Here is a 72,089-nt window from a genome sequence, read left to right as displayed (position 1 = left end):
GCTTCTTCTTATTGGAAACTAAATGCTTAATATATAATCAAACACTCCAATAAATGAAAGATTTTTATTTTGTGAGGCCTTTCGTGCTCAAAGAACACATCGTCAGACCCACATAACTGAAATAAAAGTAAATTAAAAAATAGTAACCTTACTTTTTGTTTCAGGTTGATGTAGTTTGTTGATCTGAGAGGACCTTGAGTGTCGATGAATACATTTTACCAGCTTCTTCTTATTGGAAACTAAATGCTTAATATATAAATCAAACACTCCAATAAAATGAAAGATTTTTTATTTTGTGTGAGGCCTTTCGTGCTCAAAGAACACATCGTCAGACCCCACATAAACTGAAATAAAAGTAAATTAAAAAAATAGTAACCTTACTTTTTGTTTCAGTTGATGTAGTTTGTGTTGAGCTGAGAGGACTTGAGTGTCGATGAATACATTTTACCGACCAGCTTCTTCTTATTGGAAACTAAATGCTTAATATATAATCAAACACTCCAATAAATGAAAGATTTTTATTTTGTGAGGCCTTTCGTGCTCAAAGAACACATCGTCAGACCCACATAACTGAAATAAAAAGTAAATTAAAAAATAGTAACCTTACTTTTTTGTTTCAGTTGATGTAGTTTGTTGGAGCTGAGAGGACTTGAGTGTCGATGAATACATTTTACCAGCTTCTTCTTATTGGAAACTAAATGCTTAATATATAATCAAACACTCCAATAAATGAAAGAATTTTTATTTTGTGAGGCCTCTTCGTGCTCAAAGAACACATCGTCAGACCCACATCAAATGAAATAAAAGTAAATTAAAAAAATAGTAACCTTACTTTTTGTTTCAGTTGATGTAGTTTTGTTGAGCTGAGAGGACTTGAGTGTCGATGAATACATTTTTTATACCAGCTTCTTCTTATTGGAAACTAAATGCTTAATATATAATCAAACACTCCAATAAATGAAAGATTTTTATTTTGTGAGGCCTTTCGTGCTCAAAGAACACATCGTCAGACCCACATAACTGAAATTTTTTAAAAGTAAATTAAAAAATAGTATAACCTTACTTTTTGTTTCAGTTGAATGTAGTTTGTTGAGCTGAGAGGACTTGAGTGTCGATGAAATACATTTTACCCCGCTTCTTCTTATGGAAACTAAATGGTTAATATATAATGAAACACTCCAATAAATGAAAGATTTTTATTTTGTGAGGCCTTTCGTGCTCAAAAGCACACATCGTCAGACCCACATAACTGAAATAAAAGTAAATTAAAAAAATAGTAACCTTACTTTTTTGTTTTCCTTAGTTGATGTAGTTTGTTGAGCTGAGAGGACTTGAGTGTCGATGAATACATTGTTACCGAGCTTCTTCTTATTGGAAAACTAAACATGCTTAATATATAATCAAACACTCCAATAAATGAAAGATTTTTTATTTTGTGAGGCCTTTCGTGCTCAAAGAACACATCGTCAGACCCACATAACTGAAATAAAAGTAAATTAAAAAAATAGTAACCTTACTTTTTGTTTCAGTTGATGTAGTTTGTTTGAGTCTGAGAGGACTTGAGTGTCGATGAATACATTTTACCAGCTTCTTCTTATTGGAAACTATATGCTTAATATATAATGAAACACTCCAATAAATGAAAGATTTTTATTTTGTGACGGCCTTTCGTGCTCAAAGAACACATCGTCAGACCCACATAACTGAAATAAAAGTAAAATTAAAAAAATAGTAACCTATACTTTTTGTTTCAGTTTGATGTAGTTTTGTTGAGCTGAGAGGACTTGAGTGTCGATGAATAACATTTTTACCCAGCTTCTTCTTATTGGAAACTAAATGCCTTAATATATAATCAAACACTCCAATAAATGAAAGATTTTTATTTTGTGAGGCCTTTCCGTGCTCAAAGAACACATCGTCAGACCCACATAACTGAAATAAAAGTAAATTAAAAAATAGTAAACCCTTACTTTTTATTTCAGTTTGATGTAGTTTGTTGAGCTGAGAGGACTTGAGTGTCGATGAATACATTTTACCAGCTTCTTCTTATTGGAAACTAAAATGCTTAGTATATAATCAAACACTCCAATAAATGAAAGATTTTTATTTTGTGAGGCCTTTCGTGCTCAAGAAACACATCGTCCAGACCCACATAACTGAAATAAAAGTAAATTAAAAAATAGTAACCTTACTTTTTGTTTCAGTTGATGTAGTTTGTTTGAGGCTGAGAGGACTTGAGTGTGTCGATGAATACATTTTACCAGCTTCTTCTTATTGGAAACTAAATGCTTAATATATAATCAAACAAACACTCCAATAAATGAAAGATTTTTATTTTGTGAGGTCCTTTCGTGCTCAAAGAACACATCGTCAGACCCACATAACTGAAATAAAAGTAAATTAAAAAATAGTAACCTTACTTTTTGTTTCAGTTGATGTAGTTTTGTTGAGCTGAGAGGACTTGAGTGTCGATGAATACATTTTACCAGCTTCTTCTTATTGGAAACTAAATGCTTAATATATAATCAAACACTCCAATAAATGAAAAGATTTTTATTTTGGTGAGGCCTTTCGTGCTCAATCATAAAGAACACATCGTCAGACCCACATAACTGAAATAAAAGTAAATTAAAAAATAGTAACCTTACTTTTTGTTTCAGTTGATGTAGTTTGTTGAGCTGAGAGGACTTGAGTGTCGATGAATACATTTTACACCCAGCTTCTTCTTATTGGAAACTAAATGCTTAATATATAATCAAAACACTCCAATAAATGAAAGATTTTTTATTTTGTGAGGCCCTTTCGTGCTCAAAGAACACATCGTCAGACCCACATAACTGAAATAAAAGTAAATTAAAAAATAGTAACCTTACTTTTTGTATCAGTTGATGTAGTTTTGTTAAGCTGAGAGGACTTGAGTGTCGATGAATACATTTTTACCAGCTTCTTCTTATTGAAACTAAATGCTTTTAATATATAATCAAACACTCCAATAAATGAAAGATTTTTATTTTGTGAGGCCTTTTCGTGCTCAAAGAAACACATCGTCAGACCCACATAAACTGAAATAAAAGTAAATTAAAAAATAGTAACCTTACTTTTTGTTTCAGTTGATGTAGTTTGTTTGAGCTGAGAGGACTTGAGTGTCGATGAATACATTTTACCAGCTTCTTTTTTTGTTTTTCTTATTGGAAACTAAATGCTTAATATATAATCAAACACTCCAATAAATGAAAGATTTTTATTTTGTGAGGCCTTTCGTGCTTCAAAGAACACATCGTCAGACCCACATAACTGAAATAAAAGTAAATTAAAAAATAGTAACCTTACTTTTTGTTTCAGTTGAATGGGTCTGGACGATGTGTTCTTTTGAGCACGAAAGGCCTCACAAAATAAAAATCTTTCATTTATTGGAGTGTTTGATTATATAATAAGCATTTAGTTTCCAATAAGAAGAAGCTGGTAAAATGTATTCATCGTCACTCAAGTCCTCTCAGCTCAACAAACTACATCAACTGAAACAAAAAAGTAAGGTTACTATTTTTTAATTTACTTTATTTCAGTTATGTGGGTCTGACGATGTTTTCTTTGAGCACGAAAGCCTCACAAAATAAAAATCTTTCATTTATTGGAGTGTTTGATTATATATTAAGCATTTAGTTTCCAATAAGAAGAAGCTGGTAAAATGTATTCATCGACACTCAAGTCCTCTCAGCTCAACAAACTACATCAACTGAAACAAAAAGTAAGGTTACTATTTTTTAATTTACTTTTATTTCAGTTATGTGGGTCTGACGATGTGTTCTTTGAGCACGAAAGGCCTCACAAAATAAAAATCTTTCATTTATTGGAGTGTTTCATTATATATTAAGCATTTAGTTTCCAATAAGAAGAAGCTGGTAAAATGTATTCATCGACACTCAAGTCCTCTCAGCTCAACAAACTACATCAACTGAAACAAAAAGTAAGGTTACTATTTTTTAATTTACTTTTATTTCAGTTATGTGGGTCTGACGATGTGTTCTTTGAGCACGAAAGGCCTCACAAAATAAAAATCTTTCATTTATTGGAGTGTTTGATTATATATTAAGCATAATTATAAATGTATCGGAAATTGTAATGGTATTCTACAACATGATAGGAAAGGTATTCAGTGTGTATATAGAGAGAGGTGAACTGGAGCTAAACTCACAAATTCACAGATTAAGTTTTGTAGTTTATTTTGGAACATTTGGGGCTAAAGGTAATATTGTGTTTTCTAGGTAACATTAATACAAAAAATTGGTTTTCATGGTATTTTATATTCATGAATAATATTAATTACATACCTGAAAACACTAACTGTATACTGTATATAATTTTAACTAAAATGTAATTATTAGTTCAACTGATAATTAAGGCTAGAATAATATGAATTTTGGGGCGGATGGAGCAAGTAAATCATGTGGGCCATAAGATAAAAAAATATTATATGATAGTTTACAATCGAACTTTAAAATAATACGAGAAAAGTAGAAAAGTTTAATTTTACCTTTTAGAAAAGGTATAATTATAAACTTTTAATTTTAAAGTTTAAGTTATAATTAAATAATGACTGTTTCCACGTACATCCTTCAATATTATAAATCAGCATATACTACTCAGCGCACTAAAATTAACTTGGAATTATAAAAAATGTTTAAACTAGAAACACGGTTTTCCACTCTAAAAAGAGTAAACACAGTAACTAATAATAGATTAAATAAAGAATCGAACATTGGAAACCAAAATCTAGAGAAGTAATAACGTAAACGTTATTGGAATAGGTTATTGATAAATGTTGTGTATAGGGTTTCTCGGAAGAAATAACCATTATGTACAATATGGAACGGTGGATTGGAGTGAGGGAGAAGGAGGACAAAGGCTAAACATATTGGCTAATATTCAACAGAAAATCTGTATTGAATATCTTTAAAAAAAAAATTAAAAAAAACATAATGTTGTCTGTTTTAAACATCAATGTAACTATCTGATTCTTTGGCTGATCGTTAGGTAACCTATCACCTGATGAGCTGGAGAAATGGCATTACTTGTTTGTCATATAGTCCTTGAGTGAAGCCTTGAGTGAGTCTTCACTACAGTTGGCTGTGGCGACGGCACGATAGTATTCCGGGAATTGATTATTATCTTTACAGATTAATAGATACATAAATTAATAAACAGATTTAAATTTGTAAAATTTACATATATATATATAATATATATATATATATTATATGTAAGAATTATTTTTCCTCATATTTATGTAATTTTACACAATATTCCTTTTTATTAATACTGGCATTAATGTATTATTCATAAAACCCACAAATATTAACCTAAGCTTATTTCAAATTTTAAAACAACAATATGCTTACTTGTAGACTAGTTTTAATTAAGAAAAACCTTATCTTAAACTTGGGCTTTATTTAAATGGGAGTGTTTTTTATCCAATCAAAAGTATTTTCCTTTATATAAATGAACAATATTGCTAAATTTGTGTGATAATATCAAAGCAGAAAACAAACAAATCCATAAGAAATTTTATGTTTTCTTGGAGATTGTGTGAAAGGGGAAGAAGTGAAAACGTGTAAAACTTCTAATTTGTATTTATTAATTATTGCAGTAAATCTTACTGCAATTCAAAACACTTAGTGAACGGTGTTGTCTTCAAAAGGTTGAAAGGATTCGTATAAAACAGAGGAGTTTACGATATATCAGAGCTGGCAGGCAACGTGAGCAAAGGTATCCTCTGGTTAAAGTATATAGTTCGATGATAGCACACTACCGTATAAGATAACACGGACTCACACTACCAAACTTAGAGACGCCGGAGTTCCATCTCATATTTGCCACGATCCTCACGTACTGCCCGACTCGTCACGCATGTAAATGTCTGTTTGTTCAACTTTGGGCCTCCTTTATTGTGGAATGGTGTGAACTTTGTTTTCATAGCCATTCGGCAGTAATATACTTCACAAGTCTTTCTCGTTCATTGTTAAATTTACGATAATGTATATTTAGCCGTCAAAAAAGTAAAACTAATATTAAGTGCCTTGAAATTTTGTGACTATAATACAATAAAATCGTGTATTCTTAAAGTAAGTTGTAATACACGTAATAAACTTCCCAATGTATAGTGAAAAATTATTTACACTGAATGAACAAATATGTCTCTAACTTAACATACAAATGTAGCAATACTCCCCAATACAATTAATTCAGAACACAAGATATAATTAGATATGCTTGGGAACGACATTACACCTAACTGTATTTGTGTATATGTTAGTGCTGCAATTAATAAAAAACCAAATAAGGAGAATTAATTTGGTTACACGACAGGAACGTATCAATCCGTTTCTAAACTTAACAACAAATTACAACATGCCATAGAGTTTGATTGCTTACACGAAAATGCGTAAAATGTATTACAATTCAGGGCCTTATTGTAAAGCAAAACAAATCCACAAAAACAAAAAGATATAGACAGTGATAATAATGACCAGATTTTAACGTAGATTTATATTCCCGCATAGAAAATGCAATTGTAGAATTTAAGTCAGAAATGAAAAAACTTAATTTATAAAGTCCTAAAATGTAATTGATCTAAACACAGTATAAAACACATCGTTTAGATTCTAAAAAGGATGCAGATTCTCTGGAGAACATCTAAAAATTACAGATTCGTTACCGTACACAGGCTTGCATATTAAATATCATCAGGTTTTTTAATTTAACCAGAAATATTTTGTATATACAAGAGAAAAAAAGAAAAACAAAGTAAAGGAGATTGATACAATAATTTAAAAGCAGGAAAAGGAAGTATTGTTGATAGTACGGATATATATATATATATATATATATATATATATATATATATATATATATATATATATAGAGTGCTCAACTACTATTCGAAATATAATGTTGTTTGTTTGATATTGTTTAATTTTTGAAAATAAATCTACTATTCATTATTTATACTAAAAACTAAATGTTAGGCTTATTTAGAAAAAGTACCGTACAGTTATTACTGGACAATAAAGATAAATGTAATTGATCCGCAAGAGATACAATAAACAATCTTTAGTTATATTGCAAGAAACTAAAATATAAACATAAACAATAAGGCCGATAGCTAAAGGGTCTTCAAAACTACCCAAGTAGGTAGATATATTTAGACCAATTGTAGATGTGATCAAATCCCCTTATAATCTGGTCGGAACTTCCTGTTGTATTACGTACATCTATTATTGCATAACATAACAATGAGATTGTTAAAAAAAAACTTAGAGAATAATAAAGACAGTTTGAAAGACATATGATCAATATGATCGACGTTTGCTTCTCCTAATTTTACCTAAAAATATTGCCAGTGGCTTTACCACATACTTTGCTCACAAGCCACAAGCTTATTCATTCAGGGTTTTTTGATTATTTGTTTTGTTAAGGTCTCTGTGAATTAGATTAGTCTTTTCTTTATAAAGTTAATACTTCGGATAATAATTTACTATTTACAAAGTTAATTAATTTTATACAGAATAGTTTTATGCAGTGACGACAGTAAAAAAAACAATCGTAATATATATTTTCTGTTTTTTACTCGTAACTGCACAGGTCTGTTTCAGATGAAATATATATGAAATAAACTATCATGACGATGTGGCTTATATAGAGTGTTCTAGACCTTACAATAATAGGCGTCACTAACGCTCAGCCAAACGAGATAACATTCTTTAATTTATTTTTAGTTGCCTCATAATAGTAGCATCAAATTAATATTAATTCTTTACTTATTAGAGTTCTGTAGCTGCGATCTTTCTATAATCACTTTTTTGGTTCCACATTGCCCAAAAAAACTTCAACTGCTTAAAAAGACATTTTCCTGACAAAATATTTTTGGTAGAAATATACAAATGGTAACTGAAAAGCCCCGCTATTACCGTTTTTAACAATTCTAGTAGCCGTCACCTCACTCTAACTTTACTTCCATTGAGATGTTGACGGAGTGTTGAATGGATTTAAATATTGTATGGACCACTCTCACCTGATCTCGAGGCGATCGGTAAGTTATTTAACCTGCCTTTGAAACTTGATGGAAAGCCGTTGAGAAATTTAATACTTTTGCCAAGTCCGTGGGTTATGACTACTAAATCATAACCTCAGGAAAACGTACAGCCTAAATCGGGCTATCTGTAAAAATATTGGTATTCTCTGCCTTTTGAAATAATTATTGTTAATAGCTATACAATATAAACGTTACTACTTTATATATGTGTAACAGTTTGAATGTGCACTATTTTAGTAAAATTATTAAGTTGAATAAATGTTTATTGGATAATCAAATACAAATTCAATATTGTTAAGGTGTTGCTATCAATGTTGAGTTGGGTTAATTTGTAAAAAATATCTTACCCTCTTAATTTTTTTATAGGAAAGTCCTTCTTAAGTTATGAATACAGCAAATTAATTTGTTAATTCCATGAGGTTTTACAGACATTTAAATATGTTTTATAAAGGTACATTAAAAACCCAGGCAAAGATAAAATGTCTGAGGATTGGGATACTATTTTTTACAATATGGGTTTTGCAGGGTAACTGGAGAGAATGACATGTTTTATATAGAAACATGTAAATTCCTTGAGCCACGTATAAAGCATGTTTATTTTGTGGTAACTTTTTCTTTACTGACAAATTCTTAGAATTTTCACCCGGCCATCCGTACCCTCTCAAAGTATTATGGTAGCAATCTATAGCGAGCTGTACTATTTCTAGTAGATAAATAGTCTTTGATTATTTTATAAAATAAATTAATGATAGTCAGTCAGTAAATGTAAAATACACTTTATTATTTGATTACACGTTTTACGGCATTGAAATTTAATTTAGAATGGATAAGATTCAGCAGCAATGAGATAGAAAATAAGAATTCAAAAACATTTAAATTTTAAATATTTAATCGTTTTCAGTGATTTTTTACACATTATCAAGGCCAAAAAATTTTGATAGAAAGATTTTGTAATTATGATTTGAATAACATATTGAATCTAAAACATTCTCAGATCGTTGAATCGATCTATTCAAAGACAACTGTTCTCCATTTGACCCAACTACCTGGTATTGATATCCTAATATCATCTGAAATATAAGTAGATAAAACAGTAGAAAACGCATATGAACATTTGCCAAATAGTTTGTATGTTAGTACATTGTATATTTGTGAAAGTAATACTGTGTACTCATTTGGAAATCTTTATTATAAAGAGCGGAAATATTATATTTTTGAGAAATATTCTCCTAGATTGCTGTATATCACTTAGGCTTATAAATATAAATAGTTTAGTTTATTTGTAATATTAAATTTATTTCATTACAATTATATGGTATGAAAATTGCTCAGTAATTATGATGTCAATACCTCATTTTGTACATAAAATTTAATGCTTTTAATACTAATTATCTTTTGCAATTAAAACTATTATATAAATAGAAATGACTGTAATCGAAAATGTATTATAATGGTGATTATAAAAAAATTGTTTCATTTGTGAATTTATTTTCGAAATCATTCATCTATCATATTACATTAAGTAAACATTTATAGAATCATACAGTTCTTTTCTCACCTAGCACTTCGATTTAAACAATCAGAATCATATAAAATAAAATGAAAACAATCTATCATACATGAATATTGATGCTATAACTACACTCTTAAATAATATCAATTCAAAATTGTACCCCTGACCAATTAGATAACACGTTTTCCCAACTGCTTATACGTCATACCACGTCGTTAGTCAGTTATTACATCATGGGCATATTAATAGTTTGGATTGCTTAGTGCGAAAACGTTTTCGTGCAACTTAAGTTGCATTAATCAATTTACAATGAAACTTTTGTCATGCCATGTATGAAGTTCACTGTAAATTTAATATTTTAAGATTAAATTTACACTACTTACTGACCGAATGTTATGGTTATGTAAATTATAGGTACTTAAATTCCAGAAATTAATTTTTTAACCTGTCATAATCTTGTTGTTATAAACATTACAAATTTCAATCTTCCGCCATCTTCAAATGTGATCTTTCTCTATTGAGACTGGAAAGCTATAATTTAAAATTTATCTTAATTGGACACTGAAAAAAATACTAACCTGAAAAGAACATCCAATGGCTACCAACGATTAGCTAAACATTTACGACCTATGATAAATTGTCTCGTATAGTATATTTTTGTCTTGACCCGAAGACCATATCACTAAGGGATCTCCGGAGGGTTCATAAACATCTTCAATAGTTGTAAGTCGGTAAGTTTACTAGTATACGAGAAACAGGTGCTTTCTAATAAATATACTTGCTTTTGTAAAACGATTGAATCATAAGTAATAAACGTCTAAAATAAATTATAAATGCATTGGGTCTTGAACAGATTTTGAACTCAGCGTTCAAATAGACCACGTGCCAATCCGATTCTGTAAGGGAATAGATATATTTTCCATCTAAATTAACACGCATTTATTTCTAGTTAATTAACAATACAGTAAGACTAGTACTATTTCCGGATAGAAATACTATTGTCCCATTTCTTGTCACAACAAATTCACCAATTGTATTTCTCTGATTGTACAGTTCTCACTGAATACTCTTTCTTGTTAAAGTTTCTCCACCAGGAAGAAGAAACGGAATAATTAAAGTGCATTGTTAACTGAAAGTGTTTGAGTGCTTTACCTACCATGAAAGTTTACTTTTGTGTTCTTTACTGACACACTCTGGCCGTTCAAAATTCTATGATGAATTACCTATTATTCAATAAGTTAGTTGAAATAGTCTGTAACTATTTAAGTTTCGAAATCAGGCGATGCAACTGATACACTTAATTGAAGTTTATTTTCCATTTAAAAGGTTTTCTTATACACGTGTTATATCTGTTTCTAATGGTGTTTTGGTTATAATAAATAACTTACATTAGCATTACTCAAACTGTTATATAAGCTTATAAGCTTATACTTGCAAGCATATGAACATAAATGTTACTCGTACACACCTACTTTAAATAATTTATTTAATTAATTTAATTATTTATGATACTCCTAGTAACAGTGTAACACACCGTTAAAATTGCAATTATGAGTTGCTTAAAATAATAGGCTGAGCGTTAAAGGAGCACATTACTAAAGGAGCCGAAATAGTTTCATTTTTGTCCATCTGTCTGCACAATATTATCAAATGGGGCTGACTTATAGATTTGAAGTTTTCGTTGAAGTTTTATTTATAATAAGAATCTAGAATGTTACAAACGGTGTATGTCTTACCAAGAAATAATTATCAGCGTTAGTAATAAAGGTATTAACTAGGTCTCATGGGTTTTATAATAGAAGCAAGATAATCTAAAATAAAATAAATTTTAAAATAACTTTTGTACGTACTACACTTTAAGTTCTACATGTATACGCTTGAAATTTCGCATTCAACCTTAGTAAAGACTGTTATAAGGCACGAAGTGAGGCTTTCTCCTACCTGGTTTCTACTGCTTGTGCAGGAAATGTTTACAATAATATATTGAAAAGTTCGGTTTAATATTAAATATCTAAATTTATACAAACTACAAATAAATAAATAACCATATAGTAAAATATCATATACTCTCAAGTAATAATAAGCTATTTTTGAGGACTGTCTTTGTTTATAAAAAGGAAGCATTAAGAAAATATTTCAAATAGCTACTGGAAGCCATGCCTACGTTCCATCTCACACACGACAACAGGATAAAATATTCGTGACTCCAGGAATTGTTTTAACTGAGATTAAACTTTTTCAGGTCATTGACTCGATCTCTTGGTGAGCCTATTGATTGAATTGGGCATTTGATACACCTAAAGCTGACCACCGCACTTGCACATACATGAACTTAGTAATCGCTTCATATCACATAAATTTTCGTTTAAAGTTCTATTTTCTTTGACATCCCTGTCACTTTCTGTAAAATCTTCCTCAATTCCTCAAATCTTCTTCAGTCCTATGTTTGAGTACATTTTGATTTTATGTACGGTAAAAATGTGTTAGCTGCCAATAAAACAATAAACATGTCTGTTACTGTTAGTTAAATACAAAATACTTTGCTCATACACTTAAATAAATAATTGAAAGTTTCATAAAAAAGTCTATTGATTTCAGTGCGATTTACATATTTTTATTGCGTAGATGTTTCTAGTTTAGATAGTAGATAGATAAAATAATTTTAACCTTTGATATTCATTGTAATAAATTACTAACTCGATAAATAACTGGGCATTATGCGAATTCTTTAGTCCAACAATGTGACAATTCTTAGATAGCCAAGGCCTATGTTACCTGCAAAGCGAACACATTGATTTATTAGCATTTTGTGTAAAAAGCTACAAACTAATATATAGATTCTCTCCAATTGAGTCCATCACAATAAGTTGAATTCTTGTGGAAACAAAACGCTCATTTATCCACCATTATGTTCTATATGAATTAGGTAAAAATGGCCATTGAACATGAATTATCCAATTTATAATTATTGAAGTAGAATAACCTGCGATTAGTACTGAATTATTTGGTTTTTCTAAGTTGATCGCCTTTTTATCTAAGAATAAGTGCTACTTACCGTACTATACTAATAAAAATAACAGGTAGGATTATGCCACACCACGTGTCGTGAAACAGGCTTTACTGAAGTGGTATGCATTAGTTTTAAATGAATAGATCATTTCATTACCGAGATATCCTGCAGGCAGCTTCCCGGCAGGCAAAATAAACACATACAGGCTTTCTGAGTGATAGAATCATTGAAACTCAGCCAAATTCCTTGGTTGAACACGCAATATCATAAAACTGATTCCTTTCTAGGTATAAATTATCATTGCCATCCAAAATATTCAAATCCACATATTACATCTTTTTCTAGAACTTTACACACGATGCATTACAATTTGTATTCAATAAGCTATGTTTCAAAGCGGTGTTTAAATAGTATCTAATTGTTTCGGCTATCCAGGTGAGCATTTACTTTCAGCTTTAAAAAGGTTGAGGTAAGATTTTAACGGTAAGTTTAATTATTTTAAGTTTAATTTAGCACTACTAAGTATTATGAATAAGTCTGAACAGATGAGTTAAGAAAAATAGTGTTTTTTAGCGTAACTTTTCAATAAAACTTTGACAAACCGTTTTTTTCGTACTGGATTGAGAGAGAGACCTTTAATCTGTGGCATTGTTCTTCTTTTATAAAGACGTTTAAAATGAAGTGTCGTTTTTTGATGGGGGTTTGACTTGACCCCCCAACTCCCCTTTTGGGTTGAGGGGCTAAGTTCTCATGTAGCGTAAAATTCATCATTTATCATTATATAACTACCCTCCAAAAGATATTGGTTTGTTTACTTTCTTTCAAAAGTTAGAAGGGGGGGTGGGACTTTTGGGACGCCCGGTATATGGTTGTAAATATTTTGATTACAAATGTATTTATTTCGCTACTTTTCCATTCCTATCGTAGTTAACTATTATAGGACTAATGTAAAAATATATGCTAATGCTTAGCCAAATCCCAAAGCGTGCATGTTATATAATCGAACTCAGAGTAGCTTGAGCTAAATATATTTATGCAAAATTGCAAGTCTTTAGGGCACTTCGTTTCCAAGATCTTGTGTCCACAGACATACAAGAAGCTATAAAATTTTGCCAGACCATCGAGTGATAGATAGGCTTTGCTTACGCTCATACACAAAACCCCAGTATAATAGATAGGGTTTTTGTATCTCTATAGGTATTTAAAGGAAATACATTCATAAAAATCAAATATATTTGTATGTTTAATTATAATAAAATATACTTATATGTATATTAAAGTCCTTTGACGTGTTATTGCTCACGTAAAATATACAATGGATGTTGTACTCATACGTATATTTACATTACATTGGATTTATATTGGGGATATTTTTAAGCCATACTAAATTACACAGTAAAGCCACCATAACTATGACGAGACATTTCACCTTTGATAACTCAAGTAAAAAGCATAATATGTTTATAGAAGTTTGCTGTAAAATATTCGATGATTAACATTTTAATTGCTTAATGGTTAACACAAACATTAAATAATCCGAATGTATTAAGAAGTAGTTGACGATTTATACAATACTGTAATGGTGTAAAATAAAGAAGCCCATTTTCTGAACCTTAAGCCTGCCTGCACACCAACAGGTATTGGAATTGCTTCAATCGAGAAACACAATTGGTATGAGCAATCTATTACTTCAGTACAAAGGGAAGACTCCTCAATACCCAACTCAATTATCGAGTCCTTACTATTCTCTCAACAATGCTAAATGTCTGTGATTTGAAATATAACAGTTACCTTCATTTGCTCTTAGTAACCAATTGTTGAAAGTAAATATTCAGAGATAAGGAATTAATATTACGAGACCCAATGGCCTGTAGGCGAGTAATTACCACATAGTTCTTTTCAAATTTCTTTAATTTTTTATATTTAAATTGATTTGTATGTAATCAGTTTCTATACATTCTATCATAATACAGATTAAAAGTAATAAATATATTTATATCCATGCAATGTATACATCATATTGATGTTTTGCTCGTTCTACATTTAAAACAACAGAAAATAGTTTCCTACGCATAACGTAGCTATGGTGGGAAGGTCAAGATTTAGTTCAAGTTCAACTTCCCTTAGTGCACAGAATTTCCTCTGACGCTATCACAGATTGGACTCCTGCAATTTGGAGTCATTTCGTCTAAAAAGATCCCTAAAATTGGGCGATGAAGAAGGTCCAAATTAACACTCAACACAGTTTCGTCATCAGAGACACCTACAATACAAAGTATAGTACAATCTAGGCGAAGAGGTAATCTCATCGTCTCATCGACTTCACAATTGAGTGCGATGTTTTAGAGGATATAAATAGCGGTAGTAAAGTTTTCTCATAAAGATAAGGTGCATATTTGGTTTGCTATTTAAGTGACAACAGAATTTTCTTCTATCAACAATATCTTCAGTTGTATTCAGAGATTACACAGCCTCATTGTACTATTACTATATTGAGAGAATTTACTCTCAATGCGAGAACATGGTTTTCTAAGAAAACTTTGATATGTTTAACGTACAAGAATCAGTAAAGAACATGAAACAACAGTTTTAACCAATGTAGCAGAAAATTTAAATATGCTTGATAAGTATTATCAGTGTTCAATTAATCAGTACAGCAAATTTTGAAAAATAACAAATTGAAGCCATTTAAGCTCTAGATTGTCCAAGGCAACTTGAGGATGACGAATCTAAAGATATGGATATTTACAGGTAAGCTTACACATAAAGATTGTTCAACTAAAGAAGAAAAGAAAACTTCAAATACATTTTAATAATCGATTGATTTTCTAATCCAACATAATCATCTAAAGTACTGTGTTAGGAGGTTATATTGTAGGTAAATGAGGGAATGTCATTACCAATCGTCTGATATATTGTGCATAAATTAGTAGATTTATGAAAAATGTAACTGGATATCCTTGTAATAATGAAAAAATATGCATAGCTACAGGATCACATTTTGATTGCAATAATTTAAATTTCATAGCGATATTAGTGCTTAATTAAGGCTACATGTATATAAGCTAATCTGGTGTTAGATGAATCCACTCCACTCAATATAAAAACTAACTGGGGACAACTTTTAATCGCAAAACATTTTTCAGCTGGTTAAAGTTCATTTTTAACCAATATATGCCACATCAGAACACAAATTCTCTACTGGACATTTATAAACCTAAATTGCTAGCTCTATAATTTCTTTATATATTATAGTTTTATTTGAAAATGTATGAAATTAATAGTAAACTAAGTTTCTTTATAGGGTGAAAGTAATAAGATGCATATTATATGGACTATTTAATTTAGTCTTTTCAATCATTCCTGAATGCTCAAAGGCATTATACATTTATTGTTTATAGCTGGAATATAAATGCACCCCTGATAATAAAGTTTGTCATCGTTGTTCTCCCGCGCATATCCATAATACTCTATGACATAATGTATTCTAATTGGTAATTTTCCTTTAAATTTATATTGTTATTATTAAAAATTAAATTTAACCTAATAACTTCAGTTTTAGTTTAGAATGTGATTATTATTTCTTACATATTTATTGGAATACATGGGCGTTATTTTTACACGTAGAAACACCTCTCTGTACAAGGTGCTATTTATATTTCAAGTAATAATAAAAATTAGGTTCGATGAAACTATTTGAATAAAATATCAAAACGTTAATTGAAATAATTTAATTACGGATAATTTAAAAATAATAAAAAATAAATATTTATAATAATGTTATTAATTTGGTAATATTAACACCTAACTGGCTATATCTATTGTATTATTAACAATAATAGTCTAACATGTGGTTTAAATAGAAATTTGTACTGGTTAATAATTAAGGATGGAAGGAAATATATATTTATTATTATACTATATATTCTCTCTCTCTCTCTCTATATATGTATATATATATATATATATATATATAATATATATATATATATATATATATATACATACTATATTTATTACTACGATTTCTTTGCAGTTAAAACAATGTTTGGTCACGTTGCGCACGACACTAGAGACCTCAAAGTTAGAGCATGGACTGTAGGGAGAGGGGGTGATTAATTATAGGTACAACAGTCGCGATCACTAATTGACATGATTGGGTTGGTTCTGTGTGTCACATGTTATGTGGCAGTATTGACCTATGTATTTTAGATATCTCAACTGTGTCCTACAATAGTTTACTAGGTTTCTATAATTAACTATTTGGTCTTTCATCAATAAGTTTCGAGTTTTTTCATTGTACCGTTATTAAGTATATAGTTATAATAATTATTTAATTTTTTCAACAGTAAAAAGATTAGAAATTTAATATTTTTAGATGTTTTAATGCTCGTTTTGTAGACATGTTTGAACTACAGTTTATAATACTACTCAGCCATTTTTATTTCTTCTACAAACTTTACACAACACAATTTTATACTATATTATACAGAAATATCAATATATACATATATTTATTTCTTGAAATACCCCATCTGAAAGTTTTTTTAAATTTTAATCTAAATTTCCTACTTTCAATTTTGGATTCGGTGAAATTTTTTGATAGCATGTCAGCAGTATAAGAGGAATATATTCCAAAAACATGACATTCTACGAATTGGAAACAAAATTATCAGCTTAAATAATGAAAAAAACCTTTTAAAGTTCACTTACTTAGGTAGGTAGAATACAAAGGGATTTTGAAAAAAATATTTTCACACAATATTGCAGACCATTGACTAGAGATTATGTAACGGAATGTATCTCTTTTTAAACTCAAACCTCTCACAACTCAAAAACAGCTATTATAACATGTTTATTCATTCTATAATTAATAAATTGAATACAAGCACTTTTGAAGGTGAAGTATGTATGACCTTAACGTTTTACTCCAATGACAATGATCATCGTAAGAAACGGGGATTTATTTGGAATTAATATTCATTATTACTCCAACTATTTCTGAGTATAAACTTTATTTTAAGTTTATTGATATGCTTCTCCTTATAGAAAATTAGCTGGATTTATTTAACAGTCCAAATGAACCATACTGGAAGTTTTAGTTGTAGTCTAGACTTTGAATTAAATAACTTTTTGTGATTCAAAGCTGAAAAGAAGTAAACAAAAAATCACTTATTGTTTAGATAATTAAATTCCTGTAATTCAGATGATAATACGTACTGTTCGTTACGTATTCAAGAAGTGACAGACATGAAGGTCAGTATCTGAGGAGCAGACAGAACGTGACAAAAAAGGACAGATAAACAGAGAACAAAGAGGAACCCATGTACGAGTTTTCAAGTTTCTGGAATCTGTATCAGACGTATAAGAAATGTGGTTGTTGGGTTTCTTGAACAACGACGACTACACGACCTCAGTACAGCTTTTTCGTATACTTATTTTTCATATACCTATTGCCATGCATTGAAGCCTCAAGGGCCTTTTGCGCTCCCCAGAAGCACACCATAATACCTATTCGTCTACGTCTTCAGAAGTTTCACAAACTGCGGAAAACAACCTATCAGGTCCTCCTGGGAAATTCACCACTATTATCCAAAATATCCAAGACGGCATACCACTTTCTTACTACTGCAGAGCAATCAAAGAGCAGGTGTTCAACAGAGCGGGTCCTCCCTAATTTTCCAATTCTTTGAAGATGAATGCCGTTTCCTCAAGTGATCATAACCCGAGAAAACTCCGATCTACTTAGTGAGAGAAGGTCATACGCTACCCTAGTGGATGGTGGCTGTAGAGCCATTATGCTCATTCTCAGAATCGGACGCAGCCTCAAACCTTCTCTCATGTTCAGCGGGAACTCATTTCGAGACAGTTTCAGAGGATTTACTCCTAGATATACCACAGAATGGTTGAGGTCCCATCATATATGAAACTGAGCCCAGGTTGGCCATGGTATCAAATTTTTAGTTCCCAGATATTCCCTCATGACCAGGAACTCTATAAACAGTCACATTCTTCATTATTGCAAGGGAATAAACGACTTGAGAGCAATCCCAGACAAATTTGGAATTGAACACTTGAGAGTCCAGTTGTCTGACTATCCGTGATAATGCTGATCGCCTCACTCCTATACCGCAGATGAAAGGGGCTTCGTGAACTTCTAACTTTAATGGAATAAATAAAAAAATGTAAATGTTTCGCCTTCAGAGGTGAACTACCTTAAGTCACCAACAACGTCAAAGCAAAAGAGATTTTTTTAATCGTTCCAAATGGACTGATAGTTTTTAAGCCATAAAGACATTTCTTAAATACTAAATTTAATAAAGGTAATAAGGAATTACAAACTATAGTGTTATATCATACTGTAAAATACTTTCATGATTGATTTATAAAATCATTTTCAATTTTGCTTTAAAATTTGTTCTAAGTAAGATATGATTTTTATATTAGAAATTTATTCAACGGCTGCCAAATGAATAGCCTTGGAAACATTGTACGGGACAAATAAGTTTAGAAGTATGTTTTTTGTATGTTGCTTGTATAGCTGACAAAAACTCATACGAACACACGATCATCTATGTTTTTAAAATTAGTTACTATTTTCATAAACTTTCGATAGCACAGGGAATATGCAAAACATTATAAAAAATTTTGATTTTAGCAAAAGCACGTAGTCAATTGCATATGTCTTAAAACTTATATTAAAGTAGTAAACAGCAAGAAAATAAATACAGCTTATCAGTGTTTAGAATAAGTAGGTAAATTGATGTATTCAATAAACGCCAATGTTTGCAAGCATGCAATACGAAACTATTTCGTGTTTCTAATTATGCACGAAGTTGCGTTACAACTACGTACCACAGGCGAAATAAAGCCTGAAGTGTCTGCTGGCTTGTTAACATGGGAAGTGTACTCAATGACAAAGGTGGTCTGTACCCGCACCTGTCGCACTGCAGCCACGCTGTACACATTGTCCGTACTGTATTGTACCGTATTGTACCACACTTTACTGCTGACACGGTGGAGCATAATTTTGCTTGTATTCTGTGGAGCAACTCACATAAAACAGACATTGTATTGATTACCTGCTTGTTGTATACGTGATAGTTTTTGAGAGGCGGATCATTCGAGTACTATGCAGTATTTGCTTCGTTCCTCAATTACAAATAGTAAAATAATGTAATTGTACCTTAATTCCAACTAAAATAATGTAACATATACATGAAAAATCCAATAATATCAGCTTTAGCTTCCAAAAACGTGTATTTTGAGTTTATATTTATAAATAAAATAACATTAACTGAACGTAATAAAACTTTGTGCTTAAAGTAATTGCAAATTTAATTATTTCTTTGATTCTTATTTTAGAAAATAAAAGTTTAAAAAAGTGTTAAAAGTTTTATACATATTGTGTTATACATATTTATAAAAACATTTTTCGAGGCTACATCTCTGATAATATAATATTTGACATAGTAACTATTTGAGGTATGGCTGATATGGAAGCTTTAAAGTATGCATGAAACCTCAGTAAAGGCTGTTATTAGGCTTGATATTATGCATGCAACCTCATTGAAGGCTGTTACTGGGCTTGAAATTGTGTTTGCAGCTTCAGTGAAGGCTCTTGCTGTGCTTGAAACTTTGCATGAAATCTCAGTGAAGGATGTTACTGGGCGCGTGGTGTCCTCCTCTCTTATATTAGGCAAATAGTCTTGGGCAAATCACCTGAACCAATTTAAATTTGTCCTTTTTTCTAAGTTTATTACATTGAGAGCTTTGCAGATTTAAATGCCTGAGCTTCGATATCAAGAGATACTATAAAAATTGTGAATTAATCAAATCTGTGTATTACGAACAATTTTTAAAAACTAGTCCTATTACAAAGGGATAAACAATGTTCTTTAATGAATATCAATGACAAAAAAGATATTTTTCACTTTTACTATGGGATTACTAATTAATAAATAATATGGTATTATAATGCTTTTAACTAGTTATAGAAAGAATAAAAATCCACTACATTAAATAAATATTTACGATATAAAAGCCAATGGTCAATGGGTTTTAAAGTACATTAATGTATTTCATCCTGTAGTGCAATGTGAAATGAATATAGTTTGTTTAACTCAACACGATCAACAAACCAGAGGGGATTAAATGTTGGTTGGGATTTAGTATGTTGCGTTTTAACTCACACCACATGTTTTAAACACTTTTATTACGTTATACGACCTGATTCTGCACAGTTTTTGTCACGTAAACACAGTTTATTTGTGCCGGCTCAAGCGTTATATTTGTTTAGTACAGATTGTCTCTTTCACATTTTTTACACTCAACTGTCTGCTATTTGTTATAATACTTGATTGACTTTGTATGACAAAAAATGTTAAAAACGAGCTTTACTTACTCTGACGTTCTACAGCTATTAGAGAGCATTATATATCTGCCAATTTAACATTACAGCATGGTTTTATGAATATAATGGGTTTTCCTACGTGAAAACATGGTATTTTGTTTTCCCCAGTAGAAACACAACACAGACAGGTTATTGTATATTACAAATAGAGACAGTTTATATATGATTGTTCGAAACTATATGTAGTGATTAAAGGTTTCTCAATAAATAGGCTGCCATTGTGATCTTGAATTATACAAAATTATAAAAGCAAATTTAAAATGGAAAATCGTTTTTTGTGTTAGGAAAAACAAGAATTTTCTATTTAAAAACTATTCAAAACTGCAAACTGTTTTTATTTTAATATAATGGTTAAGTTAGATTCTTCTATGAAACTATATGTATTTTATTTTAAAAATTTGTTTAATTATGGACATTTTAACAAATATAACTGTATAGTTGCTATATAGGTTAAAAATCCCGAAAAGCTTTAATAAACCAAATCATTTCTCGAAATAAAACGCGAAAGAATTTTCTGTGCGGTTTAACGATATGAAAAATATCTACAAAAACAAATTAAAATTTCCAAATTTAAGATATTAGATTTGCCGTTTTGAATTTTCTAATACTTTTAAAATAGGTTTTCTTAACACGGATATGAGACTTCTTCATTTAAAATTACACTTCATCAAGTAGATGTCTCTAGACGTTTTAATACACGTCGATGGTGGAATTTGTTGTCCTGAATTTAGATTATTTTACTAGCTTATTATTAAGTTCGGAAATTGGCCAGGTTTATATTTGGAAGTAATATCCTTAAACACTTTCGCATGTATAATATTATTAGGATATATGGCTTGTTTACGACTACTGCTACGTAACCTTAAATTTTATATTGGATATCCCTTTTAGAAGCTTAACTATAATAATTGTGTACGTAATCATCTGAATCGTATTAATATTTCCTTAATACATTTATTCACGTTAATTATTAGTTACATAGCATTTTAGTTTTAAATACGACCTATCTCACTGTAATACTAGTACCTCTACAGTACAATATTTCTAACGAAATACTTGAAGGGATCCTGTCCTTGCAAGCAGCCCGCCTGCCCAGCCATTGGTGGTGGTTCGGAAGCCACCTTTAAGCCGTTGGTCCCCAGTTTAAGTGTCAGAGAGGGCTTCTTAGCCCTAATTCGCCTGGTTAAATGAGACACTCTTACTTTACTTTACCTCTTATGAATATTTTAGTAATTTTTAAAACAGGTATATCAGTTATAAGTTTCATTATTCATCATTATAACGTGTCTTTGAGAACAATAATATTATATCCGATATTAATTAAGAAGTAATCTCTAAATATATCTTGCGAGTGCGGGTGGTTTTACGGAAATTTGGGAATTTTTGTAATCCTATGAATGTTTGCTACTAACACGACATGCAAATTTAGGTTATAATATACTGGCCGGGACTATAAATGTTGTTTGAGATCACTGGGGCTTATACTTAAATAGTGGCAAACTTAGAATTTACTTCGGAGTTAAGGGACACCACCTTCACTATATATGTTATGTTTAATATTTTATTATTTAAATTTAAATTGGGATATTTAACATTAAAACGGCATTTAACATTCAGGCAATGGGTGTGACACGCTTAGGAACTCTGAGGTACATAATAGTAATGCTTACTTGTACTATCAGAAAAGTTAAACTAATACAAAATTGAAAGTAAGAAATTTAGATTAAAACTTGCAGAAGATGGGTATTATATATATATATATATATATATATGTATATATATATATATATATATGCACGTGTGTGTGTGTGTGTGTGTGTGCATTTCTGTCATATAATATAATATAACATTTCGTTTTGTTAAATGTGTCAATTAAATAAATATTAGTAAAAACAAGTCTATTAAGAGAACATTTAAATGTTCAAAAATATTTCAATGTTAGGTAGTAATGACAAATTGCTATAATTATTTATTTTATAGTTATTATAACTATATGTTTAATAATGTTACACTGAAGAAAGACCGAAACTTTTTCATTTATACATTATGAAGGAAAAATAGTTAATTATAGTAACCTCATTAACTGTTAGTAGGCAATGTTAGTTGAGAGATCTAAAATGCAAACGTCAATATATTAACATACCACGTGACACGCAGTACCTACCCAATCATGTCAATTAGTGATCGCGACTGTTCTACCTATAATTAATCACCCCCTCCCCCCACTTCGTGCTCTAACTTTGAGGTCTTTAGTGTCGTGCGCGACGTGATCAAACATTGGTTTACAGCAAAGAAATCTTACTAATCAATAATTAATATGTTTATTCTTAAATAGGTAATATTTATTCAAATACCGTTTTTTAGTTAAACCACGTGATTGAATTTTATTTTTATTCATATATTGGTTATATACTTTTTCGTTATACTTAATGATAAAAGTCTTTTTTATTTATAAACTTTAAAATCATCTTTATTTAAATGTTTTTACTATAATAGTTTCAAGAAACATAATTTTTTAATGCTACTTACAGTATAATGAGCACTTTGGACCGAGAGGTGTTTCTACGCCTAAAAGATATAATCTATATATTTCGATAAATATCCAACTAATAATAATAATAAAATTCACAACTAAACGGATGTTATTAGTTTCAAATCTTGTCTTATAAAAACAATATTAATTTAACGTAAATTGCCTATTTGAATATATTGTATCACAGAGCAGTATGGATATGCGCGAGAGAACAACGATGACAAACTATAGTCTCAGGGGTGCGTTTATATTCCTGCAATAAACGATACGTGGTACATGCCATTTGTACGTTCGGGAATCATTAAAAAGACTAGGTAATATAGTCCATGCTATATTTATCTTATTACTTTCACCCTTTAGAGGAACATAGTTTTTAAAGGTTTAATAACATTTCAAATAAAACAATATTACATAAAGAAGTTGTACAGATAACAAAATTGTTTAGGGCACAGTAGTCCTTAACATAAAGTTAACACTAAAAATAAATTCTAACCTTACTGACGACCTAATAATTGAGCTAATTTTCAAATAACTGTTCATTATTGAGAGCATATTAGTTACACAGTCTTTTTAATAACGCCATTAAAATATAAATATCATGTGTCTTTGAAATTATAAATAATGTACACATAAACCTGTCCAACATAACCTAACTTGTAAGAAACATCCTTATTTTGATAGTCATAATTTATAGATAGACTATTTGTGTTTTTTTCAGTAATGCAAAACAGTTTGTAACCACTTAACAAAACTATTAGAAGTTGATACATAGTTTAAATTTAATAAAAATTCTTTCACCAATTTTATTTTATATGTTTATTATATAATATACCGTGTGTTAAAAATGTTATGTACAGTAAAAAGGATACTACAAATACGTACAGCAAAGATGAAATTCAACAATCCATATTTTCGTAAAGAAAAGCAATAAAGTTTAATATTATTTAAAAAAATACTATGTATGTCATACTTTTGCCTTTGTTTGTGCAAAATAAATCTTAAAACTCCGATTTGTTTTTTTATTTTAAGAAGCTTTCTTATCCTTCTTATCCTACTAGTCTGATGGTTGGTAAACCTGAGTGATCATCTGATATTGCAATGTAATGATCAGATGTTCAGGGTGTTTCAGACCTCCCAACCGCGATTTTCTGTGGTTGAACCGTTTGACGTAGAGCGATGCAATAAACCGTAAATCTAATCAATGTTATATGGCGAAGTTTGTTAAGTTATTTTGTTACATTTAAAATAATAGACTTGCCCATAAAAAAAATACTAATTCAATGTCCAATTGATTAGTACACTGAATTTTGAAAAAGAAAAATTAAAACCATTAAAACCCTACATTGTCCAGGCGTTACATGAGAATGACAGTTCTGAAAAGATGGATGTCTACAGGCCCATTTATAAAGTTTATTCAACTAGACGATAAGATAACCGCAAACATATCTTTAGTAATCGATTAAATTTTTATTCCAACATAATAATTAAAATTATTTCGTTAGAAGGTTCTAGTTACGGTATATATGGGTACGTCATTACCAATCTTCCGTAATATTTTGCTTATATTCATAAATTTCTGGAAACTCCAACTGAATATCATTGCAATAATAAACTTTTGGTTTTTTATTTATTTTTGATATTTTATCGAGCTTATTTAATCATTCTGCTATATGGGTTAAAGCTGTTGTTTCAAGTTCTCACAGATTTTTGAGTGACCAACATATCAGAGTTTTCTAAAAGAACCTGATTCTCGTATTGAGATGCAATTATGTCAATTTAGTAATAGTTAAAATAAGAAAACTTTACGACCACCAATTCTATCCTCTAAGACATCGCAGTGCACTCGATGAGACAATGTCATTACCTCTTCACCTAGATTGTACTATACTTTGTATTCTACGTGTCTCTGATGTCGAAACGATGTAGAGTGTTCATCTTTCTAAACGAAATGGCTCCACATTCCAGGAGTCTAATGTGACACCGTCTGATAAGAGACCGTCACTAAGAGGAAGGTTAACTTGAACTAAACCTCACGATAGCTACGTTATGCTTGGGAAACTACTTCTGTTGGTTCAAATGTAAAACAAGCCAAACATCAGTATAATTGATAAATTGCATGTCTTATATCACTATTTTATTAGTGTCAATTATTCTTGATTCAATAATTAAAAATTGAATACATGGAAACCAATTTAAATAACAATGATTCAAATTCGAAAAAAATGTGCTGTTGACTCGCGTACAAGCTGTGGGGTTCCCCTAATATTAATTTCTTATTTGTGACTATGTTAGTTTCAGTAATTCAGCAATTGGTTACCAAGAACAAATGAAAGTAACTGTAATATTTCAAAACAGGCGTTTACCTTTGTTGAGAAAATAGTAAGAGCTTGATAATTGAGTTGGCTATTGAGGAGTCTCCCCTTTGTACTAAAGTAATAGATGGCTCATACCAATTGTGTGTCTCGATTGAAGCAATTCCAATACCTGTTGGTGTACAGGCTGGCCTATGTTTCACTGAATGGACTTCCTTATTTTACACTATTTCTGTATTGTCTGAATCGCCATCTACTTCTTAATACTTTTGGCTGTTTGCACTGTTTCTTTTAACCATTGAGATATTGTATGATGAAATCATTATATTTATATATTACAGTAACGTTATATCACGCTTTCGAATTGAGTTATCAAAGGTAAGATGTCTCGCTATAGCTATGATGGCTGTACTGTGTAATTTAGTATAACTTTAAAACACCCCAATTTAAAGCCAATGTGAAGTTAACATACGTACGTGTTCAACATCGATTGGATATATTTACGTGGATTTAAAAGTAAAATGCCATGATAGAGTATATACGTAGTCAATTGGTGAAGGTTTTAGATTTCATACCACTTTTCCTGGTACAAGTAGGCTACTTTCTGGTTAACCGAAACATTTTGAAATTATTTATACGCTGCTTTAAGACCTAACTTAATAAATAAAACATCTTTGTACAATATGTGGCAAATTATCTAGGGAAATAACTGAGGGAAATATTTTAGATGAAAATGATCATTTATACTTAACCTAAAATAAAATGTGTTCTACAATAGTATATGTCCAACCAAAGAGTTTGGCTAAGTTTAATTGATTCTATCACTCAGTAAGCCTGTATCTTTTTATTTTCTGCCTGCCCAGAAGCTGTTCACGGTACACCTCGATAATGAAATGACCTATTCATTTAAAATTATTGCATGACATTTCAGCAAGGCCTGTCACGCGACATGAGGTGTGGCGTAATAATACCTGGTATTACTATGAGTATAGTGCGGTTCGTAGGAGTTATTTTTAGATAAAAAGGCGATCTACTTAAAAATACCAAACAAAGCAGTACTAATCGCTGGCTATTCTTCTGCAGTAATTATAAATAGGATAATCCATGTTTTAAGACATTTTTTACCTAACTCATATAGAACAGAATGATGGATAAATGAGCGTTTTGTTTCTAACAATACACTTTATGGTGATTAACTCAATTGGAGTATCTATAAATTGGTTAGATAACCTTGGTTAGATCATCTTTTACAAAGGTTACAGAATCATTTTGTATATTTGGTTTTGAATATAACAGAGGCCTTGGTATCATAAGATTTGTCACATTGTGGGACTAAAAACTTCACATGATGTTCAACTATTTATCGAGTTAATTCTTTATTACAATGAATATCTAAGGTTACAATTTAAAAATATAAATTTTATAAGAACATCTATGCCATAAAAATACTCAAATCTTAATCAAAACAATGGAGAATTTCATGTAACTTTTGATTATTTATTTATACCAATGTGCAAAGTATTATTTATGTATGCTTTGCACAGTATAGTACTATCAATAGCAAACATTTAGTCTTCATATTAACAGTAAACAGATTTTTACGGTAGTTAAAGTCAAATGTGCTCCAGTATAAGACTAAAATAGAGGTTAGAAATAAAAAAGTAACAGGGATAGCAAAGAAGAATAAAACTATAAACAAAAACTAATATACACTATGAGATCGAGCGATTGCCAAGTTCATGTATGTGCAAGTGTGGTGGTCAACTGTGGGTGAATCAAATGCCCAATTCAATCAATAGGCTCACCAGAGAGATCGAGTCAATGACCTGAAAAAGTTTAGTCTCGGTTAAAACATTATTCCTGGAATCACGAATATTTTACCCTGTTGTCGCATGTGTGATGGAACTTAGGCATAACTTCCAGTACCAATTTAAATGCTTCTCTACTAACTCTTTTTCATAATAAAATTTATATATGAGAAATGTATTTTTCATACATTGTATGTATTTAATAAAGTCCTCAACAATAGTGTTTTGTAAGTTCAGAGTATATAATATTTGACTTTATTACCTTATTTATTTATTTCTAGTTTATACAGTTTTACATATTTAATTTAAAATTTATCTTTCAATACATTATTGTAAACATTTCCTGCAATAAATAGTAGTGACTAGGTAGGAGAAAGCCTCACTTCGTATCGTATAACAGACCTTACTGAGGTTGCATTCTAAGTTTCAAGCTTATAGCTAAAAGTGTAGTATGACATATGTTAAAAGATCTCACGATTGTAAGAATTTGATTAAAGAAATTTGTGTGTTTTTAGTTTTTCTTAATAGTACCCATGAGACCGATTTAATAATTTCACTAACTGTAATATTTATTCCTTAGAGAGAAATAAATTCTTTTTGTGATATTCTAGTTCCCTATAAAAACAAAACATCACGAAAAATGTTAAATGTATAAATCAATTTCATTTGGAAATATTGTGCTGACAGATAGAAAGAAATTAAATTATTTCAGCTTCTTAAGTGATATATTCCGTTAACGCTCAGCCAATTATTATAATGCGCTCATAATTTCAAGTTTTACACTGTTACTCAGAATATAATAATTATTTAAATATTATTAGGTGGTTACGAGTAAGTTTATCTTCATACACTTACATGTATATTGCTTATAACACTTTGAGTAATGATAATGTAAATTAGTTATTATAACTAAAACCCAATTAGAAACAAATATACTACGTATATAAGTAAAATGTTTAAAATTAAAAAAAAATTGCAAATTAGTTTATCAGTTGCATTGCCAGATTTCAGAAATTAAACAGTTATACAACTATCACATTGAATAATAGGTTCATCATAGAATTCTGAAAGGCCAGAGTGTGTGTCAGTAAGAGAACACAAAAGTAACTGACGTGGTAAGTAAAGCAATCAAACACTTTCTGTTCACAATGCACTTTAATGATGCTATTTCTACTTCCTGATGTAGGAACTCTAACAAGAAAGAGTATTCAGTGAGAACGACAAGAGCAGACAATGGGAGAAATAAAATTGGTGAATTTGTAGTGACATGCAATGAGACAGTCTTATTTATATCTGGAAACAGTACTAGTCTTTAACTAAATGGCTATCAATTTATATTTGAAATGTATCCATTCCTTGACAGAAACTTATGTGCACGTGAACTATCTGAACACTGAAAGATGTAATGTATTTGTTAGTTATTTTAGACGTTTATTATTTAGGCTTACACTGTTACACAAAAGCAAATTTATTTATTAGTAAATAACAGTGTTTCGTATACTATAACACTCTCTAACTACTTAGGATACTTGCGAACTCTCTGGAGATTTTTAAAAAAAATATATTCTTTGGATCAAGACAGACATATATTGTACGAGACGTAATTAATCATAGGTCACAAGTGTTTTGCTAACAATTTAGTATTATTTAATATAGGAAAACACTCACAATTCTCCAATAATTTTTATATTTTTACATGAGGCTTTTCAACATCAAAGATGCCATCATTAGGTGTGGCACCTGATATCAATACCAAGTATTATGCAAAAATGAAATACATTCTAGAAGCATTTTAATTTAAATTTCTGAGATTTTTTAAATCTTAATACTTAATATATTTTATTCATATCATAATTATGGAATCTCTCTATCAAAACGTTGGGCGTTGATATTGTTTAGCGTGATTCACTCAAAAAAGTTAAATATTTAAAATTGTAGTTTGGTTTGAAAATATTTTTTAATCTCATTGCATATGAATCTTATTTATTCAACATTAACATTTATGGATGTAACATTTGTATTTAAATATCCAAGTGTATTTTATGTTTACTGACTGACTTGCATTAAATTCTTTTATAAATTAATCAGTTAATTGACTTATTATCTACTACAACTTGTACTGTTCTCTTTATATTGCTGCCATAATACTTGGAGAGGGTACGGATGGCCGGGTGACAATTCTAAGGATTTTTCAGTACAATTACCACAAGTATTGGAAATTAAAAAGCTTTCTATAAAAAATACGTCATTCTCTCCAATTACCTTGTAAAACAATGTTGCAAAACTTGTATCCCAACCCTCAGCCAGTTTATCACTGCACGGATTTTAAGAAAACTTTATAAAGTATTTGTGTATCTCTGTAAATTCTCATGGAATTATCATATTATTCGACTGCTTTCCTAAATTAAGAATTTATCAAATATTATGTAACTAATAATGATTTTTTTCAAAATTAACCAAACTAATCATCGAAAGCAATACTTAAATCGTATATGTATGTTATGTCTAATAAACGTTTATTCATATTAGTGCACATTCAAACTGCTATAAATATTGAAGGTAATAAAGTTTATATTGTATAGCTATTAAAAATTGCTATTTTTAAATATGAAGATTCTACTAATACAGATCGCCCGATTTAGGCTGTACGTTTTCCCGAAGTTATGATTTAGTCACAGCCACGGACTTGGGAAAAGTATTAAAATATTCAACGATTTTCGATCAAGTTTGAAAGGCAGGTTAAATAACTTACCGGTCGCCTCGAGATCAGGTGAGAGTGGTCCATACAATATTTACATCCATTCAACTCTCCGTCAACATCTCATTGGAAGTAAAGTAAGAATGAGGTGAGGCCTACTAGAATGTTAACAACAATGATGAAGGCGGTGCTGTTAAATTACCATTGCTATATTTCTATAAAACCTTGTTAACCAGAAAAAAATTCTTTTTACCTAGTTGAAGTTTTTTTGGGCAATGTGGAAAGAAAAAAAGCAATCAGATAAAAATTATAGCTATTGAACTCTAATAAATTAAAGAAATAATATTAATATATGTTACTAGCATAGGAAAACTAGTAGTATGGAATAATTGCATTTCTGTCTATCAATCTATCTGTCTAGCCACACTATATGTCGAGTAAGAACAGACCTATAGTCTTGAAACTTTGCACATTTATACAGGAAACATACAGTTTTTGTATGCTAAGTTAGAAATATTGTTTATTCAGTGGAAGTAATTATTCACTGTGGATTTGGTGGGCATATAGTTTGTATTACGACTAATTTACGAATCCATGATTTTATTTTATTATAGTTGCAAAACGAATCTCAGAACATTTATTATCCGTACCTCTTTGCTGACGCCTAAATATATACAATAATAAATGAAAAAGACTGGTGAAGTATATTACTGCCGAATGGATAGAGAAAGCAAAGTTCACACCATTCTAGAATAAAGGAAGCGCAAAGTTGAACAAACATACATTTACATGCGTGACGAGTCGGGCAGTACGTGAGGATCGTAGCAAATACGAGATGGAACTCCGAAGTCTCTAAGTCTGGTAGTGTGAGTCCGTGTTATCTTACACGGTAATGTGCTACCATCGTACTATGTACTTTAACTAGGAGATACCCTTGCTCAATTCGCATGCCAGCTCTGACATATTGTGAACTTTTCTCTATTATACGAATCCTTTCGAGCCTTTGAAGAAACACCGGTTCACTACGTGTTTGAAAGCCAGATTTACTGCTGGATTCTGGAGTCGTGTTCATCTTTAAGAGTTTTAAAACAAGCCGGTGACAAAGAAGTTCAAATTAAACTCCATGCATAGTATTAACATTAGAAATACCGAAACTAAAAATATTTAAATACTTATTAATCAAGGTGAAGATTTATTCTCATATCTTATAGTGATGTTTTATAATATAAAATTTATATAGATTAAACTATATTATTTGGACTAGGGATCTCTTAAGTTGAAAATTATACAAAGAGTTAGTTTTTATCATATTCGTCGCCCGCTTCTTTTTTATCTCTTCAGACGAACATGACTCCAGAATCTAATAGTCAACATTGCGATAGCATCAGACTACAGACGCTTTATTGAGAGGAAAGAGAGATATACTAAATACACATTGAATGTACCATTCCCACCATGGTAAAATCTGGTATTATTATTATTTATTGTATTATAATTAAAAGAATATTTGTAAAATATGGAGAAATCTCGTTTTCACACAACCTGTCACTAAGGTACTTCATAGCATTTCTAGATTTTATTTGGAATGGTATATTTGTATTGAACCATAAGTAGATGTGTTACTTGGATTTGTTTGGATTTGTAAGGAAAACAATTTCTCAGCGAATAAGGTGTCAATTTATTAAATATTGAGTTTTCAAATGTACCTCGTTAACTTCATATTACAGAAATAAATAAGACCTAAAAAGCGCTTTCCTATGTAGGATTGTATCAGTTAATTGGACCAATCCGACTTTTAAAAACTTTACTGAATTAATAATTCCTTGCAAGTTGTCAATTAAAAGTATTTAATTTAGTATTTAAATTCAAACGTTTAAACTGTTATAAGTTTGTTATTACAGCAATGTATTATTTTTGAAAAGGCGGTACTGATTTTTGTAAATGTTGACGAATATCATTAATATTTGATATACCTTATAAATTACATCAGCATTTAAATAGCCTTACTCTTTTTATGATGACAATTGTGAAAATTCTCGAGTTTAAAACCTTGAATATTTTATATTCAGTTATGCATTACTTTAATGTTTTAGTGCAATCTTTGATACATATTAACTTTTAATTAATAGTAAACGAAGATATATGCACTGCGAATGATTTTATTGATAACTGAAGGTATTCCATCTGTACTGTAATTCATTATAGCATTCCCTCTTTATTAACAAGTTTTGTAGTACGATAAAGTACGAATTTGAGACACAATCTTGACACAAGATTCTCGCTCATTGTTTCAAGGTGTATAAGATGCAGGTGGAAGAATACAAAAGTGAGAGCAGGAGTTACTTTAGCACGTTTGTTTAATATTTGTATATATATAAACATACTCGATTAAGTTTTACAATGTAAGGGGAATTTGAATACATTTCAAATCTAATACATGATGAATTACATAATTACATGTGTACATAATTGTGTACTACTTCAAAATTCATCCATTGTTTACAACCATAGCTACAAAATCTAAGGTTCCACGCTTTATTACTTCTATTTGAGTTCAAGTTTTCATCTCATTTTCTCTACCCAGCCACGGTTAAATGATGAAGGTCAGACTGTCGAGATAGGCGGCCTGGGAGTTCGTGATGATTTATAACCTCTGATAATGTCCCATGAGAAGAAATTATAACAGCCATGAAAATCCGCTCAACATGAAGCTCATTGCCCTCTCGAGTACAAATTGGTCAAGTTAATAATTTTTATAGGACCCTATGTGTTTTTTTTTTGTTCTAATAAGTCATTGAAATCCATTTATTTTGAATTTTCTGACATCGAGTAACAACTACATATTTTATAGATAAAAGAATACTACATATTTAACTTTTATTCATATAATTTTCTATTTTCGTAGTAAATAGCCCTTTTTGTAAATTTTAAAAGTTTCATAGCGTTTTTTTATTCAGAAACTTGATTTTTTTTCCATGACAAACTTATTCACTTATGTTACACTGAAATAAATAGGCTACATAGAAGCGTTTTAACATTTTTCATGGAATTTAAAATATTTTAAAATTTTCTGTTTCATGGAAATTTCCTCATAACTTCAAGCTAGTTTCAGCTGAAATTTAAAAAAATATTGATTGTCCTTTGTTTTTAGGGGACGTCCGACACCGGGGGTTAGTCGAAATCTTATAATATAAGTAAATTCAGAATTTGTTATCAAATGACAAACTTGATTTCAGTTTCCATTTATCAGACATCTTTCTTAAAAGTAAAAATGAAAAGATTAACCTGTCTTAAAATTATATGCCTAATTTATCATACCGTATCGGAACATTGAGTTCACAATTTCTAATGTTTGGACTCATCATAGTTCCGGTTAAGCATCTGTTTACTTAAAATCTCCAGCTTGAGGCCGGAATAATAAATATAGAATGTAAAAGGATCTCTTCATACCTTTGCAATTGTATGAAAAATAGTTCAAAACCGGAAAATTTTCGTTGTTAATTATGTTAATAATATATCATTGTGGTGTAAATCAAAACATAGATGATCGCCTAAGCCCAGTGTTACGTCATAACCACGAGGAAATTAAAAAAAAACTTGGTATAAATAATTAACCTTTAATGTGCTCTATTATCTTTGCAAATTAATAATTTTTATTTTACGATAAAAACCTGAATAAATAAACAAGGTTCCTTCCACACGATATGTATGGATGTTTATCTGTAAATTATTTTTGAAGTGAAGCTATTCACAACGGTACATTGGTGTTTGTTACAGCGATTGTTGAACAAAACAGCGTGAAGCGTCCTTGTTGACTACAGGAGCTGTCACACGTAACACAAAAATACAAACGTCACTTTTGTTTCCATTCATTTGTTAAAGGTTTTTGTAAACAGCAATGTTTTGACAACCTGATATCTTTGTCCGTTCAACAATAATTGGTAATCCTGTTATGGGTAAAGACAACGAATATGTTCCATTTCATGTTTTTGTTCCAATGTAGCGAATTCGAAACAGTGAGATACGTGCGCTAGATTGAGTTGCTGTTTAGAGTGAAAATATTGGCATTGGACACAGGATAGATGTACGAAATGTATTTTTATAATTTAAGATATAATATAAACGCACATCTTATCATCAATGTGTAGTGTTATGTCTTTATGAATCTTATGTACCTTGTCCATTATTATAAAAACCACTAGTTAGGAATACGCCACATCACGTGTCACTTTAATAGCATCTATAAAGTCTAAAGCTCTTTGTATTGTAATGCGGACAAATCATAAACAAACAAAAATACCCCACTTCACACAAAAAATAAATTATATTGCCATATTGAATCACAGGCTTTTATTACAATAAGCCAAGTGGCTTGGTTGGACGTGAACTCTTATAGAACGTATTCTTGTCTGTAGGAATAATATTTTTTACAAAACATTAATTCAACAGATGAAATCATTTTCGACATATACCACGCTTTCTTAAGCTACTAACATACTTGAGATGACACTTATCGTTTGCATGTAAAAATATAACGAGAGCCGTTCTAGTCGAGCAGGAGTAAAAGAAAGACAGAAATGTACGTTAGGTGTAACATTCCAATCGAGATCGAGCAAATGCTCATCATCTTAAAAGACTTTGCTTACATATAAATATTGTTACTTACATAATTTCAAGCCCATAGTTTAATTTTTCATCAGGTATCCAGCATAAAATAAACACACAGTATGAGAGACAGACAGATGAACTTTGCCAAACCCCTGTACTAAATAAGCAAAATGTAAAAAATTCCAATTTTTAAGAGAACGTGCGTTTACAAACCATTACTCTATCCAAGTTAAGGACCAATGCTAACGCATTCAAAGAGAGGGATCGAGGTGTTTACCTATAATTTTAGTTCTTGAATACTGGATACTAACTAGCAATACTGTTCAGATCCATTTATGTGCCTAAACACCCTGCAGGGGCTTTCTAGACGGTTATTAAGAAAATAACTTGTCAGAACCACGAAAAGTTAACTAAAGATAGAATACTTAGGCTTCGTAAACAACAAAAAGATCTTGATAAACTGGTGAGGTAACTGATTTTTTTTCCATCCCATTTCCATTTTTTTAATTACAGAATTGATGGCGTTACTGAACAGCCGTTATGCATCCATCAGAGCTAACTGTTTTTAGAAAAACTGGCAGTAATCAAAAAAGGGTATTTGATTGAGAATAAATCTATTGGACCAGACAAATTATAAATGAGCGGATTAAAAAAACAATACAATTAATTGTATAAATAAATCTAAAAAAAACATTCACGTAGTAAAATTGTGACAAACTGGGTAGCTGCCATTGGAAATAAACTAAAAGAGACTCATTTAACAATACGTTACAAATGGATTACGTATAGTGTGTTTCACGAAGAGGTATACACGTTTAAGATTCAATAATATACCCACCTGCTGTTCGATCATTTAAAAAATGTACTCAACTTATAAATCAGAATATAAAGAGAATGTCTAAAATTTACAACTCTCTCGTGCTTACAAAAATGCTTCATTGTGCTATTCCTTTTACAGCGTTATTAATAACGTACAATAAATTACCTATTTGACCAAAACAATAAAACACGAATGGGAAGTATAAATAATGACAAAAATTGCATTTAATTTTGTGTAAAACAAACCAATGTCTGTTTGATATGGGTTTATGGGTAGCTAAATATAAAACAGATAATAAGAATAAAATTATGAATTTAATAGAATATAAAGGTTTTTCTCGAGATTTTACTTTGTTATTCTCAAAGTAATTGCAGCTTAGTTGTTATATTTGCAAATGCTAAAATATAAAGAATTAAGTCTTATAACGACATGTTTTTTCCAGTTTTCTATTAAACACTTGACTGCGGCAGACGCAAATTACTACTATTCTGCAGGCTCTAGAGTCGATACACTTGTCGTGTCACAGTGATGTAACTAACCAAAACACTTACAACTGTACATTCACCTTTTAAAGTATATGATTGAAATAAAATATTGCTTAAAACGGGAAGAATGAAAATAAAATATTAAAGAACATGGCAATCTTAAACTTTTTACAGTTATTGTTTGTACATATGTAAAGGCAGATTCACGTTTTAAAACAAACATTGATGACATTGAATTTCAGTAATTAATTATCACTTAATTATTGATTCAACTGTTTACTTCTTGGTAACAATGTAAACTCAAAATTAATAAGGAAATTCTAACTTTCAACTCATAAAAGGTTTTTTGGATTTAATTAGTTATGATCATTTCATTACTGATCCTAGTTACTAATTAGCTGTAGGACAAAAATATTACTAACATAGATAACATAGATTCTGGCACTTAATTACAAAATAATTACTATAGTACCCTAAGCAGATAAGCATCTTCGTCATTTTGTATTTTGTTCCAGTATTAACATTAGAAACACCGAAACTAAAAATAATTAAATACTTATTAATCAAGGTGAAGATTTATTCTCATATCTTATAATGATGTTTTATAGATTAAACTATGTTATTTGGACTAGGAATCTCTTAAGTTGAAAATTATACAAAGAGTTAGTTTTTATCATATTCGTCGCCCGCTTCTTTTTTATCTTTTCAGACGAACATGACTCCAGAATCTAATAGTCAACATTGCGATAGCATCAGACTACAGACGCTTTATTGAGAGGAAAGAGAGATATACTAAATACACATTGAATGTACCATTCCCACCATGGTAAAATCTGGTATTATTATTATTATTATTTATTGCATTATATAGAGAAATCTCGTTTTCACACAACCTGTCCTCTAAGGTACTTCATAGCATCTCTAGATTTTATTTGGAATGGTATATTTGTATTGAACCATAAGTAGATGTGTTACTTGGATTTGTTTGGATTTGTAAGGAAAACAATTTCTCAGCGAATAAGGTGTCAATTTATTAAATATTGAGTTTTCAAATGTACCTCGTTAACTTCATATTACAGAAATAAATAAGACCTAAAAAGCGCTTTCCTATGTAGGATTGTATCAGTTAATTGGACCAATCCGACTTTTAAAACTTTACTGAATTAATAATTCCTTGCAAGTTGTCAATTAAAAGTATTTAATTTAGTATTTAAATTCAAACGTTTAAACTGTTATAAGTTTGTTATTACAGCAATGTATTATTTTTGAAAAGGCGGTACTGATTTTTGTAAATGTTGACGAATATCATTAATATTTGATATACCTTATAAATTACATCAGCATTTAAATAGCCTTACTCTTTTTATGATGACAATTGTGAAAATTCTCGAGTTTAAAACCTTGAATATTTTATATTCAGTTATGCATTACTTTAATGTTTTAGTGCAATCTTTGATACATATTAACTTTTAATTAATAGTAAACGAAGATATATGCACTGCGAATGATTTTATTGATAACTGAAGGTATTCCATCTGTACTGTAATTCATTATAGCATTCCCTCTTTATTAACAAGTTTTGTAGTACGATAAAGTACGAATTTGAGACACAATCTTGACACAAGATTCTCGCTCATTGTTTCAAGGTGTATAAGATGCAGGTGGAAGAATACAAAAGTGAGAGAAGGAGTTACTTTAGCACGTTTGTTTAATATTTGTATATATATATATATATATATATATATATATATAAACATACTCGATTAAGTTTCACAATGTAAGGGGAATTTGAATACATTTCAAATCTAATACATGATGAATTACATAATTACATGTGTACATAATTGTGTACTACTTCAAAATTCATCCATTGTTTACAACCATAGCTACAAAATCTAAGGTTCCACGCTTTATTACTTCTATTTGAGTTCAAGTTTTCATCTCATTTTCCCTACCCAGCCACGGTTAAATGATGAAGGTCAGACTGTCGAGATAGGCGGCCTGGGAGTTCGTGATGATTTATAACCTCTGATAATGTCCCATGAGAAGAAATTATCACAGCCATGAAAATCCGCTCAACATGAAGCTCATTGCCCTCTCGAGTACAAATTGATCAAGTTAATAATTTTTTATAGGACCCTATGTGTTTTTTTTTTTGTTCTAATAAGTCAGTGAAATCCATTTATTTTGAATTTTCTGACATCGAGTAACAACTACATATTTTATAGATAAAAGAATACTACATATTTAACTTTTATGCATATAATTTCCTATTTTCGTAGTAAATAGCCTTTTTGTAAATTTTAAAAGTTTCATAGCGTTTTTTTATTCAGAAACTTGACTATATTTGCTACATAGAAGCGCTTTAAACACTTTTCATGGAATTTAAAATATTTTTAAATTTTCTGTTTCATGGAAATTTTCTCATAACTTCAAGCCAGTTTCAGCTGAAATTTAAAAAATATTGATTGTCCTTTGTTTTTAGGGGACGTCCGACACCGGGGGTTAGTCGAAATCTTATAATATAAGTAAATTCAGAATTTGTTATCAAATGACAAACTTGATTTCAGTTTCCATTTATCAGACATCTTTCTTAAAAGTAAAAATTAAAAGATTAACCTGTCTTATAATTATATGCCTAATTTATCATACCGTATCGGAACATTGAGTTCACAATTTCTAATGTTTGGACTCATCATAGTTCCGGTTAAGCATCTGTTTACTTAAAATCTCCAGCTTGAGGCCGGAATAATAAATATAGAATGTAAAAGGATCTCTTCATACCTTTGCAATTGTATGAAAAATAGTTCAAAACCGGAAAATTTTCGTTGTTAATTATGTTAATAATATATCATTGTGGTGTAAATCAAAACATAGATGATCGCCTAAGCCCAGTGTTACGTCATAACCACGAGGAAATTTTAAAAAAACTTGGAATAAATAATTAACCTATAATGTGCTCTATTATCTTTGCAAATTAATAATTTTTATTTTACGATAAAAACCTGAATAAATAAACAAGGTTCCTTCCACACGATATGTATGGATGTTTATCTGTAAATTATTTTTGAAGTGAAGCTATTCACAACGGTACATTGGTGTTTGTTACAGCGATTGTTGAACAAAGCAGCGTCCTTGTTGACTACAGGAGCTGTCACACGTAACACAAAAATACAAACGTCACTTTTGTTTCCATTCATTTGTTAAAGGTTTTTGTAAACAGCAATGTTTTGACAACCTGATATCTTTGTCCGTTCAACAATAATTGGTAATCCTGTTATGGGTAAAGACAACGAATATGTTCCATTTCATGTTTTCGTTCCAATGTAGCGAATTCGAAACAGTGAGATACGTGCGCTAGATTGAGTTGCTGTTTAGAGTGAAAATATTGGCATTGGACACAGGATAGATGTACGAAATGTATTTTTATAATTTAAGATATAATATAAACGCACATCTTATCATCAATGTGTAGTGTTATGTCTTTATGAATCTTATGTACCTTGTCCATTATTATAAAACCACTAGTTAGGAATACGCCACATCACGTGTCACTTTAATAGCATCTATAAAGTCTAAAGCTCTTTGTATTGTAATGCGGACAAATCATAAACAAACAAAAATACCCCACTTCACACAAAAAATAAATTATATTGCCATATTGAATCACAGGCTTTTATTACAATAAGCCAAGTGGCTTGGTTGGACGTGAACTCTTATAGAACGTATTCTTGTCTGTAGGAATAATATTTTTTACAAAACATTAATTCAACAGATGAAATCATTTTCGACTTAACCTCCTGAGTCTAGAGTGCCTAAATATAGGCACTAGGTCTCAACCTACCTTGAGTCCCAAATATTTATGGAGCAAATTGGACCAAACGCCTAAGTGCCTTTTTTTAGGCAATCATTCCGACCCCACTTGAGTCCCAGGGTAAAAAAGTGTTAATTCTTTTACAATTAAGGTTAAATTATGTTCTCATATCATTGTTGTTTGAGAAAAATCACATTATGTATTTTTTACGTTATTACAAATGGTGTTATAGATGTCCTAAAAATAGGCACTTAGGTCTTCAGAGGAAAAAAATATTAACGCAGGACCTTAATTGAAAATGTTTTATTATTACATGTATAAGTATAAAAAGAGTTGTTTAGAAGGCATTTTACATTTATTTGTAAAAGTTCATCTTGGAGTCACTGTGAAAAGTTCACTTCGAATGGAACTTTCGGAAACAATTCCGCCCACCTACCAAACAAAGATACACATTACACTTTACACAATATACAGTAGATTTTTTCTTGCAATTCTGCATAGCACACCTTTTTTGAATTCCTTTTGTAACCTCAGGTAGATGAGCTGCTTCTTCAATTCTTTTTTCTGGAGTAGGGTCAGCCCGTACTCGTCTGTCTCCAAATGGGTTATCCACCTTATCTTCTAGATCTTTGTCATTCGAAGCAACAGCTTCATTGGCTGAGTTCATCTCAATTAGCAACTCCCCAAATTTAAGTTTAAAAGTCCTGAATTGCGGAATTCTTTTGGCTGGAATTTGTATTTTTTGTTTGGTTTCCCGCATCTGAAGCCAACTGTTACTAAGGCTCAAATCAAAGAAATGAAGGATACATCTCAATGTCCATTTCTTTGTCCGGGCTCGTGAGGAGCAATACGATAGCATTCTATCAGCTAAGTCTACGCCTCCCATTTTTTGCATTATATGCATTGATAACTTTAGGTTGAGAAACATTGATAAACTGTTTGCTGGCCTTAGACCACCTTTTTACTTCACACAAAGGCTCGATTGACTCAGCAGTAGATATCATACATACACAGTTGTTGTCTAACCACTTTGTTATAGCTACTTTTCCCTCTGTCTTTGTTCCATTTTTATCTTTTTCTTCTCTTACAGTGCAAAAACTGGTGCCCCTTTCATTTGCTTTCTTAAACTCTTTGTCACTTGGAAGGTCAGTAGTTTCGGGAATTCTGTCTTTCCTGATTGTTCCAGTTAATCTAAAACCTTTTTTCAGGAGTTCGTCAGCAAGCCTAACTGAAGTGAAAAATCTATCGGCATACAATGTGTGGCCGGGAACTAAAGACCTAGTAAGCTGAAGGACAGCTGATTCACACTGCCAGAATTGCTCAAGTTCTGGGTTTTCTACGTATGTGGCTGGTCCTTGATAAACAGTAAAATCACAAACAATTCCGTTTGGATTAGCAAGAACATAAACTTTCAAACCCGTTGGGTTGGGTTTGTTGGGTATGTGTTGCTTGACTAGACACGTTCCAGAAAAAGGCACTATCATCTCGTCGATACTCAATTCCTGTGGTTTGTTCTGTTTCAAACAGCCCTCTAAGATTCGGTCAAGTAAAGGTCTTACCTTCCACAGCCTATCAGCTTTTCTTTCGTCTGCTGTAATTTCGTTATCAAAAACAAGTTTTATCCAGTTCCTAATAAGGAAAAAGCGATCTCTCGCCATGTTGTTTGCTACAAGTGGAATCCTCCACTTTTTTTCCCAACACATTCTAATCAATGGTACTTGTAGAGCTGAAATCACAAAGTTTATGCCTAGCCAAATTTTTAACTCAGGTAGTCTTAGTTTTAGGTCCTTTCCTGTTTTCAACAAGTAGTTCTGATTTGATTTCTCAACTATTTTTTTAAGAATATCATCGTCGAAATACTGCTGTACATACTGTTCAGCTGTCCAGTCATCACTGTCGATAGGTAGGTATGCTGGTTGAGCAATCGTCAAAGGTGTCGGATTGAATGGTCCTGTCCTCCATGGGGGTGAAAAATCCTTGTCCTGATTTTTCGTTTTTCTCGATTTCTTAGCCCCATCTCCCTTTTTCTTAGTGAGCGCCTTCTTCCTCTTTCCCTGGAACAAAACAATTCCATAATATTTTTGCTACTTTCAAACAATTAAATAAAAAGATTGTTAAATAAAATAATCTTGAAATTACTAAACTTTTCTCTCAATGGTTCCAGAATTAAACAACCTGACATACATATTTTTTTACTTCCTTTAAATGTACTAAGCTTTGTTATAGCAACCTTATTATAAAATTACAAGGACTATAATACATATTTTAGTAATAATTTCAAATACATGAGATAATAAGTAATTTTGGAATTCAGGTAGTTATCTTACTTCTTTTCGCTGGATTGCTTCTGGTTGTGGATCCTCTTCTGACGTGTCTTCCTTACGATCCGGCTCATTGGGAGGCTCGTATGTGGGGTCTTCATCGGTGTCATCACTCCAATTTCCAATAACTTCATTCACATCAAAAAAGCGGTCTCTGTGTCTCAACAAGTCCCCTTCTTCATCATCATCATTTAACGCGCCCTCAATCTCAGAATCATCTAGATTGACTGGTTCGTAGTGAGGGTTTTGATTGCCTTGACCTAAAAACACATAAATAATCAACTACATTATATATTTGTCAGCTGTTATTATTTTTTTAAAGAAAAACATTTTAGCTAACGACCTAAGTGACTAAAAAAAAGGAACTATAAAAATATGGGTTTATAGTCTATAGCGCCTAAGTGCCTATTTTTAGGAACTACAAAAATAAACCTGTTATAGCTACTTTAAACAAAAGCCGATTGTCACAATTTATCGTTTAAAATGCAGACATAGTTCTTATCTAATGATATCAGTACGAGCTAAGGCTAAAATATATTAATAAAGTACTTACATGAACGTTTTGGCCGGTCACGTTTTTCTGGAGGGTCAGTCATTTTTTAGGTTAAGAAGACTGGAGCATACCTAGAGCATTCTGGTGGCAAAACTTTGCACTACTATGGCCAAAAACTGTTCTTTCTATCAAGTGCTGCGACCTGAATGGGAATAACACAACTAGGAGGGACTCTGTGAATTTTTTTTTGCGAGTGGCTAAAAATAGCCACTTAGGTCTTTGACCCACTTTAGAGGGATGGTTGTCCAGGACTCAAGCACAGTCAGGCACTTGTACTAAATATAGCCACTTAGGATTTTGACACTTTAAAACACAGATTTACTCTGGGACTCAGGAGGTTAAACCACGCTTTCTTAAGCTACTAACATACTTGAGATGACACTTATCGTTTGCATGTAAAAATATAACGAGAGCCGTTCTAGTCGAGCAGGAGTAAAAGAAAGACAGAAATGTACGTTAGGTGTAACATTCCAATCGAGATCGAGCAAATGCTCATCATCTTAAAAGACTTTGCTTACATATAAATATTGTTACTTACATAATTTCAAGCCCATAGTTTAATTTTTCATCAGGTATCCAGCATAAAATAAACACACAGTATGAGAGACAGACAGATGAACTTTGCCAAACCCCTGTACTAAAATAAGCAAAATGTAAAAAATTCCAATTTTTAAGAGAACGTGCGTTTACAAACCATTACTCTATCCAAGTTAAGGACCAATGCTAACGCATTCAAAGAGAGGGATCGAGGTGTTTACCTATAATTTTAGTTCTTGAATACTGGATACTAACTAGCAATACTGTTCAGCGTCCCATTTAATGTGCCTAAACACCCTGCAGGGGCTTTCTAGACGGTTATTAAGAAAATAACTTGTCAGAACCACGAAAAGTTAACTAAAGATAGAATACTTAGGCTTCGTAAACAACAAAAAGATCTTGATAAACTGGTGAGGTAACTGATTTTTTTTCCATCCCATTTCCATTTTTTTAATTACAGAATTGATGGCGTTACTGAACAGCCGTTATGCATCCATCAGAGCTAACTGTTTTTAGAAAAACTGGCAGTAATCAAAAAAGGGTATTTGATTGAGAATAAATCTATTGGACCAGACAAATTATAAAATGAGCGGATTAAAAAACAATACAATTAATTGTATAAATAAATCTAAAAAAAACATTCACGTAGTAAAATTGTGACAAACTGGGTAGCTGCCATTGGAAATAAACTAAAAGAGACTCATTTAACAATACGTTACAAATGGATTACGTATAGTGTGTTTCACGAAGAGGTATACACGTTTAAGATTCAATAATATACCCACCTGCTGTTCGATCATTTAAAAAATGTACTCAACTTATAAATCAGAATATAAAGAGAATGTCTAAAATTTACAACTCTCTCGTGCTTACAAAAATGCTTCATTGTGCTATTCCTTTACAGCGTTATTAATAACGTACAATAAATTACCTATTTGACCAAAACAATAAAACACGAATGGGAAGTATAAATAATGACAAAAAATTGCATTTAATTTTGTGTAAAACAAACCAATGTCTGTTTGATATGGGTTTATGGGTAGCTAAATATAAAACAGATAATAAGAATAAAATTATGAATTTAATAGAATATAAAGGTTTTTCTCGAGATTTTACTTTGTTATTCTCAAAGTAATTGCAGCTTAGTTGTTATATTTGCAAATGCTAAAATATAAAGAATTAAGTCTTATAACGACATGTTTTTCCAGTTTTCTATTAAACACTTGACTGCGGCAGACGCAAATTACTACTATTCTGCAGGCTCTAGAGTCGATACACTTGTCGTGTCACAGTGATGTAACTAACCAAAACACTTACAACTGTACATTCACCTTTTAAAGTATATGATTGAAATAAAATATTGCTTAAAACGGGAAGAATGAAAATAAAATATTAAAGAACATGGCAATCTTAAACTTTTTACAGTTATTGTTTGTACATATGTAAAGGCAGATTCACGTTTTTAAAACAAACATTGATGACATTGAATTTCAGTAATTAATTATCACTTAATTATTGATTCAACTGTTTACTTCTTGGTAACAATGTAAACTCAAAATTAATAAGGAAATTCTAACTTTCAACTCATAAAAGGTTTTTTTGGATTTAATTAGTTATGATCATTTCATTACTGATCCTAGTTACTAATTAGCTGTAGGACAAAAATATTACTAACATAGATAACATAGATTCTGGCACTTAATTACAAAATAATTACTATAGTACCCTAAGCAGATAAGCATCTTCGTCATTTTGTATTTTGTTCCAGTACGGTTGTGTTCAAATAGTTTCTTGTTGTTTGATATACATACGTACATAAGTTGTGGCACTTAACTTACATCGTAGAATTTTTGTTTACTTAAAAAAAGACCTAACTTAAAGTTTTATACCTGACGTAAGCGTTAAATCCTAAGTTCTGAACTGTTGTTCATAATTTTTTTTTGCCCATTTGCATATTTATTTTTATTTTTCTTAACATACATTTTTTTATTAATGTCGATTAATATTAATTTAAGAAGGTCTAACAGTTTGACGTATTACAAGTATGAAAATTTTATTACTATTCAGTGTAATACAAGATATAACATTATATAAATTACATTAAATCGAAACACTAACCAGTTTATTTGCCTTTATTTAAATTATATATTTATGAAAATAGGTCAACAGTTGTAAAGAAATTTCTGTAACAGGGGAGATTTATAATTTTTTAAATAGATCTATGTTCAGTTCGGTTTACACGAAGTTTGTTCTCCCAACACCCATGTTTACGGTCTAGTTTACAATGTCCACTTAAACGACCAAGTTCTGTGTTTGTGCCAGTGGTGAATTACAGCACAGATAATTGAATTCTAACAATGCATATTCCTTTAGTTTTATTTTGAAATCAGAGCCAGTTCTATTCTAATAAAATACATTTTATTTAGAGATTCTGAAAGATATTACATAATACGATCTGTAGCTTACATCAGCTAATTGCTCCACGTATTACCCTTGTAACAAAGGTTTCAACTCTATTCCTAAAGCATTTTTACACACCAAATTTACGTTGTACATGAAAAAACAATGTTTGTGATTCTTTTTTTTAGACGTCATAAGGAGATAGATTATTTTTGAATAATACCTCACTGAATCCTTACTATTAAATCCTTATGTCCTCACGTATAAAGTCCAGAAATTATATCTTTCTGACAAAAGTTTCCATTTATATTAAGTAACTACGATAAAAGCATAATGGTTTGTTACGCAGAGAATATTTTTACGCAATAATTATAAAACCCAAACATCACTAAAAATATTTTATTCCTATTAACTTTTAAAAGTAGCTATATTTTGATTAGAATTTAGCGTATGCTATTTGTACAATCTGTAAAATTATCTTCTTTTCTTTATTTATAGTCACAGTAATGCATTGATTATGTGGACTATAATACAGGCTTAATGAAGAATGACAATTCTACCAACTAATCGGAAGGTTTCACTACACTATCATTGTTTAGTAGACAATAGCTGATCTTAAATGAATATTTATTATGATAAATAGTAATAATGATAAATAAAAATGTTTTACCTTGTATTACCCATGATTTTTCTGTGAAAGTTAAGGGTCCACTGTTGTTTCTAAATGTTTAGTAACCATACAAGATATATAAGACTAAAAAACATATTATAGGATCAGCGTAATTTCGGCTAATGTTCTTTCTTGTCCGTGGCATTTAATTAACAGTGTATATTCTCCATGTAATATAATGAATAATATATTTTTTGACAAAATTGCACAGAAGTACTTAGAAAAATAGCATAATCCAATCCAAGAACAGTACAGAAATAATACACAATCATAGAATATCAAAAAGCGAGCAGCCCATAACAAGACATACTGATCACATTTTTGTCTTATTAGTCGATAATTAGTTATAAGCAGACATGTTTCAATGGCAGTTTCAGTTTAAAATTAGTTAAAAGAAAATTGCACTTGACATAGAGGCAGAATTAATTAATAGTTTTTACTTATTAAACTCTTAATTTATTATAAACAGTAAATTTTTTACGACAGTCTTATTCAATCAAGTTACATGTTTACAGTTCAAAAACTTATATTAGAGTATACGTAAATCATTTATTTCCCTAATAACAAATAATTCAATGAACGAAATAGTAGTTTTTTCCAGCACACCAGAAATTCTCCATGATTTGCCTACTAAAACACAGAGTCTAGGAGAACGACGAACATATTAGTATTTAATTTTCAACTGTACGCCAAAAATTACGATTCCACAGCAAAAACCTAAATATAAGAAAAGATTGATATAAAATTGATTTCCTTCTTAAGTGTCTAGGCACAATAATAGTTTGCTGCTTTATTCAAACAAATAATTTTTATTGTATTATCCAGGTCAGAAAGTGGATATAGTAATATTTTCTGGTACGGAAATATTAGCTCATCTAAATCAGTTTTATGTAGAATTTACTTACCCAAATGTACTCCAATATTGGAAAATATACACTTTTATGCATTATACCCAGCTCACGGTATGATATGACTACAAGACCTGAACGTGGACGTTTTCTGTAACCGTTAATCTATTTACCCTGATAAGTGCTCGCTCATTCCGCTGCTCACATATTCCGGACACGTACCTCCTGTCTGGCGCAGCAAATCACCGCGCTGCGCTAATGTGACCCAGTCCACTGATTTCTTTAGTCAACTTCCACCAACAGGGTCGACTACTAACGAACTAGGAATAAATTAATTAAACCTATCTGAAAGTAAATTAGAATAAATATATACTGTAGTTGTAAAGAATGATTATGATAAGGAAAGGGGTTACGATAACTTTTATATAGTTATGGTCCCTAAAAGACTATAAGATATTACGAAGAAAATTCCCTCCTCACGCGCTATATCATTTTGCTTCTATAACATACCATTTTATACCACATTTATAAATAGTTTTTATTTATTCTGTTTAAAAAATTGTTGTTCTTTCTAACTAGAGGTTATTCCTCTCGCCCCCTTAAAATGAAATTTGTCAAGACTATTATGACAGTCAAAATGGAAACTGGCTCTCTTTCGTAGCAGTTCAAGGGTGAGCAGGGCAACATTGGAGCAAATTCCTGAAGTTTTTGTACCCAGCGACAGTACCTTTTGTTCTAACGCCCCTTTTTGTTCACTATACTTAACTTTTTCGGAGACTTTTGCTTTTCCTTCCTGAGGGACAGCGGAGGATATGGTATCTGCCACTTTTAGTATGTACCCAATATCAGTTCCAAGCCTTCCTCCAGGCCCTTGGCGTGGCTTATACATTTTCATTTCAGTAAATTCATGAGCATATTTTAAAGTCAAGAGTGAAAACGTGCTCGAGACATACCCCGTATGTTTTATTAACTGTGTGCAGAACTTAGCTGTTATACCACTGCATTTTTTAACTTAACTGTTCATTTATAAAAAACCCAGAGGCAGGAAGATCTTTGAGGAATTAAGGAGGTACTTACCAACAGCTTCATTATGGAAGAAAGTAGGACTGGTTGGTTTTCCTGAATCTGTCGAATCCTATATTACATCTTTTACTAATAAACAATCTATCTTCACGAGCCTCAGAAGACAATAAATCTTTGTAAAAACAATCACCAGATGCCACAAATGCGATGTACTTACAAAATGATAACAATGATAACAGTCACTATCTTAAGTTCCTTACCCCGAAACAATTGCTATTACATATATATTCCCAATTCCAGTAGGCTTATGGACAAATCTGGTAAAAAATGAAAAATGTCCATCGTACTCAATTTGACGGAGGGAAACATTACAGAACTAGTTTCCTTATATAACTAAATTATCTAATTACTCTAAAACTGACCCCTACCATTTTGTAAACAAAAGTCAATTACACTAAAAGCACACATAGACGTATAGGTAGGGTATAAGAACCTACAACAGAATTAAAGTGATAAAGAACTGAGAAGTGGCGCAATCAGTGTTCTGTTAGGAGCCAAAACTTTTGTTTCTTTTGTGTCGAGAATTTCCATATTAAATTTTGATTACGACTTTTTTATTTTTACTTCATCATGTGCTTCTAAAAATGTAAACTTTCATTCATGGAGACAGTATTTTTGAACAACCAAACGATGATAATAACACATTACTTGTTGGCTTAACAAGATAGAAACATAGGTATCATGTGGTGAAATAAGAAAACTTACCATATCAACTGAACTGAATTCTATTATTTGTAAAACTAGTAGGAAATAATACTACATAAACTTAATGAAAGGCCTATATTTTTATTCAATTCTATTTTTTAAGTGCCTAATATGACATAGTACGGTTAAATTATTCCACATAGCTTATTTTGGAACGTTTCATAGCGACAAAAGTGTATTATAACGCTTAAATACCACCTTAGATTAGCATGGACACATATTAAATTTTAATATTACCTTGCTAATTTTCGATGGCGTAACTAATGTTTAATATACTATATTTGGATAAAACTGCTAATTGTCGTAGGAATGTTTGAGATATTGAGTATTTCTTTAGTACTTTTAAATATTGCTGTTGAAATTACACACAGAAAATACATGCTGATTGTAAAGAAGCAAGCGCATAACCAAATATATATAATGTATATGCTAGTTCGTTTATTTAATTTCAGAGATCTTTTTTACTTTAAATTAAACCCATAATGTCATATGTAAGCATTAATATTTCATCTGATATGGCCAATTTTTGGAACAGTAATCTTCCATTGACTTAATAAACTTTAATATTATGATTTTCAATATCAGAGTGGTATTCAATAGAAATAAACTCTACAGACATAATACAAATCCATGGAAATTTATTAAAACGTCAAAATATATGAATTTTTAACACTTTTTTAGTAACAATTGGTTTTCAGCTAATGAACAACCTCAGGAAGAGATCGGATTACACATATTGAAACGTATTTTTACAGATTGAATTTATCAGTGAATGATTGCAGATTATTAAAACATCCAATTAAGTTTAGAAAACAAAAACAAATCATTCAACATTTGCTTTTCTGAATTATTTTCACCGTCGTCCTAATTTACCCTTATTTTTAGAAAATATATATCATTTAGTGATCGTTATATAAATATAATTTTATGCTATTAATGGACCAAACGATTACTAAATGTAGTTCGTAAGAGAAAACCTAATGGAGACTTTGTAAAGTGGAGGTATAACAACGTGGCGTTACTTGGGTTAATTACTGCAGTAGTTGCCACAGGTAATTTAGCTTAGATTTGGTTTTACATGGATACATTGTGTTAAGAATCTTACCTTATTATAAGTTTAGATAACTGTTAGATGGATTATGTCCTTCCAATTTTAACTAGTGTATTAGTTTACTTCATTTTTAATCTTTCGTCATACAGCTTGAGGTAAGGTTCCTCTCAATTCTGTCTAGATGAAAAATATTAACAAATTGTTATTCTTTTTACAAATAATTAAATTCTTCGTTGTCCAATATACTTATAATAATTTTAAGTACGACTATACCATTATTGCATTTTTTTTGTTACTCAATGAATCAATTTAGTAAATACTGAAGACTTTACTGATAAATTGATTTAATTATATAAAAATTACACCAAATTGTGTTTTTTGTGTAGCAAAGGTAGTTTTTCTTACTGTTAAAAATAGCCGTTTAAATAGGTGTATGTATACCTATTTGGATTGCTTAAATTGTTGAACAAAGTTTCAATTAATTACAGTTTTTTTAAATACATTGGAAACAATACTAATCATGGGTAACCAAGAAATTTATTTTATTCCCTGATAATGAAATATTAAAATTAAGACTTTTCAGAAATATTAAATTTAATAAAGGTAATAATATATAACAAACTATAGTGTTATATAATACTGTAAAACACCTTTGTGATTGATTTATAAAAATCATTTTCAATTTTGTTTTAACATTATAGTAAGTAAGATATGATTTTTCCATTAGAAAGGTGTTCAACGGCTGCCAAACTGAATAGCCTTGGAAATGTATTTGACAAAATAGTTCTAAAGTTTGTTTGTTTTTATATAGCTGAAAAACTCATAGGAACACATGATCATCTATTATTAAAATTATTTTACTACTTTAAAAATATGTATTTAAAAATGAGTTACTATTTTCATATTAAAAATTTTCATAACACAGGGAATATGTAAAACATTATGGAAAATTTTGATTTCAGGATTAAGCACGTAATCAATTGCCTATGGGATGTCCTAAAATTGATATTAAATTATTAAACAGCAAGAAAATAAATACACCTTAACAGTGTTCAGAAGAAGTTGGGGAATTGATGTATCGAAACAACGCAGATGTTTGTATGGACGACATACGAGAATATTTCATATTTCAGATCTTGTCAGGAGTTGCGTCATAACTACTTACTGCATGTGAAATAAAGCCTGAAGTGCATGTGGCTTGTTGGAACCCATTTCGAGACAGTTTTCAGAGGATTTACTCCTAGATATACCACAGAATGGTTGAGGTCCCATCATATATGAAACTGAGCCCAGGTTTGGCCATGTATCAAAGTTTTAGTTCCCAGATATTCCCTCACGACCAGGAACCCTATAAACAGTCACATTCTTGATTATTGCAAGGGAATAAACGACTTGAGAGCAATCCCAGACAAATTTTGGAATTGAACACTTGAGAGTCCAGCTGTCTGACTATCCGTGATAATGCTGATCGACTCACTCCCATACCGCAGATGAAGGGGCCTTCGTGAACTTCTAACTTTAATGGAATAAATAAAAAATGTAAATGTTTCGCCTTCAGAAGTGAACTACCTTAAGTCACCAACAAAGTCAAAGCAAAAGAGATTTTTGTAATGGTTCCAAATGGACTGATAGTTTTTAAGCCATAAAGACATTTCTTAAATACTAAATTTAATAAAGGTAATAAGGAATTACAACCTATAGTGTTATATCGTACTGTAAAATACTTTCATGATCGATTTATAAAATCATTTTAAATTTTGCATTAAAATTTGTTTTAAGTCAGATACGATTTTTATATCAGAAATTTATTCAACGGCTGCCAACTGAATAGCCTTGGAAATGTACGGGAAAAAATAAGTTTAGAAGTATGTCTTTTTGTATGTTGCTTGTATAGCTGACAAAAACTCATACGAACACACGATCATCTATGTTTTAAAATTAGTTACTATTTTCATAAACTTTCGATAGCACAGGGAATATGAAAAACGTTATAACAAATTTTGATTTGAGCAATAAGCACGTAGTCAATTGCATATGTCCTTAAAACTTATATTAAAGTATTAAACAGCAAGAAAATAAATATACCTTATCAGTGATTAGAAGAAGTAGGTGAATTGATGTATGCAATAACCGCCAATGTTTGCATGCATGAAATACGAAACTATTTCGTGTTTCTAATTATGCACGAAGTTGCGTTACAACTACGTACCACAGGCGAAATAAAGCCTGAAGTGTCTGCTGGCTTGTTAACATGGGAAGTGTACTCAATGACAAAGGTGGTCTGTACCCGCACCTGTCGCACTGCAGCCACGCTGTACAACTTTGTCTGTACCGTATTGTACCACACTTTACTGCTGACACGGTGGAGCACATAAAACAGGTATTGTATTGCTTACCTGCCTATTGTATACGTAATAGTTTTGAGAGGCGGGTCATTCGAGTACAATGCAGTATTTGCTTCGTTCCTCAATTACAAAAAGAATAGAGTAAAATAGTCAAATTGCACCTTACTTCCAACTAAAATAATGCAGCAAATACATAAAAGTCCAATGATATAAGCTTTAGCTTCTGAACACGTTTATTTATATTTATAAGTTCAATATGATTAACATAAACATGATAAATATATTGTAATTCCAAATTTAATTATTTCTTTGATTCTTACTTTAACTAAAACTGAAAAGAATATACAAGAACTATAACTGTCAATATGAGAGAACACACCTTAATGTTAAAACTTATCCTGATACAAACAATACTTTATAATAGAGTAGTAAACAATATGATTTTTGTTTCACTGAGTATTTAACTTCAGTTATTACTTGACAGGTTATCATACTTAATTTTCTCGATGGCTCTCGCCATCTTGATCAACAGCGGTAAATACGTATTTAAACCTCCAAGAACGTCAATAAGTGATGTTTGAAAGGATATTTGTTTAAAAAACGTTTTAGAAGTTATGACTGGAGGTCAGTGAGGATTTTAAAGTTAAAGTGCTTTGTATATATATTTACCACAATGTTAGTGACCTTTGTTTTTTCAAGTTAAATTCTTTATTTGATCGTTATTCTGTATTAAAAATGATTTTAGGACTGTTATATTCTTTGCAGTGTTATTATCCCTTTGTTAATGGAGATATAAGAGCTCAAAATGTTTTAAAATTTCTGAAAATTAATTTTTCTTATTGGAAAAAATACTAAGTACAGTGTATTTTATTAAAAAATCAGAGTTGATCGTCATTTTGGACTATTAAAAAAATACTAAAAATCAAACCTACCATATTTACGATTTGCTTTAGATGCAAATCGTTTCAAAATGGTTAGTTACCGGCACATGACCAAAACCCGCAATAGCCCACAGTTTAAAGTAGAGAGTACTTGGTACGCACTTGGTGGCATTTTCTGTACCAATTAAACAGATAATTCCTAGTTACAATTTGCCTTTACTACAATAATTTGGGATACACTAATAAGTAAGGTATAAAATATATTATAAAGACATTATAAAAAGTACATAACATGTGTTAGAAAATAAAAGAATGGAAAGTAATGAATATATTCAAATTGTAAATAATCCATTACAAGTCAAAATTATTTAAACATATACAAAAATTCACAATAATTAAAAACATAACTAATCATCGTTGAATACCTAAGTTCGTTCTAGTTACTTTACGGGATGTAGCCTTAGGAATAGTTGCCATGTTATTATTTATTATAGAAAGATTTTAGGTAATAGGGTGCAAACTTATTATAGACGATTTCAATGTTAAATATAAAACGACGCCTTTACGATGGCTTACTCTTTTTCATACGGAATTATAAATGCTTCTACTAAATTTCAATTTTTGACCATTCAGAGAAGCGGAATAATTTTCTTTTTCATTTCAGAATTGCTTACAAAACCGAAATTTAGCTTACAATATAAAAATAAAGATTAATATTGAGTCAAGAATCATTTTTATACAAATATGCAAAACATTACTTTCTTATCCGTTTTGATTCATCTGTCTCATTATTTTCTGTCTCTCTATATGTATACCTTCCTACCTAGAAAACGGGACTGACCTAGATATTCGTAGATTTGACTGACCTAGATAAATGAATTCGAATTCGATGATGGTGAAGTCTATGGGATTTAGGAGGGTGTTAGTGAACATTATTACAAGTATTTTAAGCAATTGTGACGAAAAAAGTGAGAAACGAGAAATATAAGAAATATAATATTGTACATTTAGTGAGAACACGTAACGTACCAATGATGGGAAATGTTGATTGTAGTGTGTGAATGCTCTATTTCACTTAGTCCTAAAACATTTTGGGTCTCTTTAGGTGGATTTAGACTCTATAATCAGGAGTCAAGTCTGTGACAGCGTCAGAATTCAAATGCAGCACTAAACGAAGGTAAAAAGGTGTGCTAAACTCAACATTCAAAATGGGTATAATAATGATATGATAATAAAATATTGGACATAGTAACTATTTGAGGTATGGCTGATATGTAAGCTTTAAAGTGTGCATGAAACTTCAGTAAAGGCTGTTACTAGGCTTGATATTAGGCATGCGACCTCATTGAAGGCTGTTACTGGGCTTGAAATTGTGTTTTGCAGCTTCAGTGAAGGCTCTTTCTGTGCTTGAAACTTTGCATGTAATCTCAGTGAAGAATGTTACTTTGCGCGCAGTGTGAAGTCTTCCTATCTTATATTAGCCAAGTAGGGTTAGGCAAAATCACTTGAACCAATGTACATTTTTCCTTTGTTCTAAATTTATATAGAGAGCTTTACAGATTTGAATGTCTGAGCTTCTATATAAAGAGATATTATGTAAACTGTGAATTTATCAAATCTCTTTTTAAGATCAATTTAAAGAAATTATTCCTACTACAAAGGGATAAACAATGACCTTTTATCAATATCAATGACAAAAAAGATCTTTTTAACTTTTACTATGGGATTACTAATCAATAAATAATATGGAATTATAATCCTCTTAACTAATTATAGAAATAATTAAAAAATCCACTACATGAAATAAACATTTTATGATATAAAAACCAATGGCCAATTGGTTTTAAAGTACATTAATTTATTTCATCCTGTAGTGCAATGTGAAATGAATATATTTTGGTTAACTCAACACGATCAACAAACCAGAGGGGATTAACTGTTGGTTGGGATTTAGTATTTTGCGTTTTAACTCACACCACATGTTTTAAACACTTTTATTACGTTATATGACCTGATTCTGCACAGTTTTTTGTCACGTCAACACAGTTTATTTGTGCCGGCTCAAGCGTTATATTTGTTTTAGTACAGATTGTCTCTTTCACATTTTTAATACTCAACTGTCTGCTATTTGTTATAAATACTTGATTGACTTTGTATGAACAAAAAATGTTAAAAAACGAGCTTTACTTACTCTGACGTTTCTACAGCTATTAGAGAGCATTACATATCTGCCAATTTAACATTACAGCATGGTTTTTACGAATTTAATGGATATTTTGTTTTCCCTTATTAGAAACACAACACAGACAGGTTATTGCATATTACAAATAGATACCTTTTGTATATGATTGTTCGAAACTATATGTAGTGATTAAAGGATTCGCAATAAATGGGCCGCCATTGTGATCTTGAATTATACAAAATTAAAAATGAAAATTTTAAATGGAAAATAGTTTTTTGTGTTAGGAAAAAACAAAAAATTATCTACTTAAAAACTATTAAAACTGCAAACAGTATTTTTTGTAATATAATGCTCAAGTTCGATTCTTCTATGAAACTATATGTATTTTAAATTCAAAAATTTGTTTAATTATGGACATTTTTACAAATATTACTGTATAGTTGCTATATAGGTTAAAAATCCCGAAAAGCTTTAATAAACCAAATCATTTCTCGATATAAATGTGAGTGAATTTCCTGTGCAGTTTAACGATTGAAAAATATCTACAAAAACAAATTAAAATATCCAAATTTAAGATCGTAGATTTGCCGTTTTGAATTTTCTAATACTTTTAAAAAACGTGTTTCTTAACATGGAAACGAGACTTCCTCATTTAAAATTACGCTTCATCAAGTAGATGTCTCTAAACGTTTTAATACACGTCGATGGTGGAATTTGTTGTCCTGAATTTAGATTATTTTTTCTAGCTTATTATCAAGTTTCGGAAATTGGCCAGGTTTATATTTGGAAGTAATATCCTTAAACACTTTCGCATGTATAATATTATTAGGATATATGGCTTGTTTACGGCTACTGCTACGTAACCTTACATTTTATATTGGATACCCCTTTTAGAAGCTTAACTTTAATAATTGTGTACGTAATCATCTGAATCGTATTAAAATGTTTCCTTAATACATTTATTCACGTTAATTGTTTAGTTATAGGATTTTAGTTTTAAATACGACCTAACTCACTGTAATACTAGTACCTCTACAGTACAGTATTTCTAACGAAATACTTGAAGGGATCCTGTCCTTGCAAGCAGCCCGCCTGCCCACTTCATTGGTGGTGGTTCGGAAGCGACCTTTAAGCCGTTGGTCCCGAGTTTAAGTGTCAAAGATGGCTTCTTAGCCCTAATTCGCCTGGTTTAAATGAGACACTCTTACTATACTTTACCTCTTATGAATATTTTAGTAATTTTTCAAACATGTATATCAGTTATAAGTTTTCATTATTCATCATTGTAACGTGTCTTTGAGAACAATAATATTATATCCGATATTAATTAAGTAGTAATCTCTAAATATCTCTTGCGAGTGCGGGTCAACTGTTATTGGGCTATGTTAGTTGAGAGATCTAAAATGCAAACTTCAATATATTAACATACCCACGTGACACGCAGTACCGACCCCAACCATGTCAATTAGTGATCGCGATCTGTTCTACCTATAATTAATCACCCCCTCCCCCACTTCGTGCTCTAACTTTGAGGTCTTTAGTGTCGTGCGCGACGTGATCTAACATTGGTTTTACAGCAAAGAAATCTTACTAATCAATAATTAATATTTTTATTCTTAAATAGGTAATATTTATTCAAATACCGTTTTTTAGTTAAACCACATGATTGAATTTTATTTTTATTCATATATTGGTTATACTTTTTCGTTTATACTTAATGATAAAAAGTCTTTTTTATTTATAAACTTTAAAATCATCTTTATTTAAATGTTTTTTACTATAATAGTTTCAAGAAACATAATTTTTTATTGCTACTTACAGTATAATGAGCAATTTGGACCGAGAGGTGTTTCTACGCCAAAAGATATAATCTATATATTTTCAATAAATATCCAACTAATAATAATAATACTATTCACAACTAAAACGGGTGTTGTTAGTTTCAAAATCTTGTCTTATAACAACAATATTAATTTAACGTAAATTGCCTATTTGAATATATTGTATCACAGAGCAGTATGGATATGCGCGAGAGAACAACGATGACAAACTCTCAGGGGTGCGTTTATATTCCTGCAATAAACGATACGTGGTACATGCCTTTTGTACGTTCGGAATCATTAAAAAGACTAGGTAATATAGTCCATGCTATATTTATCTTATTACTTTCACCCTTTAGAGGAACATAGTTTTTAAAGGTTTACCAACATTTCAAATAAAACAATATTACATAAAGAAATTGTACATATAACAAAATTGTTTAGGGCACAGTATTCCTTTAACATAAAGTTAACACTAAAAAAATTCAAACCTTACTGACGCCCTAATAATTGAGCTAATTTTTAAATAACTGTTCATTATTGAGAGCATATTAGTTACACAGTCTTTTTAATAACGCCATTAAAATATAAATATCATGTGTCTTTGAAATTATAAATAATGTACATAAAAATCTGTCCAACATAACCTAACTTGTAAGAAACATCCTTATTTTGATAGTAAAATTAGAGATAGACTATTTGTGTTTTTGTCAGAAATGCAAAACAGTTTGTAACCACTTAAAAAAACTTTTAGAAGTAGATAAATAGTTTAGATTTAATAAAAATTCTTTCACCAATTTTATTTTATACGTTTATTATATAATATAGCCGTGTGTTCCAAATTTTATGTACAGTAAAAAGTATACTGCAAATACGTTACAGCAAAGATGATATTCAACATCCTGGGGGGGGGGGGGGGTGGGGGGGGGGGGGGGTGGGGGGGGGGGGGGGTGGGGGGGGGGGGGGGTGGGGGGGGGGGGGGGTGGGGGGGGGGGGGGGTGGGGTATTAATCGATGTGCTGAAAGTGAAGTGTGAAATCGCTTTGGATTAAGAGGCGAAAACAAATTAGCCTAATCTATTGCTATCTTGTAGTTCAGATTTTCTTGAAAATTTTTTGAAAGTGAAATAGACACAGAATTAATATTTAAAAATGTCTAAATATGTATAACTATCAGTTTATTTATTATCTCATAAACCTTGCTTGACTAAGAACAAAATTAAAAGAAATTACTATTGATAATAGTATCATAACCACATCTCACAGTGCTGTTTAAAGTGTCAGGAATGTAATTAATTGCTATTTGACATTGCTTTAATCAATTTAAAAGGCATTTGCGAAGTTTATTACTCGTGTGGGCCTAGACAAATGTCACTTCAATCTATCTTCATGGAGATCAAACTTATGTATATAATTATAATGTGCATGAAGTTTAATTTCTATATAGGCAACATAGAGCTTGACGATGATAACATTTCTTGTGTGACGTAAGTAGCTGAAGTAGCCCAATAAAGTAAGCTATAGACTTCCAATTTTTCATGTAACCCTAGCGAAGACCGCTGCACGATACATGCCGTGGTGTACTCCTACCTTGTATTAGTATTGAACAAGAAGTCGAGTCTCATAATATATTACTATCTTAGAACATTTACATGTGAGATTCGTTGGTATTGCGCAGCGAGTATAATCAAAAATAAGGCAAAAGTATTTTATAAATCAAAGTAAAGTAAAAATGTTCATTTTACCATACGAAGTTATAGCTTTCTCAGAACACACTAATACTGCTTAGTGAAATGTTAAAACATGTTTTTGATGTTGTTCAAATTAATTATGGTTCACTAATTAATATTGAACAATGTAAGTAATGTTAGAGTGTAGCGAGAAGATATTTTTAACAAGAGTGAAAAAGCATCGTGCAAGTGCAGCGGAACAGTATTGAGACCCGAGTATTTAAGTTCACGTTCTCTTTTCACGGGAAGCTGTTGCTCATTAAGGAAACGTATTTTGAAAAGTTAAACGATACACACAACCTGAATAAAGGTCTCTTTTAGCGTCATACTCATTTTACTGAATTCTGTACGACAGTAACTAAGTACCCCAATGCGTGCACATTAAAATATAACCTAATGCCTGTGAATTTCTACTTGTATTTTCTATTGTAAACGTTTGTAATATTGAAAATATTGTTTTTTTTCTAATCAAAATACTATTTATTTATGTTATTTATGCTTTTGTTTAAGTTTTTTTTCTAATAATATAATCATGAATAAATTGAGTCTACTCAATGTTTTTCAAACAGAATTTACTGTACTTTTATAGTATATAGATTTAGCTCTTATGAATTACAAATATGTAATTTAATCTTAATTGATATGTTTATGAGATCGTGTACAATTTTTTATAACTATTACAATTTGGAACTATTGTGCCTTACTGTTGTGAGCTGTTCAATGAAAGAAATGGTTACAGACTTATAAAAAAAATTTGAATTTGTGTTTAATGGTGACGCCGATGCGCACTTCGATGTATGTACAATTAATGAACCGATCTTCGGTAAATTCAAATTGTGCGTAATCTATTTTACTCAAAACTTACACAGCGATGCAACTATATTTCAAAATAATAATATTTATCGGCATTTATTCCCCATCCTAATTAACCCTACATCGGGCGCTAAACGGAGTTTTCCTCCGTGTATTTTTTATTATTAAAAATAGTACTACTTTTCTGATGTTGGCAGTCGTTTCCCGCAGTGTACTTCACGAGCATCTTTCGGGGAAGCGAAACAATAGCCTCCCGCTTATCTTTGTCAAAATCTGTCAGTATGAGGTCTACTTCCGTGCGAGACTGGACGATTGTCTCCGTGAGCGCCCGATGTTGTATTTGTAGTGCTTGGACGAAATCTCCGTGAGCGCCTTATAGTGTTAAGTTTTTATGGAGTAATAATCCGTGTGCGCCTTAATGTGTGACCTGTGATGGTTTTCTTTTTAAGTTTTACAATATATTTTACAGTATTTGAATTTTGTGAAATGGAGAATGAAGACGAGAGACTTGTCCAGTACAGTACCCGTGTGCTAGGGAACGTTTCAGTACTGTTTATGGATTGAACATTGTCGTTATAAGAACCAGAAGGAAAATGTTTTGAAACTTTGTGTAGTGTTTAAAAAAAAGATTTTAGTAAAGAATAAATTTTGATTTTAGAGTAATAATTGACATTACAATTGTATAATATCTCAAGAATTGAAGTAAGTTGTTTTTGTAAGAAGTTATAAATTAAGTTAATTTCCATATATTATTACAGTAGGTTAAACATGTTTACAATTAATTGCATTATTCCTTAATATAAATAATGTTGTTACTATACAATAACATTTTTTTATTTTGAATTTCTTATTTGGAAAATTCATTACATAAGAGAGTAATTTTTATTTAATTTCTAAAATTGAATATATTACATTGTAATTAAATCAGTATGAATATTTAAACAAATAAAAACAGTTTAAACGACTATGATATCCATTATTCGCTAACCTGGAGGAAACCTCCGTGAGCGCCTGATGGGAAGGTTAACCATGCCATGAAAATGACAATACCATGGACAATGGAGATTTATAACTCCTTATTCATGGTTTATTTTCAAAATTTAGTCATAAACCAATTACATGTATCTTTTAAAATATAAGACACAAACAACAGAAATTTAAATACTTAGATCTATTTCTAAGTATATGATAGGGTTATTAGGTAGGCAGGATATAGCTTACCACTAATATGTAAAATATTTTCCAATTACTGTGTGGAATAAACATGATTTCTGAAAAAATTATAATGCAGTCAATAATGTCCTTATGTAATTCATCGTAAAACCAAAATAAGTCGATATTAACTATAATTTTACTTTTGAATTTATTTAACTGTATTTCATTGGCTAAGCATTATGGAAGCTTACACTCCAGAGGCTGGGAATATTTCATTTCTGTCTGTCTGTATATCCGCACGATATCTCGAAAACGAAACTAACTTATTACATTTGAAAGTTTTGCATAAATCTTAACATTTATATGAGGATTACTGAGGTCAATAATGGTGTAAGTGTCACTCTATGGGATTGGTTGAGCGTTAGCTAATATATTTACATTGGTCTCTTGGGTAATAATGATAGTAGTAGGAAAATAGAAAAATAAATAATATTTTTTAAACAAACTAAATTCATAATATAAAGTTTCAGTATGCAAATTTTTCATACAGATAAAAAATTAATATAGTGGAAAGTTAAGAATAAAAAATTGTTGAGAAGATTTGATTTCAGCTCACTATTTCTTGTAGTAGGCCTACTCTTTTCTCGCTCACCGAAAGTTTTATTTCTAACATTGCTATGGAACCTAACTTAATGGATAAAAAATGTTAAAGTCCCATAGTGGTAAGCTGTAGCCCCTGTAAGGAAGGTAGACAGTTTGCAAGGGGTGATCATTCCTTACAATGTGAATTTGCTACTAAACAAGGCAAGCTCTACCAACAAAAAAGTCACAGTTACAGTTCTTTCCTCGTCACATTTTTAATTTCATTTCTCTTCTCTGAATTTATAACATTTGTTTTTGCTTAGGTTACTTTAAACTATATTTTAAAAGAATAAAGTGAACAAGTATATTTACAAAAACTATAAAATAGAATTACAAAAACGTGTGATAATAAATACAATTCCAATTAGAAATTTTAACTATTTATTTGAATATTTTTACTTGAAGGGAAAATATTATATGCGTCCTAACTTTGGATACCCACCTTCTATACCCACCTAAAATACACTAGTAACCAAGTACTACAATAGCAGTAGTTAATAAAATAGCTGTGAAGGGCCCAGTTACCTATAATAACTTATCTATACAACGGAAGTATGGGTATGATAACAAATGAATGCATTGTTTAACTTGTAAAAATACGTGTAATAGGATAAGGATTTAAAGTTACACATATTATTTATTTTCAACTTTGGTATTAATTTTTTTAGGCTACATAAAATTATCAAATGTGTAAAATTTAACTTCAACTACATGACTGGGATTGAACACGTAATGGATTCGGTAACGGCATCCTGCGGCAATTGACATTATCTTCTACCATCAACTACTAGCTGTAATGAAAATTTAAGTAATAGTGTGATTGGTTCTGAAATTTTATTTTAATTTCTTGTAGCCGAGAAAACGTTCTTCATTAATTTGTACTTATTTTTGTAAACTTCAATGCAATACAGCCTTAACTTTCGATTTACACGATTGTATTTTACAATTTTAGAATGAGATTAAAAAGATCGATGTCATGATAATGTTTTTTAATCCACATTTCTTTATTTTATTATGATAATTAATTTACCCTTTATTATTATTTATTATTAATTATTACATTAATATATATATATATATATATATATATATATATATATATATATTAATTATTAATAATTATTTATATTATAAAAACATTTATGTTAATTATCATTATAAACAACATAGTATAGGAGCAGAGACCCAATTCCCATTACATTATCATGCAAGAAACACGCAACATAACTTTTTTAATAATAGGGTACTTTACTTAACTTAATGTCCAAGGTTTATAAGTAAAAGTAATTTTTGGCTTGATGCACCTAACACTAACTGCCCGGCTCTCAAATAAACATTAACTCATCTTTAGCTAATCATATAAAGAACCTGAAGGTGGAAATTTTCATTCTCTTTATCTAGTTGGCTAAATGTGATATAACTATTAGTTACGTGTGTGACAATCAAGTTTTAAGAATATTAAATTTATGAAATTATTAGCCTATCTGTGAAAAAATATTTGAAAAATTTTATTTATTAACTATTTCAATTACCTAATACTAATACGATGGACCACCAGAACCACGATGAGTTATGATCCATTTATTTCTTGTGTAATAGTCTCTACTTATTTAAAATAAGACCAGGTTGTGTGCTTATAAATTCACATTGGATCACGACTCCTAAAATATAATACTAAACAAATTTTCAGTTCGAAATAATGATAGTTTATTTTGGAATATTTTCATGACATAGCAACAATATAAAATGCTATGAAATCCTAATTATTATTCACGTATTCCGACTACATGTAAGCTGAAGTAAGGTAGTCTAGTATTTTTGGATTCGGGTAAAATGCATACCAATTTAAGTACATTTTAATAATACTTTAGTATTTATGTTATAGAATAACCTGGATCAACAGGATTGGATATTGTAGGTATTTTCAGGCAAAATAAATACTGTAAGCAATAGTGGAAGTTAAGTTATTATATTCCAAAAAGTTAAATATTAGATTGAACAAAGGAATAATATTTAACTAGTACACATTATAACATATAGCTTAGAAAATAATTTATATATAGCAGGATCATTATGTAAAATGAAATAGCAGTACACAAATACAAGTGTGTTGTGCGACGTATATAAATTGTCAAGACCTCGATGTTACTACACTAATAGGCTTAGGGCTGAGGAGGTAACTTACCCTAAGGGAGACAAATGGAGTGCTGTTAGTCCCTTACTCTATTACGTCAGTTAAACAATGAACATTTAACTATAGTATACTATGTTTAAACATAAATACAAGTGTATTGTGCGACGTATATAAAGTGTCAAGACCTCGATGTTACTACACTAATAGGCTTAGGGCTGAGGAGGAAACTTACCCTAAGGAAGACAAAATGGAGTACAGTTAGTCCCTTACTCTATTACGTCAGTTATGACAATAACCATGTAATTATAGTATACTATGTTTTCTAATTTTCCTCTAAAAAAGGTTGAGTAAAACCCCTTGATGATAAAAAATTTACAGCAATAAAAAAATATAAGATTTCACTATGCTTATTTTTTGAAAGTTGTTATAATTTTATTATCAAATAAACAAAGCAATGTTAAATACCTAGTTTAAAAATGTACTTAAAATTAGGGAGTATTTATTTATAGAAAAATCCCTCGTTTAGTTTAGTTACAATAGCATGATATCACGTAGCAGTTAAATCTGGTAAGCAGTGATTTTCATCCAAATTTACTAAATATGGTATACTTTCTTTACTAAGTATTTTTTTAATTTTACTTATGTATTATACAGGGTGTCAATTAAGTCTGGAACCTCCTTTTTAATTTTTAAACCACAATATAAAAAATACCAAAGTTCACACGTGCTTACTAGTAATAGTAAACGCATACATCTGTCCAATATACCGACCAGATAATCCCTTTGGGGGACGGTCCACAAGGAGTCAGACAAAATTCTTAAATAGCAGCATAGGTCAAGTTTGGTATCAAATTAAAGGTCTTACTTAGCAGAGTAACAATGCCACAAACCGGACTTAAAAAAGGTGGATTCATTCAGTAGTTTATAGCTATTTGAATTTTAAAAACAATTGATTGAACAATGTAAATGATTAAGTATTACAAAGTAAACACACCAATTTTTAAGTACCTGTGATCAAAGTAAGTGTTCAAAATGTTCCCCTTTGGTATTTCTTTCTATTGTGGTTCAAAAATTAAAAAAGAGGTTCCAGACTTAATTGACAACCTGTATATACAGGGTGATTTCGGTTAGTGTTACCGGCACTTTCTGAGCTGATTGTACTATATAAAATAAAGAGAAAAGTTTCATATAAACATGGGTCCGGAATGCTTCCTTACTGGGTTATGGCCAATTGAAGATTTCACCAAAAATTGTGTGTAGGAGGTCAAATGATGATTTGCCGCGTGTTTATGAAGAGATATTTATAGGCGAATGCAACTTTTTCTAACGGATTTTTAGATGAGAAATTGAATAAATTTCATCTCATAGCTGTATCTCATTTGGTTTTTTTGTTATACTACAAAAAACAGAAATAAAATAATTTAGAAAAACACTTTTTTAAGGTTTAACGGACAATTATTTTGTTAAATAGGCATTGAAGACCCAAATTTTTTACAAAGGAAACTTGCAGAAAATTTAAATTCTGAATAAAATTATGTGCCACACGGCTATGATAACAGCGAAGTATTAGTTCTTCTGGGAATTTAATTTTACAACAGGGGCAAGTACTTTTTGCGATTCAATGTTTATTGAAATTAAATAAGGCTATTGCCATTTATACAGTTTAATGTATATATATATATACAGTATATATATAGGGTGATTCGGTTAGTGTTACCGGCATTTTCTCTGAGCTGATTGTACTATAAAAAATAAAGAAAAAAGTTCATATAAACATGGGTCCGGAAATGCTTCCTTACTGGGTTATGGCCAATTGAAGATTTCACCAAAAATTGTGTGCAGGAGGTCAAATGATGATTTGCCGCGTGTTTATGAAGAGATATTTATAGGCGAATGCAACTTTTTCTAACGGATTTTTAGATGAGAAATTGAATAAAGTTCATCTCATAGCTGTATCTCATTTAGTTTTTTTGTTATACTACAAAAAACAGAAATAAAATAATTTTGAAAACACTTTTTTAAGGTTTAACGGACAATTATTTTGTTAAATAGGCATTGAAGACCCACATTTTTACAAAGAAACTTGCAGAAAATTTAATTCTGAATAAAATTATGTGCCACACGGCTATGAACAGCGAAGTATTAGTTTCTGGAATTTAATTTTACAACAAACATTCTACCAAGCAAGAAATTCCAAAGCAAAGGAAAACCGCATTTTAATGACATAGAGTAGCCTACACATAAGATTTATTAGGATGCAATTTAAATTAAGTTTTAAATAAATTATTGTTTTTCATCTAAAGCTTATAATACTACGTACCACTTTCATAACAGGTGTTCAAAAATCAGTCCTTGTACTTCAATACACTTAGCAGCTCGCTTTCTGATTGATCGAGTTATCCTCCGCAACGCTGCACGATTGTTTTTGATTTGTGCGGCGGCATCTTCAATTCGATTTATTAACTCTTCACGTGTATTTACTTTTTTCCTGGTACACCAGGTTCTTCATCCAACCCCATATACAGAAATCTAATGGAGTTAGATCTGGTGATCTTGGTGGCCAAGTGTGTGGTCCACCGCGACCAATCCATCGCCCGGGAAACTGCTCGTTTAAGTGCATTGTTACATTATGGGAAAAGTGGGCAGGGGCACCATCATGTTGATAAATAATATTGCACCTTGCTGCTAATGGAACATCTTCTAATAATAGTGTTAGTTGTTCTGTAAGGAATTCTAGGTACATGCGGGAATTTAGATGTCCTCGGAGAATGAATGGTCCTATTAATCGATCATGAATTAGTCCACACACCATACATTTACACTAAATCTGTGTTGAAAAGTTGCGCACGATTGTACTATGTGGATTTCCCTCTGCCCAAGTGTGTTCATTGTGAAGGTTGTTGACGCCATCTCGGGTAAATTGAGCTTCATCAGTGAATAAAATGGTTCTATGATGTTGACGGTTTCTAATTAACCAGTTGCAAAATTCCAATCGAAGAGGAGGATCTGTTGGTTGAATACTTTGAACTTGTTGTTTATGGTAAGGGAACATGCTATTTTTGCGCAAAGTTCTCCATACTTCAGACTGAGACACTGCGAATCGCCTAGAAAGACGCCGTGTACTGACACCAGGACTGCGTTCAGTAGCCATGATTATAGCCTCTTCCATATCTACATTATTCTGGGCAGGGCGATCCCGATAATTATTAATACTAGGAAGTTTACCTGTTATTCTTAGGGTACGAAATGATCCACTGATCGTTTTTTTGGGTTTGGAACTCTGCGATTAGGAAATCGTCTTCGGTATTCTGCAGTAGCAGCGGTTGCATTTCCGTCACAAACGCCTAAGACAAAAATACCATGTCGGCATATTCTTCCGTTGTAAATAACAAAGGCATTGCAATTGTGATAGTAAGTTACTTTAAAATACACTTCACTAACAAACGAGTGGTAAATTAATTGTATTAAATTGCACTCATTAAACTAGTACAGAATTGGTAACAAATAATTTGGATTCCTCAATAAATTTCAGTGTATTGTTGAACAGCTGATTTGTGATACCAACTTATAAAAACATAATTTACCTTCTGTAAAGCTAACGTGATTAAGATATGTAGGTACATGATGTAACCATTTGGATAGTCCTAAAAAGTAATAGTATTATTGTTTTTTAGTTGAGCATTAATCTATTAAAATCGTATTTACAATTGTATGCAAATCAATTATTTGTGTACCTTATATCATTACATTACGGTGTTTTATTTACTAAATACGTATTTCTTGCTTGGTAGAATGTTTGTTGTAAAATTAAATTCCAGAAACTAATACTTCGCTGTTAATAGCCGTGTGGCACATAATTTTATTCAGAATTAAATTTTCTGCAAGTTTTCTTTGTAAAAATTTGGGTCTTCAATGCCTATTTAACAAAAATAATTGTCCGTTAAACCTTAAAAAAGTGTTTTCAAAATTATTTTATTTCTGTTTTTTGTAGTATAACAAAAAAACTAAATGAGATACAGCTATGAGATGAACTTTATTCAATTTCTCATCTAAAAAATCCGTTAGAAAAAGTTGCATTCGCCTATAAATATCTCTTCATAAACACGCGGCAAATCATCATTTGACCTCCTGCACACAATTTTTGGTGAAATCTTCAATTGACCATAACCCAGTAAGGAAGCATTTCCGGACCCATGTTTTATATGAACTTTTTTCTTTATTTTTTTATAGTACAATCAGCTCAGAAAATGCCGGTAACACTAACCGAATCACCCTGTATATATATATATATATATATATATATATATATATATATATATATATATATACATTAAACTGTATAAATGGCAATAGCCTTATTTAATTTCAATAAACATTGAATCGCAAAAAGTACTTGCTCCCGGCGGAGCAAGTACTTTTTGCGATTATATATATATATATATACTAAAACATAACAATTTTATTTTGCAAAGACACGGCGCTCTAACATATTTGTCTAACATATACAATTTATCATAAAAAGTAAAATATTGGAAAAGTTAAAAAAATGAAAACATTTGTATTTCATCAATGTAAACTAGCAGACTTCTACAGAAACTGTTCTATCTCTGGACATCTGATCTAAATCATAAGTATCAATGAAATATAACTTTATGTAGTACTAACTAGTTGTGTAAAATATTTTATTAGTTTGCTCCCCTTCCTAGCTCCAGAGCAACCTAATAAATATTAAGACTACAATAATACACACTGCAGAGAATGAACGTTCCCACTAGGTTGTGCATTCGTGAGTACTCTAGGCAGTTGTGTTAGGGAACCGCACAGAGTCTTGTTCATGAGGCACTTAATAGACAACTTCGGTTATTGTGCTTAATAGCAACTTACTCTTATTAGCTGTTAGTGATGTCTATCTCTCTAGGGGCTAGAAAAACGTCATTCTCTTAGCCTATTCACGACATCTCGAGATCAAATTACCCTTAGACCTAAACTTGATAGACGAAACTTCTGCAATAATAAATCGAGTTCTGTATCTGTGCGTCTTACTCAGTGGTATTTGGCTGAGGTTTAAAGTATATTTTTACATTTACTTAACTGTTATGATAACGTGAAAACCATAAATCAGGTAAATTTATAAACAAGGAGAGTATATCATTCCATATGTTATATGTTACACATATGTTGAAATAAACTTAAAATTGTGTCGAAAAATATTTTAAGCACATTAGCACAACCAGTAATATAAAGCATCTCGTAAAATTTTGTAAAGTTATTTCATTTTATATCCCACTAACTAAATTTATTATAAGTTCCTGATAAATAAGTCCTTGTTTAAAATATTCATCCAATATTTTTATTTAAGTACACGGATCCTCTTCCCTTTTTTTATAACAGAGAGTGTTTTGATTTATTAAAATATATATAAACACGACAAGTTCCATTTCACTCAGTTAGGTTTCAGAAGTAAAGCTATACAACAACAATTAATAAAAAGCGTTCACATGCGACAGAAATGAATGAGTGAATTACATTACTCAAACGCAGGAGATGAAGTAACGTTTAGTCAGGTGATATATGTGACATGAGTGAGGGCACTTTACACAAGATGGAGACACGAATTCTTGGGCTGTAAAATATCAATGATTTATTATCAACTGTTATTGAACAATCTAAAAGATTTTTACTTATTTGTAAAGAAGATAGGTACCAGACTATCCATATAGAAAACTTAATTTTGCATCCAAAGGACAAACGATGTACTTTAGGTAATCATGCAAACAGGCTGAAAAGCAAGTCTTAGATGCTTAAAATGTATGCTATATATATTTATATATATATATATATATAGATATAATCCAATCTAACGTTTTGCTTGTAAATAGCAGTATTTATTTTAAAATTTATATTACATTTCGGAAATAGATGTTCTGTAGGCCAAAACAAGATTTTTTATCAATTTAAATTTTAATTGATTAATTCCTGGAAATGTAAAGAACACATTAAAACCTTAACATACAATTTTATGCAACATATAGGACAGTAGTGAATAAAAGTATATAAAAGCTAATGTTTTAAAATCATGCATAATTTTTAAGTTGCTTTTGCACTAGCACGTTTTGTTCACTTAATGATGGATACCTTGTTCCAAACAAAGTACTGGACATCCACCACATTTTAAACTGTTTTGACAAAGTATAGTATCATATGTTTAATTATCATTTTTTAAAATACAATTCTGTGGTTATAGATGTTGAAATTTTACTAAAATATTACGATTGTGGTTTTCAATGTGTCATCATAGTGAGAAATTTTATGCAAATACGCCTATTAATTATTGCCTACCTGATTTTTGTACTTTTTATAGTTATATGTCTTCCAACAGTGTTAAAAGTCGTATTTTACCTTTAAATGAATAACAAACGTATTAAATGATAATGAAATATTATTGTTTCGGGGAAGAGGTCACCGAAAAAAATAATAACTAAATAATAAATAAAAATAATAATAAAAAAAAATAATAACAGAACGAAAATAATCTCTATTTCTAGGAAGACCTCAAGAGACCCAAAGCTCGGTTACAATCATTGTGACAAAGCAATATCCGAGCTGAAGCGAGTTTGGTCTCTTTCTGTATCAGACACCCGTCACACTGAGCCACTTCCCGGTATTACTGAACAATCGGTATCACCTCTGGGTTTACACTGTTTGGTTTGTTAAAAATAAGTGAACGAGAAAAAAATAAAATAAGAAATAAGAGGTTTTTAGCCTGATATAAATTTTCACTAAAACTCATTATTGACTGTGTATTATATATAAGCATAACATGGTTTTGAACATTTATAGTTGTTAGCCATTATTTAAGAGTGAAGAAGAAAATCAACTTGCTTAAAAGGTGTTGGGTTCATAATAATATAAAAAATATGTATTGTTCTGAAATATTAATAATTGTCTTTATTACTCTACTACAAAACCGGTATACACTCTGGGTTCACACTATTCAGATTCATATGAGTTAGGAACATAACAAAACAAGAAAAGAAAAATTATGTTTATTTCTAGATCAGTCTAATATTTGATTTAAAATTCATTAAAGAATATGGATTATTTTTAACTATGGCAGGAATTTTGAGATTTGCCACCGTTACATGTTACAAAATCTTAAAGAATATCTTTGAAGAATATAACGAATGCCCTCTTTTGTAAGTGTTTACACCAAAAACATATTCTTTAAGAATTGTGGGTTTTATAGTGACAAGAAAAAATATCATTTTTTTATTATCTTTATGCGAGTATTTCTTAATTCTTAATCATTTTTGAGATTGGTAAATAGTAGTACTGTGGCCTTCTAGTAAAAATATCACCTTTCGCATGATAAAACGCATACACGTGCATATAATTTGATTAGTTAATTAAAAATATGGCGTTATTAATATGTCCCAAAAGATTAAAATCATTTATAAGTTGTAAATAGTATTAATCAAACACAATATGAGAATAAAAAAACCTAATAAAGTTTAATTTTGCTTCCAGAGTGTATTTGCACTCGGTTCTTGTAACGCTAACGACCTACAAGGCTTCGTAAGAACTCAGTGGTAAGCTGGAGTAACTTAAAGCAACCGCTGTAATTAACCGGATACAAGAGATTTAGACGGAAATGACGTCATCAAGAGGCCACTGAGCTGTACTCATTACACAGAGTGGCTAAATCTATGTTCACTTGAAGGGTCAGTATTTATTTACGGCTATCTTAAAATAGCTACGTATGCGAAGATCATGCATGAAAATGCGTCTTTGTAAGAAAAGCATGAAAATTGTTCTTGTAAAATATTTGATTAATTTTAAATTTTAAAGTTCAAAACCATTCTAAATAAGAAAAAATATTATAAAAAACTCAAATAAATAACTGCTGTTGGATGTGAATAAGTAATATCCGATCTATCTCCCACAATGCCACGACTAGAAATCAGATCAGTGTTGGTAACTATCATTGTTTCTTATGTGGCTAACATTTAGATTACCTACTAGTGTCCTTTTTTATTAAATGACATGAAGGTATTCATATTACTTAAGACGTGAGCATAGTAAATGCTCAGTTTGAAGCATAGTCAATGCTCACAGAGC

At 30.6% G+C, this 72,089-nt stretch overlaps 1 protein-coding gene across 1 annotated transcript; it reads right to left on the bottom strand.

Moving 5' to 3' along the window:
* Positions 1-40,965: 40,965 nt before the first annotated feature.
* LOC124353094 (piggyBac transposable element-derived protein 3-like) lies at positions 40,966-43,019 on the bottom strand. Its single transcript, XM_046802915.1, has 2 exons — positions 42,431-43,019; positions 40,966-42,157 (listed from the first exon to the last, which is right to left on the bottom strand). Exon 2 carries the CDS (start codon positions 41,804-41,806, stop codon positions 40,967-40,969), a length of 840 nt encoding a protein of 279 aa, XP_046658871.1. The 5' UTR covers positions 41,807-42,157; positions 42,431-43,019; the 3' UTR covers position 40,966.
* Between the last annotated feature and the right edge of the window lie 29,070 nt (positions 43,020-72,089).

This window comes from Homalodisca vitripennis, chromosome 1 (assembly GCF_021130785.1).
Source record: "Homalodisca vitripennis isolate AUS2020 chromosome 1, UT_GWSS_2.1, whole genome shotgun sequence".
In the NCBI taxonomy this organism is placed as follows: Eukaryota; Metazoa; Arthropoda; class Insecta; order Hemiptera; family Cicadellidae; genus Homalodisca; species Homalodisca vitripennis.
Note: the sequence above shows the minus strand (reverse complement) of the source record. Positions and strands in the feature narration are given on the sequence as shown.

Coding starts and splice junctions, on each gene's coding strand:
- LOC124353094 (XM_046802915.1), bottom strand. CDS start 41,806: ATGTGTTGGGAAAAAAAGTGGAGGATTCCACTTGTAGCAAACAACATG.